General features: G+C 40.5%; 2 protein-coding genes across 2 annotated transcripts; both read right to left on the bottom strand.

The window, feature by feature from the left end:
* Positions 1–49685: 49685 nt before the first annotated feature.
* On the bottom strand, positions 49686–56448 carry LOC129522368 (beta-defensin 119-like). The gene is made up of 2 exons (XM_055344586.1): positions 56394–56448; positions 49686–49879 (listed from the first exon to the last, which is right to left on the bottom strand). The coding sequence occupies exons 1-2, from the start codon at positions 56446–56448 to the stop codon at positions 49686–49688; spliced, it is 249 nt and encodes an 82-aa protein (XP_055200561.1).
* A 1774-nt stretch (positions 56449–58222) lies between these two features.
* LOC129522361 (beta-defensin 121-like) lies at positions 58223–63586 on the bottom strand. Its single transcript, XM_055344574.1, has 3 exons — positions 63532–63586; positions 62211–62387; positions 58223–58272 (listed from the first exon to the last, which is right to left on the bottom strand). The coding sequence occupies exons 1-3, from the start codon at positions 63584–63586 to the stop codon at positions 58223–58225; spliced, it is 282 nt and encodes a 93-aa protein (XP_055200549.1).
* Positions 63587–72089: the final 8503 nt, after the last annotated feature.

Genomic DNA, 72089 nt, shown 5'->3' with positions numbered 1-72089 from the left:
GGACCCTGAAAGCAGAGAGCAGACCTCTGGTTGAGACTTGGTGGAGAAGGCAGTGAGATTGTGACACCAAAGCAGAGAAGCACACTCAGCACTTATGAATCACCCCTGACCAGCAGGCCAGCTGCTGAGGAAGCCATAGTTTAGGGTTACTGTGGAAATTGATCAGAACTTAGAAGCATAGAACCCCTTGCACTGAGATACTCATAACCCATCCTTGGGTGAGGCGAGAAAGAAACATTATTCCTCCCCTTTCCTGTACCTCACTTTTGCTTAAGCAAGCTCACTTTCTCCATTAAAGGAGAATTACAGAAACTACAATAAAGAGTTGGTGTTGCGTATTCACTCTGCATTTGACCAATTTACTAGTTTGGGCACTGGGTATTTCTGTGTCTCTAGCAGAAGATGTAAAGCCAGGTCTAGCCCAGGTGCTAGTAAATACAAATTGATAAGTAGTTAGAATGATGGGTTGTAGAGGATTTGAACACCAAATTAATGAATTTGGATTTTAGACATAGCCCTTATAAGCCCCAACATCAAGCGAAGAAGTGTGAGTTAGTGGAAAGGGCATGGGCTTTGGAGCCATATGGGGTGGAATGCCAGCCTTGGTTCTGCTGTTTAACAAGAGCAATTTAACAAAGGGCCCTTTGAGAAGAATGGGATGCACTTTCTTATTCTTAACGAAGTCATCAAAGCGACTTATTCTTAACTAACTCACCAGAGCAACATTTATCCAGTAACAGCCAAATGAAATAGAAGACTATATCAGCAATTTATAAAAATTAATAAATGATTTGGATATTACTAGAATGAGTAAGTGGGAAGACTGTGCTTCCACATGATCATCAGTAACAGGGAGAAAAGCTTTTGATTCTCGGGAGTTGATCTTATATCCAGCAAAGCTGTTGAACTCTCTTCTGAATCCTCTTAATTTGTCCTTTGTTTGATTCTGTTGGCTTTTCCAGGTAAGTGGTTGATCATCTGCAGGTGATGACAATGATATCTCCACCTTTTCAGTCCTTGCACTGTTTCTTATTTTTCCTAATAACATGGGCCAGGTTCTCCATTTGCAATAGTAGTAGGAATCCTTCCATTTTTTTTCTCCTACCGGTTTTAAAGGGAATGTATCTAAAATTCCTTGAATAAATATAACATACTCCTCAAGAGTTTGGCATTTAGTCTTTAGCATGTTTAGTGAGTTATTTTCTCTTTCTAATTTCTTAAGTTATTCCACAATAATTGGTTTTGAAATTTAGAAAATACTTTCCCTGGAGCATTTAAGGTAATCCTATCCTTAGATTTTCTGATATTACATCATCCTCATATTTTTAATTTATCCTAATTAATCACAGTGTATTTTTAACACATTATCAAGTCTGATTAGCTACAAATTTTATTTGGAATTCAGGCACATATGTACAAAGGAAATACAGTCCATCATTTTTCTGCTCTTCATGGTTATCTGTTTTTGAAATCAAGATAATACCTCCTAAAATCGTCTGGGCAGCTCTTAGATTTCCTCTATTCTCTGGAACAACTTGTGTTAGACAGAAATTAACTGTTCCCTCGAAGTTTCCAAGATCTGAGGTGACCATCTAATTCAACCACAATTAATGTAAACAGGACAGCACTTGAGAATAAAGGACAGCATTATTAAAATTGTGCTAGGGCAAAAGAGCATGAACAAGGACTATTTTAAGCACAACAATCTAGAACTCGGTGTTAATATTTTATGAGTATGAGACTTAGTGGGAGGAGAGTCCTCTCAGCATCATGACAAGGTCTTCATGCTTGGTTGATCTATTCAGGTTTATATGTCTTCCAGTGCTACTCTTGATGGATTTCTTTTCTTTGAAGTATTTTTAAAATTTATTATGCATTTTTGTTCATCATAGAGCAAAATATTCTGTAGACCTGGCATGCCCAAACCACCATAAATGATTTTTATATCCCTTCAACCTCTTTCAATCTAGCACAGTCCCCATTTTGTCACACACTGACTTGAAGACATTGTGGCCACTTGTTCTTACGATGACCCCCTTCTGTTTTGTCTGGTATTTTTTAGCTTGTTCGCCAATATATCGTGCAAATACAAGGTTGGTTCTAATGGATTTATTGATTCAAAATAAAACTTTTGGCAAAAATGGGTCAGAGGTGAAGCACTGTTCTTCATACTGCAACACATCAGGAGTCACTTAATATCTACATGTCATGTAATATTCAGATTCACAACCAAATTAAGGTGATGAGTGTCTGATCTTTTTATTGAATAGTGCTGTTTTCCCTCTTTTATATTGAAAGTAATCAATATGTGCTGTTTTGCCTATACAAATGTCAATCCTATGTCAATCATACACTTAATAGGTTTAACACAAATTGTAGTCCTTGCCTGAATCAATAAATTCTTTAGGATTTGCAGGACACAATTCAATAAAATAGAACTTTCCCTCATCAACTAGAGCTATTTGGTTACTAGAAATAGAGCTCCCACTGGACAGACAGGATGAATACTTAATCCATTCAAATTAGTTACTGGTGTTCAAAGTAAGAAGCTTGCTTTGTGGCTGCCTCAAACGGGGACATGTGAGTTTTTCTGGTTATCCATCTCTGAGTATCATTAGGCAATTATGTCTTTTCATTGATTCAGTGTATTTCAACCCTTTATATTTGGCATTATTTTTGATGCCCAGATTATCGTAAATTTAGCAAGTAGAAATTTCTTCCAGCAGGATCCTGTGTCCTCTTACATGATCTCATACTTTTTAAAATACTGCAATAAGGGATCCCTGGGTGGCGCAGTGGTTTGGCGCCTGCCTTTGGCCCAGGGCGCGATCCTGGAGACCCGGGATCAAATCCCATGTCGGGCTCCCGGTGCATGGAGCCTGTTTCTCCCTCTGCCTGTGTCTCTGCCTCTCTCTCTCTCACTGTGTGCCTATCATAAATAAATTTAAAAAAAATTTTTTTAAATACTGCAATAAAACTATAAATACTTATTAATGTCTTAAATAAATTCAAACAGCAAGTCTGATAACTAGTGCAATTTCAAAAAATAGGGGTGAGCACGAATGATATGTCAAGATATATACAACATCTTTAATATAACAAAATTATTTGTAATTCTTTTGGTGGTTAAGTCAGAGGAATAGCTAATACAAATGAATTTGTTTTTTGTTTTGTTCTGTTTTTGTTTAAAGCTTTTATTTATTTATTTACTTACTTACTTACTTGACAGAAAGCTAGAAAGAGCAAGAGAGCACAAGCAGGGGGAATGCCAAAAGGAGAGGGAGAAACAGGTTCCTCACTGAGCAAGGAGTCCTATGATCCCAGAACCCTGGGAGCATGACCTATGCTGAAGGCAGATGCTTAACCGACTGAGAGACCCAGGTGCTCTGTGATTTGTTGTCCACATTCATAAATCAAAGAAATGCTTAAATTTCAATCAGAGTTTTTTTTAACAATAAAGACATTATTTCTCCATTCATATATACAGCCCTCAACCTATGAACATGTACTAATGGGAATAGCTTTGGCCTCAGAGTGAAAACAAATGGTTTGGCAATCAAGGGCTACCACAATATCTGCCCTCTGCCCCAGCTTCATTGAGATATAATGGACATATAACATCATATTAGTTTAAGGTATAAAATATGATGATTTGATGTATGTGGCATACAATGTAATGATTTGATATATGTATATATTGTGAAATAATTAGCACAATAAATTTAGTTAATATCCGTCACCTCTCATAGACACAACTATTTTTCTTGTGAAGAGAATTTTTAAGATTCACTCTCTTAGCAACTTTCAAGTATACAATACAGTGTTGTTAACTGTAGTCACCCTGCTGTAGATTAGATCTCCAGAACTTACTTACCATATACCTGGAAGTTTGTACCTTTTGATCTACCTTCACTCATTTCCCCCAGCTCCAACTCCACATCTGGCAACCACCAATCTGTTCTCTGTTTCTTTGAGTTTGGTTCTTTAGATTGCATATATAAGTGAAATCATACAGCACTTGGCTTTGTCTGACTTAGGTTACTTAACATAATATCTTAAGATCTATTTATGTTATGACACATGGCAGGAATTCCTTTTTTTTTTTTTTGACCTAATGATACTCCAATAGATCTATATTGCAATATATTATATATATTAGAATATCATTATATATTATATATTGGAATATTATTCTATATAACATACTGCAATATTACATATATTTTAATTTATATATAATGATAAGTAGATCACATTTTCTTCATTCATTCATCCATTGATGGACACTTAAATGGTTTCCATGTCTGACTATTGTAAATAAGGCTACAATGACCCATTATTTTAAAAAAATATTTTTAAAGCTTCCATGATTTCAGCACAAGAAAATGTCCTATGCTCACCTTGCATGTTCCCAGCACTAGACGAAGATTCAACTATTTCTCTAAAGAGCCTAGATTCTTTTTAATGAAGAGCTGATTTTAAGTCCAAAATCCTGGCATTAGGCTCGTTGGTACGAAGATCCTATTACTTCTAGTACTTTCAGTTGATAAAACTAAAAGAGTTATATTATTTTTTTAAAGGAACAGATTTTTTTAAAGTAAACTCAACCCCCAGTGTGGGGCTCAAACTCACCTGCCCCTTGACCCTGAGATCAAGAATCACATGTTCTACCAACTGAGCCAGCCAGATGCCCCTAAAAGAGTTACGTTTTAAATGCCTGTGACGTTTTTGGATTTTTTTTTTTAGCCACCTATGTTTGGATCTCCAGAGCCCTCAAAGAAGTCATATAGTTCAATAACAAAAGCAAATAAAAGTAGCTCCCAACTCATGCCTACAAAATAATCAGAAGACAGAGACTCGTATGTTATTAATCCATTGAAATGTGCTGAGATTTCCCATATAACCCAGTATGTAATAGTATTTTATAGGTGTTCTGTCTATACTTTTATTACTATTACTATTATTAGGATGTTGTGTTCTATATGTGTATATTAGCTCAGTCTTACTAAATGGTGCTTATTAACTTTGCTTATAATATCTATCAATTATTGAGAGAGGTGTTTTTAGATCTCTCACTTTAATTGTACATTTATTAACTTATTTATTTCTGATTATTTTTTATAGATATATATATCTCCATACTGTATTATTAGGTACAAAAATATGTTTGAAAAACTTACCTTTCTAGTGAATTGAACATTTTATCCTTATGCAGTGATCTTATTTATCTTGGTGATGCTTTTCCCTTGAAGTCTATTTTTCCTCATACTAAGTGAGCTAAATCAGCTTTCTTTGGCTTAGCATTCACTGGGAGACCTTTGTATCTTCTTTTCCTTTCCCCTTTTCTTTACCTTTTATTCCCAAATACTCATCTCCTAATTTATATGCAATTTTCATTTAATCTTGTTTGCTTTCAGCTCCCAAAATAGTATTATTGTTGTTTCATAAGTGAGTGATTGCTTATATTTACCACATATTTATAAATATTGGGCTTTTTTGTCCTTCATGAATCTCAGATCTTCTGCCTAAAGCTTGTCCTTTAGAATGTCCTTTAATGAGACCTTATTACAGCAAATTCTCCCAAGTTTTGCTTGTCTAAAAATGTCTACAGTACACCTTCATTCTTAAATAACAATTTCACTACATATAGATACCTGCATGATAGCTATTCTAGTTCAGCATTGCCTGTGACCTATTTAATGCCTTTCAGAAGGTCACTTTTCTTCCTGGAGCTTAGTTTCACTCTGCCTTCATCTTCTTCACAAAACAAACTACAGAGTATGACAGTACTGATGGTCATTAAAAAATAACTGTGGGGGGTGGGCACTTGGGTGGTACAATCGGTTGAGCATCTAATTCTTGATTTTGATTCAGGTTGTGATTATAGGGTTATGAGATCAAGCCCTGCATGGGGCTCCATGCTCAGCAGGGAGTCTGCTTAGGATTCTCTCTCTCCCTCTCCATCTTCCCTGCCCTGCCACCCTGGCATGCACACACTCTCTCTCTCTCTCTCTCAAATTAAAACAAAAACAAAAACAAAAAACATTGGGCAGTGGTCATTTCCCATAAACAGAGAGAGTTGAGGAGATCATAGGAAAGGAGAGGGGAGGAGGATAGTTAGGTTGAGGCAAAACCACAGCCTCACAGTGGAAAGCTGTGAGAAACTTTTCTCAAGGTGTTCTGGAAATGCTCAAGCTTCAAGAGGAGACTCCTTTGAACATACCAGCAATGTTTCTTCTTCTACCCAGCCTCCGAATGCTTATGTTTGAACTAGTCCATGTCTTTGAAATTTCTGCTCAAATAATTATGGAAATCATGGGGAAAGACCACAAGATACTTTTCATTCTGAGGAAGTAATCGAGTTCCATTTCAATAGACCCAGATCAACCCCCATTACATGAATCCACTTAATATAAGGCCAGACAAGACAAGTACCAACCCAAGTACAAACCAATCCTCGGTTCTGATCACTCACCCCCTAACTTAAATTGAGTCCAAAGTCAGACTCAGTCCTAACTCCAACTTCCAACCCCACTCTACCTGGGTCTACCCAGGTTTAACCTTAAGCTGATCACAACCTAACGACTACCACCAACCCCAATGTGGCCCATTCTAATCCTCGCATGCAGGTTCATCTGGTCTTAAATTTCATCCTTTCTCCAGACCACCCCAAACCATATTAACTTCCCTACCACAACTCTGCACCTAAGAGTCGTCCTGAACCATCTTCCCGATATTTCCCTAACCAAAATCTCCTCCCCGCACTGTCCCCAATCCCTCTGTCCGTGTCCAGTGTAATCCTTCAGAGATCCCTGCCTCTCCCAGCTTGGATTCAGCCTCTTTACCCCAGGCTTTCATCTAAGTGCATACTACATCAGTCAGAGCCCTATCACTCGTCTTTACAGAGGGAATTTAATACTTAAACGCAGTATTAGGGGCACCTGAGTGGCTCAGTGGCTGAATGCCTTTGGCTCAGCTCATGATCCCAGGGTTCTGAGATGGAGTCCCACATTAGGCTCCCTGCTAGGAGCCTACTTCTCCTTATGCCTATGTCTCTGCCTCTTTCTGTGTATCTGTCATGAATAAATAGATAAAATATTTTTAAAAATAAATGCAATATTAATGCTAATATTAACTAATTTAAGATTAAGTTTAATATAAAGCATTGCTAACTAGGCATTTAAGAATTGAAAAAAATGACAACACAAAACTACCACAGAGATAGCAACTACAGGAATCGGCCACCGCTCCTAGAGCTGAGGTCACAAGAAAAGAGATTGAAAGTATTGAAATTTAGGAGCTTGAAGGGGAGCCTGTGGAGCTGAAACCCAGACCTCAGAGAAAAGGGCTCTTGCTCCGCCAGAGCGTGCCTCCGGGAGGTACACTGAGGCTGGCTCTGTAAATACTGGAATATCGCAGGCTGGGGCCAGCTGCTGGCAAGGAAACAACCTGCCAATGCCGGGTGAAGAGCAAGGTGAAGAGCAAGGCTAGGGCGTGCCCATGGCGACCCGAAACAGGAGGCCCTTCGCAAGCAAGTCAGAGGGTTTGAGCCTTTCCTCTTCTAGCCTTGCAGTGTCCCTCTGGCACCCCCTATCCGCAGAGCCTAATTAAGGAAGCGCCTGCAAAAGAGGACTGCGTGTGCAGGGTGCTGGCCTCACCATTACAAAGCGGGTGTAGACCATTGGATTTGAAGCTGAGGCAACAGGCAACAGCATAAGTGGCGTAAGTATCAGCGTTGGTGCCATAAGTAATAGGTGTCCGCCTTGACTTTAGACACCTGCCTGAGCCTCCTACCATCCCAGCAGGGCAGCCCCGGTCTCTTAAATCTAACTTGCCAGAAAAGAGTCTGAAAGAGATACTAACATCAAGTGCACACGGCGGCAAATTCACCAAGATGCCTGAAAGAGAAAACCACAGGCCCCAAGATGAAATCTCTTATGCTAAGCCACTTCACCGAACCAGGGCTTAACACCTAACCCAACTGCAGTTCCAGCCTCCCCCCAGAAGTATAGTCTCCACTGATCGGAATTTTCTGGTCAGCACCAGTGAGGTCATGTGTCAGGGGCACCCTCTACCCCCACCGCATCCCACCAAGGAAGATGAGGTAATCCACCGGATAAGACCCCTTGGTCCCCCGCCCCGCCCCCCCCCCACGAAAAGTGAAGTAACCTGAAACATCCTTTCTTTTCTTTTGCTAATAACTTCCTTGCCTTACCCCCCTTTCCTATAAAAACCTCCCATTTGCTTCAACGCAGATCGAACTGGAGGGTATTATGCTGAGTGAAATAAGTCAATCGGAGAAGGACAAACATTATATGGTCTCATTCATTCGGGGAATATAAAAAATAGTGAAAGGGAATAAAGGGGAAAGGAGAAAAAATGAGTGGGAAATATCAGTGAGGGAGACAGAACATGAGAGACTCCTAACTCTGGGAAACGAACAAGGGGTGGTGGAAGGGAGGTGGGTGAGGGGACGGGGTAACTGGGTGACGGGCACTGAGGGGGGCACTTGACCGGATGAGCCCTGGGTGTTATGCTGTATGTTGGTATATCAAACTCCAATAAAAATATAGATACAAAAAACAAACAAAACCTCCCATTTACTACGCCTCCTCAGAGTTTCCTTCTGTTTACTACAGGGGCTGCTGCCCAATTCATAAATCACTTACTGAAACCAATTTGATCCTCAAATTTACTTGGTTGAATTTTGTTTTTTAACACCAGGTTTGAGTTGCTGGCTATCCTAAGACCAGTGTCCTAAAAATAGACCAGGCTCACATGGACTACTGAGAGTCCTATATTATTTGAATTCCATGGACCAAAGGTCAGCTATGAAGCTCCCTAGCTGTGGGTCCTGGGACAAGTGGGTGGCCAATTCGTGAAGGATGGAAAAGTATTTTTGCCACAGAGCTGAGCTCTGACATTATTTGCTCCCGAGGCAGAGTAGTTTTTGGTCAGTGAGGTAGAGAGAGAGATAAGTTAGCTGAAGATGACCTAGCAGGCTGACAACATTTAACACATGTCCCAGCTAGACACCAAGTGAGAGAGTAGAACACTGGCTCCACCCATAACAAAAGTAGCCTCTCCCTCCCAGTAAAAGGCAAACAGGCAAATTCAAACCTCTTGCCTTTCTGTGTGAGACACAAATAATAATGGAAATATTTGAGGGGGACACCTGGGTGGCTCAGTCGGTTAAGTGTCCCACTCTTGATTTTGGCTCGGGTCATGATCTCAGGGGTGTGAGATCTAGCCTCACGTTAGGCTCTGTGCTCAGCGTTGAGCTTGCCTAAGATTCTCTCTCTCCCTCTGTCTCTGTCTCTCCACCACCCCCCTCACTCGTGTTTTCTCTCAAAAATAATTTTTTTTTTTAAGAAAAGAAAACTTTAAAATAATCAACTGCCTTGCCCTCCTGTTAGGGGCAAGTTATGGGTACTCATGCATTCAGGTTTATGCTGGCCCCGGGGTAGGGGAGGGGGCCACAAAGGCAGCAGAAAGGTAGGAATAAAACTTGAGGGGAAAAGGAAGCAAGGGAAAGAGGAAGGTGAGAAGGTCAATTAATATTCATCAAACAACTGGTTTGTGTCAGACTGTGTTCTAAACAACAACATGTGCAGTAATTACAAATAGAGGTAAGGAAAATGAAGTTCAAACAGGGATGTGAACTTTCCCAAGGTCATTGGTGGCTGAGAACAGAGATGAGAACACAGATTCATCTGAAGTCTTACACTAATTACATTTTCTTCATAGGGACAGGATGGGGTGGAAGCCAGTAGAAGGGATATTTATCAAATGGTATTGTTGAGTCAACATTTTATTGATAGCCATTACTAATTTAAATATATCCAATTTTTGGTGCAGATGAGAAATCCGTAGGGTCATTTTCCTTGTTTGTTTCATTTCACAAGAAGAACTGGAAGATCCAGTGATTGGCTGTAGTTTTTTATCTGTAAGAAAAGATAATATAGGACAAATATAATAAATATCACAACCAATTACAGACCTCATGGAAGTTAAGGTTAATTTCATAGGACAGAACAACAAACTTTGAAGCCTGGGTGGTTTACAAAACTTCTTTGTTAGCATTCATCTTCATGAGAATGGTTTTATCAGGCTGGATATTATCTGCTTTCCTAGCAGACTGCATGGGAGGAGGGAACATTTTCTTCTTTCTAGAAATTTATTTCACCAACAATGAGTAGGAGTTAGAGTTTCGAGGACAAGTGCTGGACTCTCAGTGATTACAAAGAGGTGGGAGGAAGAAGCGAGTTTAAAACCTACTGACAAAGGGCAGCCCGGGTGGCTCAGCGGTTTGGCAGTGCCATCAGCCCAGGGCATGATCCTGGAGACCCAGAATCGAGTCCCGTGTCAGGCTCCCTGCGTGGAGCCTGCTTCTCCCTCTGCCTCTCTCTCTGTATCTCTCATGAATAAATGAATAAAATCTTTAAAAAAAAAAAAACCTACAAAGAGGAGTTTTTGACTAATCAAATATAGAGCATGTGATGTGAATTGTTGAGGTCTGAGAATGAACGATCAAAAAGGAATCCCTGAGTCATCTTTGGTGCAAAAGAATGTTCATTTGTTTTGGGTTTTTTTTTAAGATTTTATTTATTTATTTGAGAGACAGCCTGCACATGACCAGGGGGAGAGGCAGAGGGAGAGGGAGACTCTCAAGCAGACTCCTCGCTGAGCATGGAGCCCAATGCAGGGCTCAATCTCACAACCCCGAGACTGTGACCTGAACTGAAATCAAGAGTCAGATGCGTAACCTACCGAGCCAACCAAGCACCCCAAAAATGGTGGTTTTATTAAAGCACGGGAACAGGACCCGTGGGCAGAAGGAGCTGCACTGGGGTCATGAGGAGTGGACTTTTACATACTTTCAAGTTAGGAGGGGGTTAGAGAGAGCATAACTCTCTAAGGAATTTGGAAGCAAGGTTTCCAGGACCTTGTTGTTAGGATATTTATTACTGTCTAATAAAACCTTGCTTGTGAGACCCTTCAGATGTATGTCAGTGGGACATACGCTTGGAGGATGATTGCTAACCTATATCTTGGGGCTAGAGAGAAAGGAAGTTTCCCAAGGGATTTTTATATGTTAAAGAAGATCCTGGAGGTCGGGCTACTACTGTCTAGCTAGGGTTGACTTCTGCCTCTAGCAAAGTATTAACAATGAGGCAGGTGAGCTCCTGGAGGAAGATCTTTCTGCCTGTCTTAAGCACTTGTCGATGGGCTATAAGTTGTAAGGAAGTTTAATTTTTGGTTCTCTATTTCTTTTGCCTTTGTTCTACACATCAGCATGTAGTGTTTTACACTTAAAATTATCCTCTCTTTTGCCATTAACTGACACTTTACTTTAGACTTGAGGTTGCACAAGATACCTTAGCTCTTTTTTTCCAGAGATCTTCTTCTAGAAAGCACTACCTATCCTCTTCCCCCATATTTTTAGTAAAGTCTGCCCCCAATGTAGGGCTTAAACTCACAACCCCAAGATCAAGTGACACACCCTCCCTATGGAGCCAGCCAGGCACCCCTAGAATGTACTACTCTTTAATATTATCCACATGAGAACGTTTGTGATCTGTTTTTAGGGTCGCAAATTATGCAACATTCCATAAGTATCACTGCTAAATATAAATGGTTTCTTCCTAAAAAAAAAAAAAAAAGGTTTAATCCTATGCCATTACTATACCATACTTTAAAATTTTTTTAGGGACACCTGGGTGGTTCAGCAGTTGAGTATCTGCCTTTGGCTCAGGGCATGATCCCAGAGTCCTGGGATCGAGTCCCACGTTCGACTCCCCATGGGGAGCCTGCTTCTCCCTCTACCTATGTCTCTGCCTCTCTCTGTGTGTCTCATATGAATAAATAAATAAAATCTTTAAAAAAATTTTTTTAATTAAAAATTTTAAAATTAAATTAAGTTAATTAAATTTTTAGTGGGCTCTATATCCAATGTGGGGCTTGAACTCACAACCCTGATATCAAACATCCCATGCTCCATTGATTGAGCCAGCCTAGTGTCCCTGTACTATACATTATAAAATCAAGAAAACACAAGTTGAATGAGTGTTGGATTTTTTTAATTCCTTTTTTTATATATCCAAATAATCAGAAACCTATATGCACTTTGCTTTTGCCAGCCCTCCTCCCTTGGGGCCTCCTCACACTTCCCCTCTCTCCTTCACTTTCCCTTTCATCTCCTCAGACCTTTCTGAAACTTAACTGTCCCTTAATCAGATGATAACATCACTGCCCAGCTCTCCTTTATATGTGAATTTTTACAAGAGATCAATTAATGTCAAGCCTCCATCCTCCTTTAAGACTCCCATTTTCGTTAAGGATTTGTAAACATGGGCTTCAGAGCCACCTTTCATCTGAAAGACTGACACCTCCTTAGTCCAGCCAACAAACTATTACTTAATAAATCACAGCTTGCATTTGAAAAGAAAACCAAGTATAATCTTTGAGAATCAATTTCTGCTCTTAGCCTTCCTCCCGTTCCTGTACAGCATAGGTCCTGACCCCTCTGGTTCCCCACAGTGTTTTCAGAGTGTCCATTAGACTTAACCAGTCAGCATCCAGAGGTGTCCAGAAAAGGTCTCCAACTCCCACCTCGAATCCACATCCGAGCTTCACTCCACCAGCTGCCGGGAGTACTGGCTGCTGACAGCCCACAGCTGAGTCTCTCTGGACTTGTCCTCTACTGGGAGAAGCTGCCATACCAAGGTAATGCTATATGTCAATTATACCATAGATAGATGATAGATAGATAGATAGATAGATAGATAGATAGATAGATAGATAGATAGATAGGAAACTGGTCTAAGGGGCACCTGGTGGCTCAGTCAGTTAAGTATCTGCCTTCAGCTCCGGTCATGATCCTAGGGTCCTGGGATGGGGTCCTGCATAGGGCTCCCTGCCAAGAGGGGAGCCTGCTTTTCTCTCTCCTCCCTACTTGTGCTCTCTCTCACTATCTCTGTCCCTCTCTCTCTCAAATAAATAAAATCTTTAAAAAAAAAGAAAGAAAGAAAGAGAAAGAAAGAAAGAAAGAAAGAAAGAAAGAAAGAAAGAAAGAAAGAAAGAAAGAAAACTGTTCTAATAATGAGACTTAAAAATTTTTTTAAACCATATTGGGGCACCTGGTGGTTCAATCAGTTAAGTGTCTGACTTTGGCTCATGTCATGATCTCAGGGTCCTGGAATCCAGCTTCACATGGGAAGGGAGTCTACTTATCCCCCTGTCCCTCCTCCTGCTCATGCTCTCTCTTTCAAATAAATAAATAAGATCTTTTTTAAAAACATATTTATTTGGATGTCATGTGTATAAAACTCTGTTTAAATATTTACAGAAAGCCTTCAAAAGTAGGTATGAACTATTTTCTTTACCTGAAAATAAAACCATCTAAAACATATTAATAAAGCCTAGTTTGAGCTAAAATGTTCTTTCTCTGTGTGCATCATGCCGTAGATTACATAAACAAGGTGAGAGAGTACATTTTTGGTGCAAATAAGCAGCTACCTATGAACACCAAAGCTGGTCTGGGTACAAAAAATGCCTGTTAGTCTCTGAAGGATATATATTTTTTAAGATTTTATTTATTTATTCATGAGAGACACGGAGAGAGAGAGAGATGGGTAGAGACATAAGCAGAGGGAGAAGCAGGCTTCATGCAGGGAGCCTGACGCAGGACTCGATCCCGGGTCTCCAGGATCAGGCCCTGGACTGAAGGCTGCGCTAAATCACTGAGCCACCCGGGCTGCCCTCCTCCTGGTCAATATCGTGCACAATGTCACAAGCGTTTGGTCAGCTGAACATAAAAGCATAGGTGCAGGAGATGGTTTGTTCCTCAAAGCAAGCTGCTTCCTGCCCTGGGAGAGTCTTCTGAGGACCTGGTGGTGCTTGGCTAAGAAACCCAAGAAACCTCAAGATAAACCTATAATTTGAAAACAAAACCAACCCAAAAGGCATACATGCACGAGAGCAGGAAAAGGCCACAGTCTGCCTGTGTGAACAACAGACATCATGATAGTTTACAGTCACCACTGTAGATGTGAAAGAAGGAGCATTAGAAATTGTAGCTGCTCCATGTAGAGGCTGCTTTCAGGCAAACAGGCTCTTGTGATGGAATGTAGAAGAGGCCTGGCAGGCAACCCACCTCAAAATTTCCATAAGCCTTAAGTGACCAATGGGCTACTTAGAACCAGGCACAGTTACCAAAAGAGAGAATTCCATGTGTTGCCATAACTCCTCATCTTCCCCCTATAAAAACAGCCCCCAACCACCCACTGCCTGGTTGCAGACAACCTCTCCTCTACTGTCCTGCCTGCTGCTCCCCTGAAACTGCTGCTCCCCTGAAATGGATTCAGTAAACTTCTATCTCCTTTGTCCTGCCTTTCACTTCTCCCAGGACCACCTCCTTCCACCCAGCCAGTCAGAAGACACCCCATTTAGGCACCACACTCTAGAAGCAAGGGAATCCTTATTTTTACAATTGTCTAAGTCATAAGATACCCTAAGTGCATTATGAGAGTCGGTGCTCTTTCAAGATATGAGAAAACACACTGGATGAAGGGAGAAAGGTCCGGCCCCACTGCCTGTACAAAATACACAGAAACAGAAAGGATTTGCTAAATTTTTTTTAATTTTTAAAATTTAATTTGCTAATTCATACTGAGAACAGACTGATGTAGTAAAAGATGTTAAGTTTCGAAGCCGATGGCCAAGAAAGAATTCTTGAGATGTCTTTGGTGCAAAAGGGTGGTTTTATTAAAGCACAGAGACAGGACCTGTGGGCAGAAATGAGGAGTGGCCCATTATAAACTTTCAAGTTGGAAGGGGTTAAGGATAGGGTAGATCTCTAAGGAATTTTGGAAGCAAGGTTTCCAGCCTCCTTGAGGAGGCTAGCTGTTGTTAGGAAAAGGTCATTTATTACCGTCTAATAAAACCTGAATCATGAGGTCCTTCCGATGTATATCGGTGGGCCATGTGCTTGAGGGATGATTGCTAACATGTATCTTGGTTGGTTTAGAGATAAAGGAAACTTCTAAAGGAATTTTTATCCATTAAAGTAGACTTACAGGATCCTTGGGGTCAGGCTAAGATTGCCTTTTGCTCTTAGCAAAGTATTAACATGGAGGCAGTTGAGTCCCTAAGAGGAAGGTCACTGTGCCTGTCTCAGGGACTTGTCAATGAACTATAGGTAGCAAGGAATTTAATAATTTCTCTTCTGCCTTTGTTTCCCACATCACATACCTACTTTGAGTTCAACTTTCTTTTCCCTAACCTACCAGTCTTTCTCTTCTACTTAATTCAAATTTCTTTTTTCACTATATATCTTGATATATACTTATGTTATATATATACAGTATATGTTAGGCAAACAATGATTAAATGACAATAGAAGCTCTAATGTTGAAAACACAAAAGATCTTACATATTTTAAGGCAATATATAATGCTTTAATATGACACATTAACTTGGGTGATTAGAAGGAAAAGAATTAACTAATATTGATAGGAATACATAAATTTTAAAAATTAAAATTATGTGGTAACTATAGACTTTATTTTCTGTTCCTCTGAATTTTAATTTTTTTAAGTGTCAAATAAAGAAAGATTTCTACTCTATTGACCATAATATGGTTCAATGACATAGTTTAGAAAATATATTTAAGTTAACTTTAAAGCACAATGAGATCAGAGTTTATGATAACAATTTGACAAACAAAAACACCATATAAGTGGTGAAACTATCAATCTACATAATTGAAATATTATCTGAACTTTACAAGAAACAAATTTATAAACACTATATGCTTAAGTATCAATTATTTAATTGAAGACCTAAGTTTACATTTCATATCCTTAAATATTATTATAATGAATAAAAACTTATCTGGTCTACAAAGCATTAAAGAATTTTGGTATCTATTTAACCGTTTTATAAAATAATAAATAAGCTAAAAGTCTTGGATAAACTAAGAACATCATGTTTGCATTCTTATTTCCCACTGAGGCAAATTCAGAGAGAATGAGTATAGAACTGTTCAACCCAAACTTCACAAAAAATAAATAAATAAATAAATAGATAGATAGATAAATAAATAAATAAATAGTTTTCCCTTGCTTGGGATAACTGATGAGAATGGGAGGAATAGTAAAATCTCTATCTTCTCGAAGTAATGTGGAAAAACTTCACAGAAGGTTTCATAATGCCTTATGACAGTTACTCATTATTAAAGTAGACTTCCATATCTTTTGTTCTTTATGTTATACTCAGCAGGAACACACAGATGATTTAACTAAAATTAGATTTTCCCTTATCTCATCCAAAGGAATTGTTGTGTTTTTTTAATAAATTAATTTTTATTGGTGTTCAATTTACCAACTTACAGAATAACACCCAGGGCTCATCCCGTCAAGTGTCCCCCTCAGTGCCCGTCACCCATTCACCCTCACCCCCCGCCCTCCTCCCCTTCCACCACCCCTAGTTCATTTCCCAGAGTTAGGAGTCTTTATGTTCTGTCTCCCTTTCTGATATTTCCCACACATTTCTTCTCCCTTCCCTTCTATTCCCTTTCACTATTATTCATATTCCCCAAATGAATGAGAACATACACTGTTTGTCCTTCTCCGATTGACTTACTTCACTCAGCATAATACCCTCCAGTTCCATCCACGTCGAAGCTAATGGTGGGTATTTGTCGTTTCTAATGGCTGAGTAATATTCCATTGTATACATAAACCACATCTTCTTTATCCATTCATCTTTCGATGGACTCCAAAGGAATTGTTAAGTGGAAGTATTTATATTAGAACACAAGAACACTATTTAAATCACTGTTAAGAACTTTGTGATTTTGAAAGGTCTTTATATATTTTTATTTATATACTTTTTAAATTTCATCCCTGAAAGAGTATAATATTCTTTTTGACCAAAAGACCTTAACCAATTTAGCACTTAAATTTTTTCATTTGCAAAGAACCCTTTCAAGTAAAAAACCATTATGGGAGTCAGTTTTCCGAAGACAGATTTTTTTTAAAGATTTTTTTATTTATTCATGATAGACATAGAGAGAGGCAGAGACACAAGCAGAGGGAGAAGCAGGCTCCATGCTGGGAACCTGATGCAGAACTTGATCCAGGGACTCCAGGATCTCGCCCTGGGCCAAAGACAGGCACTAAACCGCTGAGCCCCCCAAGGATCCCCTGAACATGGATTTCTTTATTTAATGTATTTGCACATGTTACAAGGCTTAATTGATGGTTCAGTCCCTCAAGTGCTTGCCACTTTCTCTTAGGCCGAATATTTTTTCTTCTTAAAGTTCTAGCATGGGCAGCCTGGGTGGCTCAGCGGTTTAGTGCCTGCCTTAGGCCTAGGCCATGATCCTGGAGGCCTGGGATTGAGTCCCAGGTCAGGCTCCCTGCTTCTTCCTCTGCCTGTGTCTCTGCCTCTCTCTCTCTCTGTTTCTCATAAATAAATAAATAATTAAAAATCATTTAAAGTTCTAGCAGACTTGAGGCATTAGGAATTTGGGGGTGATCTTTAAAATCCGCCCCCCCAGGATCCCTGGGTGGCGCATTGGTTTGGCGCCTGCCTTTGGCCCAGGGCGCGATCCTGGAGTCCCTGGATCAAGTTCTGCATCAGGTTCCCAGCATGGAGCCTGCTTCTCCCTCTGCCTGTGTCTCTGCCTCTCTCTCTCTCTCTGTGACTATCATAAATAAATAAAAATTAAAAAAAAAACATAAAAAAAGATTTAAAAAAAAAAAATAAAATAAAATCCGCCCCCCCCGGGGGGGCATTTATAAAACCTTTATACCCTTTCCAATAACCTCCTTAGGCAGCCTCACCTATCCAAAATGGTGATACCTTTTAAAGGAAGTTCCTTTCTTTTCTGTCATTCCACATCAATATTCAAAGATGTGTGGCTTTTGCAACTCTATTGTACTCGGTAGCTCACAAAGCATCACAAAGCCAGAGACTCTAGGATTAGAGTCCCCTCTTGGATCCTCCACTCCCGGTCTCTCAGTTCACATGACCTCACACATAAGAAAAATCTCACAAACGACAGAAGAAAGTACAAATTCGTGGGCAAGCTGGAGATTGTAAAGCAACCCTTATTTTTCAAGGAAAATGAACAGCTCCTCAGAAAAGAAAACGATCCTGTGACTCAACTATTGACCGCCAGGGGGAAGCAGCTCCCCATCCTGAAAACGCGATGTTTGAAATGACGGATTTTGTTTCCGGAATCCTCTGTACTCCAGGCCTTATTCCCAAACAGTATAGACGCACTCTTAAAAGTAAGAAAAAACCTACTTGCCTGGAAACAGATAAAATTCTACCCTAATCAACACTCAAAACAATTGCATTAAAATAAAAATCCATACAAAATCCATTGCAGGAGGACAGAAACAGGGTTTCCTCCACTAAGATTATTCCTGATGGCTCCTCAATGAAAACTCTATTCTGTGAACATACATGGGGCAAAAGCCGTAAGTCCATAATCAGCAATAACTACAACATTTTTTAAAATTTCCCAATGACTTTATAGATTCTTGGGGAAATAGTTCTTTAGAAGTATTTTTAAAGACTCAAGTGGAGATAAATCTTATATTTCCTTTAACAGCTCATAGTTTTCAGCTTTAAATTCTCTTCTGGAGACAGAACATGAGAGACTCCTAACTCTGGGAAACGAACAAAGGGTGGTGGAAAGGGAGGTGGGCAGGGAATTGGGGTGACTGGGTGACAGGCACTGAGGGGGGCACTTGATGGGATGAGCACTGGGTGTTATGCTGGCAAATTGAACTCCAATAAAATGTTTTTTAAATAAATAAATAAATTCCAAAAAAATAAATAAATTCTCTTCTGGGTTTAACCAATAATCTATTTCATGGCATCATTTATTAGTTTAAATGATTAAAGTCTCTCAAAACTTCATTGAAATAAGAAACAGCAAATCATTTTATTTCTTCCATTTACATGGAAAATAAGGAAATGCCAATAATGTCTTTCCTCTATAACAAAGAAAAATCTTATAGCATTTATATCATTAATAAACAGAGTTGTCATTTATTTTTTTTTAAGATTATATTTATTTGACACACACACACAGCACAAACAGGGGGAGCAGAAGGCAGAAGGAGAGGGAGAAGCAGGCTCCTGGCTGAGCAAGGGACACAACTCTACTCAGGGTTTGATCACTTAACCGACTGAGACACTCAGGCACAACCTCATCTGTTTTTGATGCCCCAGATCTGAGCCAACTTATATTTGAGTAATTCTGTATCATCTGAGACAAGATGAGACAGCACATCTCCCTCCCCAGAGCTGGGAAGGCCACAAATTGCATCCTGGTCTCTCTAGCATGAGGGACATGTGACCTCCAGTTTTCTCTGCTTGAGATCCTAATCCCACACAGAAAATCCACTCACACATTACAGCTCATGTGTCCTCACCAGCAATTATAAGGTTATGGTCCTGTGATTAACAGGTTCACTGAGGGTGGTCGTTCCCCCAAGAGACGTGCTGTACAGACAAAAATGGTTTACTCCTACTACATTCTCTTTGAAGTGCAACTAATAGAAGAATCAGATAAAAATTTTTTTTCACATGATGAAGACTTCCAAGGAAATAAAAATGGAGAACACACACAAAAAAAATGCCATCTAGATCTCGAAGCAATATGGTCAGTTTAAAATTGTATTAAAAGAAGTAAACAAAGGATGGTCACAAGAAAAACTGAACTGGTGGTCTTCGTGATGAAATGGAAGAGATATTTCACAATGTAAAACAAAATACAACAAAATTAAAATTGTTAGCAGGGGGAATGCTTCCTGTACTTTCCTCAATGCTTTCATGGGAAGACTTCCGTTACCCACTCCAGGAAGGAAAAGTATTTTAAAGAACATTTCCATGCTACCTTTCCAAATAATGAGCTCAAGAATTAGAAGAGGAACATGTAAAAATTATAACTAGAAACATAACAGAAGGAAATTTCTCAAAACTGAAGAAAAATGTGAGCTTTTAACATTGAAAGGATTCACCAAGTACCACACATAGCCATGAGAGAAAGCACACAGCTAGACATAAACTGGTAAAACAACAACAACAAGAATCAACGTTTTCAGAATAGAAAGTTCATGTTAGAAGCTTCCAGACAAAAGAATACAAGATACTAACAAAGGAAAAAGAAACTAACATCAGATTTTATAACTAAAATCTATAATTTTTATAGATTATTGAATGAACTGCAAATGCTAAATCAGATGCACAACCAGAATACAAAAGTCAGAGTGGAATTCAAGGACAAGACAAAGTTAACTATGTAAAAGTGAATTTCACAATCTTCACTTATCATGATGAGCCCTGAGTACTATATAGAATTGTTGAATCACTGTATTGTGCACCTGAAACTAATATAACACGGTTAACTTAAGTAAATAAATAAATAAATGTAAATTTCGCAATCTACACAGAAGTTGTGACCGTCATAAAACTTGATGCCCCATAAAATAAAGCAACACAATTAATTTGTAATTTAAAATCTAATATAAGAAGAATTTGATTAAATGCTTAATTACACTTGGGGGATTTTAATGCAATTATGTATTTCATTGTTCATGTAAATAGAAATTAAGTAAGAATATTGGAATTTGAGGGCAGCCCGGGTGGCTCAGTGGTTTAGCACCTGCCTTCAGCCCAGGGCATGATCCCTGGAGTCCTGGGATCGAGTCCTGCATCAGGCTCCCTTCATGGAGCCTGCTTCTCCCTCTGCCTGTGTCTCTGCCTCTCTCTCTCTCTCTCTTGATCTGTTTCTCAAGAATAAATAAATAAAATCTTAAAAAAAAAGAATATTGAAATTTGATTAACAGTAAAAAAAAAGAAAGAAAGAAAGAAGAAAGAAAGAAAGAAAGAAAGAAAGAAAGAAAGAAAGAAAGAAAGAAAGAAAAGCTTAATTTAATAGGAGACATTGCCGCAGATCATTCCAAAGAACCTGGTTCATTGACAGAAAGAAATCATTACAAAATTCCCAGAATTGAAGAATAACAGGCCCCAGTTTCTGACCATAGTCCATTAAGACTAGAAAGAAACTGCCCCCCCACCCCAATGACTAGAAGAAACAAACCACCTGGAAACATTCAGACCAAGAACATCAGGTACTTCCTCTGAAGATTTATTAGTACTTCTGTGGCCAAACAGGTATGTGGACGTATGATTATATGACTCATTCTTGCAAGGGTTGATACAAGGCAGAAATGAAACCTAGGGAACACAAGGCTGAGCTGTACCTAGTGTGCCAGCTTGGTCCAGAGTCAGCTCTGTATGTTGAGGTAGTCATAGAAGTTAGTGTGCTGTTTCCTGGATGCCCATCTTAGAAGTATCCACATTGCGCTTCATCTGCCCTAGAAACATGGCATGTCTGATTACCTCAGACGTTGCTGTGAGAGTCCTCTCTCCAACTCTCCTGCCTGCTGGCCACTCCTTTCTTGACCTCATTGTTCCATCTATAAAATAAAGAAGTCTGACCTACTTAATCCAAAGATCCAGATTATAAGAGGTTTCCAGGATGTTATGCATTGTATAAAAATGTGTTTATTCACTTCATTAAACTATTCTTTTCTGAGTCCCTCTTAATTTGAGCCCCTGTCCCTGGAAACACAGTACAAAGGGAGAGAGTTTTCAGTTGGTCCCAAAGCAGTGCAATGAGACTAATTTAGAAGGGAAGCACTAAAGACATTGCAACACCCCCATGAGTGGGGTAGAGGAAGAGGCAAGGAAGACTCCCTGGTGTGTGGATTCTCTTTATATACTGCCATGCTATTTTCACCTTCTCTTGTAGTCTTCTGCCTCCCCTCAGAACAGGGTTCTGAGTAGTGTCTAATCAATGAATGCTTCTGGCCTATAGGCCAACGTTCCTTTGTACCTCTTTTTGTTTCATTGCCCATGACCCACCCCCTGAACCCCGCCCAATGAAAATAAATAAAAACCTGAGCCCAGAGTCCCACTCCAGAATGTTCTGGACTCCTGGATCTGCCACCTCCTTCCTAAAGACCATGAAACTCTTGCTCCTGACCCTTACTGTATGTTTGATCCTGTTCCAGATGCTGCCAGGTAACCAGAACCAAGGAAAAAGGAAGAGAGCTAGGGTGGGGAACTGCCCATGGAAGGTTTATTATCTTTTTTGTCCACTGAGACAAGGTTTTCAGGGGTGACTGAAATCTGCTTGACTTTATCTGAATGTACTCCCAGGACAGACCTGAGGCCCCATACTGGGAAAGTGTACCTAGCAAGGATCCCTAGAGGCATGGAGTAGGGCAAGATGTCTTCCAAAAAGTCCTTCTCATACTCAGGTGTAACTCCATCATCCCTTGGTACTTGGCACCAATGTCTCAAGGACCCAACTGAGCAGCTGCCTGACTTCAGCTGTCTTTCCAATCCCTATCAGATCATGAGTCCTGAAGGCCTTCTTAGACATTAAGTTCTGTTATCTTTCCATATGAAATCCTGTTCTAATCTGGAATGAAAATGTTTGCAGAGCAGTCATGTGGAAGAGAGCACAGTCCTTTCTGCTCCTTTCCAACTATAAAAGTTTGTGATTTTGTTAATGATTTATAATAAGATTTTACAAACAAGTGGCCAGAGCTGTGAAACTACTATATATGAAGGCTTGAATAATTTTTAGACAAGGTACAATTTCCTTCATCTGTCTAATGTTTAAAACCTCTTTTCTGGGATGCCTCGGTGGCTCAGTGGTTTAGCACCTGCCTTCAGCTCAGGGCTTGATCCCGGGGTCCCGGAATCAAGTCCCACATTTGGCTCCCTGCATGGGGCCTGCTTCTCCCTCTGTCTAGGTCTCTGCCTCTCTGTGTGTGTGTGTGTCTCTCGTGAATAAATAAATAAAATATTTTTTAAAACCCCAAACCTCTTTTCTGTGCACATACAAATGCATATAAGTATGTGTGTACTTATAGTTTTATTTTTTTAACCAAAAAAGTAACTATATATTGCTCTAAAATGTTTTTATTCAATATATAGTAGACATCTTCCTTGTCGGCACATAAAAATTTGTCTCATTGCTTCTAGGAATCACATATATTCCATCATGTAGATAGATCATAATTTGTACTTCTAATCCGTATTCAGGGTAAAATGTGATCTTTCCAGATCTTTGGTAAGACAAACAAAATTGCAACTGACTTTTTGCATATATGTTTTTACTTACTTGGACAGAAATTTTTTTAAAAGCTCCTAGAAGTGGACTTGCTAGGTAGAGTAAGTTTATGGTTTTGTTTTTCATGGGTACTTATTCTGTGTCTCCTTTGGGTCAGACATAACCCAAAGAAATCATTCACCTTCCAGGGCAAAAAAAGCTTCAGAAGACCCAAATGGACATTCTTTACATAAACCCAGAAAAATAAGAGTTGTGGCAACTTTTCAACTGTAACACTGATATGAAAGGAAAATAAATTCTTTAAATAGTGAAGGAAAAGAACCATGAACCTAGAAATGTTATATTCATTCATTAATGAATTGTAATGCTATTTGAATCAATTATATCGCTATTTAAATATAGAAGTATAATAAAAATATTCTCAAGCATAGAGGGCTGGAGAATATTTGCCACACAAAGACACATTTTGAAAACACTCTTGGAGGAAGAACTCAAATATAGAGAAATGAATCCAGAAGAATGTTGGAAATGATATGAGAGGTAAGAATTATCAATTAGTTTGTAATTTTTAGTTGACTTAAGAAAAACTGGACTAGAGGGGTATAGACAAAGAAAGTGTGTCCCATAATTCCCATAAGTTTTAGATAATTAATGTGATTCAGAAGGGGATGGCCAAGGGTCAGTGAAGAGAAAGGCCAGGAATATGAGAGCATTACTAAGGTACTTGCCTTGTTAAAAGTAAGGCATAATTATAGATAAGTTTCAATATTAATAAAGATAGGTTTTCATGGACATGAGCTTTATGTTATTGCTAATAGCATAAGAATTAGAAATAAAATGAGTACATTTTAAGCCAGCTGGAAAAATCCTTATTTCTCTAATTAAAAATAGTAAGAAAGAAAAAAATTACTAGTAGAAAATATAAAGTAAGATAGCAGACATAAATCCAAATGTAATTTTAATTACAATAAATGTAAATGAACTAAACTCACTAGATGAAGGCTTAGGCTTTCAAATGAGAAAGAAAGATCAAACAACAGGTAATCTACAAGGCACAGAAATGTTTGGTCTAAAAACATCTGGATTAAGATAATGAAATGCCTTATCAGGCATATATAAACTAAATGAAAGCTGAAGTAGCATTCTTAATATGTGGCAAAGAAAACTCTAAGGCAAAATATATAATAATTGGCAGAGGCTGGTTATTTACTGGTAAAAGAAATAATCGGGTCATAAGAACCTGTGGCACTTACAATTTCAGCTTCCAGATTTGAAAAACAAGTCAGAGAGGGAGACAAATCATAAGAGACTCTTAACTGTAGGAAACAAACTGAGGGTTGCTGGAGGAGAGATGGGTGGGGGTTGGGGGTAACTGGGTGATGGGTATTAAGGAGGGCACTTGATGGAATGAACACTGGGTGTTGTATGCAACTGATGAATCACTAAATTCTGCCTCTGAAACTAATACTATATGTTAATTAAAATTAAATTTAAAAATTTTTTTAAAGAAAAACAATAAATGATACTTCAGAGAGGAATAGTTAAGCAAACAATGGCATTTGAAGAACTTTTACTCAATTTTACCACTTAACTGATAAGAATACACTGAAGATCCAACCAGTGTATTAAATAAACCTAAGTTATTGGATATATATATATATATATATATATATATATATGGACATTTACCTGCCCAACAGAGAGTAAGCATTCTTTTAAGAACACAAAAAATTTACAAAATTTACAAAAATATCTCACATATAAGACCACAAAGAAAGCTACATACTCCATGCTCATGGATTGGAAGAATTAATATTGTGAAAATGTCAATGCTACCCAGGGCAATTTACACATTTAATGCAATCCCTATCAAAATACCATGGACTTTCTTCAGAGAGTTGGAACAAATTATTTTAAGATTTGTGTGGAATCAGAAAAGACCCCGAATAGCCAGGGGATTATTAAAAAAGAAAACCATAGCTGGGGACATCACAATGTCAGATGTCAGTTTGTACTACAAAGCTGTGGTCATCAAGACAGTGTGGTACTGGCACAAAAACGGACACATAGATCAATGGAACAGAATAGAGAATCCAGAAGTGGACCCTCATCTTTATGGTCAACTAATATTCAACAAAGCAGGAAAGACTATCTACTGGAAAAAAGACAGTCTCTTCAATAAATGGTGCTGGGAAAATTGGACATCCACATGCAGAAGAATAAAACTAGACCATTCTCTTACACTATACACAAAGATAAACTCAAAATGAATGAAAGATCTAAATATGAGACAAGATTCCATCAAAATCCTAGAGGAGAACACAGGCAACACCCTTTTTGAACTTGGCCACAGTAACTTCTTGCAAGATACATCCATGAAGGCAAGAGAAACAAAAGTAAAAATGAATTATTGGGACTTCATCAAGATAAGAACCTTTTGCATGGCAAAAAAAAAAAAACAGTCAACAAAACTAAACGACAACCTACAGAATGGGAGAAGATATTTGCAAATGACGTATCAGATAAAGGACTAGTATCCAAGATCTATAAAAAAACTTATTAAACTCAACAGCAAAGAAACAAACAATCCAATCATGAAATGGGCAAAAGACATGAACATCATTACATCTCACAGAGGAAGACATAGACATGGCCAACACACACATGAGAAAATGCTCGGCATCACTTGCCATCAGGGAAATACAAATCAAAACCACAATGAGATACCACCTCACACCAGTGAGAACGGGGGAAATTAACAAGGCAGGAAACAACAAATGTTTGAGAGGATGTGGAAAAAGGGGAACGCTCTTGCACTGTTGGTGGGAATGTGAAATGGTGCAGCCACTCTAGAAAACTGTGTGGAGGTTCCTCAAAGAGTTCAAAATAGATCTGCCCTACGACCCAGCAATTGCACTGCTGGGGATTTGCCCCAAAGATACAGATGCAGTGAAACACCAGGACACCTGCACCCCAATGTTTATAGCAGCAGTGTCCACAATAGCCAACTGTGGAAGGAGCCTCGGTGTCCATCGAAAGATGAATGGATAAAGAAGCTGTGGTCTATGTATACAATGGAATATTACTCAGCCATTAGAAACGACAAATACACACCATTTGCTTCGATGTGGATGGAACTGGAGGGTATTATGATGAGTGAAATAAGTCAATCGGAGAAGGACAAACATTGTATGGTCTCATTCGTTTGGGGAATATAAAAAATAGTGAAAGGGAATGAGAGGGAAGGGAGAAAAAATAAGTGGGAAATATCAGAAAGGGAGATGGAACATGAAAGACTCCTAAGTCTGGGAAACGAACAAGGGGTGGTGGAAAGAGAGGTGGGGTTGGGCTGACTGGGTGACCGGCACTGAGGGGGGCACTTGATGGGATGAACACTGGGTGTTATGGTATACGTTGGCAAATTGAACTCCAATAAAATGAAATTTAAAATAAATAAATAAATAGATAGATAAACAAATAAATAAAATAGTATAATAAAGATCATACTCCCCAGTACAAAGAATAAAATTGGAAATTAATAATAAAAGAATAGCAAATAACTTATTTATTTGGAAACCAAATAGCACATTGCTAAATAAACTTTGATATGTATAAAAAATTATATATGCTAACAAATATGTCACATGGATATGCCTTAAGTCAAATGGTGGGACAGAACCCCTCAACCATAATGGAAGAAAATCATAAAATTATAGAGCAAAGGGTGTGGATCCAAAAGGGGGTGAAAATTTGGGGGACTTTTTCACAGTTAGCCTACCATATGATATTAGAAATCAGGGTGGGCAGTGGGGGGATGGGGAGGAGAAGAACATTAATGGCTGAAGGAAGACATAAAGGGGCTTTCTAGTGCTGATTACATGAGTAGTTTTATGATGATCCATCCAGTTGCACAACAATAATTAGTGCATATTTCTGGAACATGTTATGCTTGAGTTAAATTTTTACTTTAAAATTCAAGCATAATTTTGCTATAAATAGCTTCTAGATTTATACCTTCTGTTTTTTTATCTAGATTACCTTCCATGAGTCCTTTTTCTCTCCTTTTTTTTCAATATTCAACCTGATTCCTGAATATCTTCTTTCCTTTGAAACTATATTTGGTATCACTGAAGTGTTTAGAGTAGCAAATTTTAGCCATTAAGCATTGAATCTAGTTTAAAAAATATTTTTAAAACTGTATATAAACCCTGTGGGAACTTTTAAGATTAATAATAAAACATCAGGCCACAATGAAATATACAATGATATCTGTTGCATTTCTCAATTTTTAAATTTTATCTTTCTCAATTAAAATATGTGTCATTAGAAAATCTACTTAGATTCACTTAACAATTAAGAGCCAAATTTTGACAGTTTGGGGATACCTAGGGATAATGCTTCTACAGGTAAAACTTGTCACTTAAATGTACCCTATCCCATAAAACTTGGAAAATTCTATGTCTTGTCCATCTGTTTTCTGTGAAGTGACCAATAGGCCTTTCCTGAACATCTCAAAATTAAAAGGAAACATATTTTCATGTAACTGTGAGGATATTCCATCCTCAGAGATTCTGTACAATTCCTGGTTTTTGCTCTTCCAGAATTTATTAATGTGTGGACATTTCCTCCAGATATGTTATAGATTTTGCCTATAGGATGCTAGGTCTCTCAATTACCACCATCAGCATCACCTGGAAACTTGTTAGAAATGCAAATTTTTCCAGCTATATTGAGATATAATTGACAATTAAGTTGTGATGTTGCATAAGTTTAAAGTGTATACTGTGTTGAGTTGATACACTTATATATAGCAAAAGATTGCCACCACCAAGTTAGCTAACACCTCCATCATGTCATGTAATTTCCATTTCTTTTTTGTCATGAGAACATTTACCATCTACTCTCTTAGCAATGTTCAAGTATGTAATACGGTATTGTTAACTATAATCACCATGCTGTAAGTTAGATCCCCAGAACTTATTTATCAATTAGAAGTTTATACCCTTTGACCAACATCTCCCCATCTCTCTCACCCATTGGTAACCATCATCCTAATCTCTGTTTCTATGAGGTTGATGCTTTGATTTCACGTATAAGATCATACAGTATTTGTATTTATCTGTCTGACTTATTTCACTTAGCATAATGTTCTCAAGATCCATCCATGTTGTAACAAATGACAGGATTACCTTCTTTCTCGTGGCTGAATAATATTCCTCTGTGTGTGTGTGCATGTGTGTGTGATCTTTATCCATTTATCTGTTGATGGACACTTGTATATCTTGGCTGTTATTTCTGTATCTTGGCTGTTGTGAATAATGATATAATGAACATAGGAATATAGACATCTCTTCACAATAGTGGTTTCTCTTCTTCAGATATATGCCCAGAATTGGAATTGCTGGATCATATGATAATTCTATTTTTAATTTTGGAAGGAAACTCTATAATGTTTTCCATAGTGGCAATAGCAATTTACATTCCCACCCACAATGCACAAGGATTCCATTTTCTTCACACCTTCTCTAACACTTGTTATCTCATATTTCTTTATAGTGTCCATTCTAACAAGTGTGAAGTGATATCTCACTTTGGTTTTAATTTGCACTTCCCTGAAAATTAGTGAAGCTGAGCAACTTTTCAGGTACCTGTTAGCCACTTGGATGTCTTCTTTAGAAAACTATCTGTTTAGGTCCTTTGCTCATTTTAAATTGGATTGTTTTGTGCTTGTTTGTGTTTGTTTGGTTTTGTTTTTTTCTTTTGAGTTATATGAGTTCTTTATACATTTTGGATATTAACCCCTTACTAAATGTGTGATCTGCAAGTATTTTCTCCTATTCCATAGGTTGCCCTTTCGTTTTGTTGATAGTTTCTTTTGCTGTGTAGACGATTTTTCATTTGATGTAGTCCTATGTGTTGATTTTTGCTTTTGTTGCTTGGACTTTTGAAGTAATATCCAAAAAAATCATTGCCAAGACCAATGTCAAGGAGATATTTATCTAGGTTTTATTCTGGGTTTTATTCTGTCAAGTCTTCAATTTCAGTCTTCAATTCATCTTGAGTTCATTTTTGTGCATGGTGTAAGATAAGGGACCAATTTCATTTTTCTGCATGTAGACATCCAGTTTTCCCAGCACCACTTTTGAAAAGATTATCCTTTCTTCACTGACTGTTCCTGCCTCTCTTGTCAAAGATTAGTTGACCATATGTGTAAGGATTTATTTCTGGGCTCTCAGTTCTGTTCCATTATACCAATACTTTACTGTTTTTTTTTTCTTTTTTTTAATTTTTATTTATTTATGATAGTCACAGAGAGAGAGAGAGAGAGAGAGGGGGGCAGAGACACAGGCAGAGGGAGAAGCAGGCTCCATGCACCGGGAGCCCGACGTGGGATTCGATCCCGGGTCTCCAGGATCGCGCCCTGGGCCAAAGGCAGGCGCCAAACCGCTGCGCCACCCAGGGATCCCTACTTTACTGTTTTGATTACGATAGCTTTGTAACATAGTTTGAAATGAGGAAGTATGATGCTTCCAGCTTTGTTATTTTTCAGGATTGTTTTGGCTATTTTGCGGTGTGTGTGTGTGTGTGTGTGGTCCCATATGAATTTTAGAATTGCTTTTTCTATTTCTGTGAAAAATGCGATTGGGTATTTTTTATAGAGTGCCTTGAATCTACAGATGGTTTTGGATACTGTGGACATTTTAACAGAATTGATTCTTCTAATCTTTGAATACAGGACATCTTTCCATTGATTTGTGTCTTCAATTTCTTTCATCAAAGTCTAATAATTTTTTAGAAATGCAAATTTTCAAGCCCCATCTCAGATATACTGAATCAGAAATCCTGGGGGTGGGGCCAGCAATCTGTGTCTTAAGTCCTCTGGCGGGTTGTGACACATGCTCAAGTGTGAGAATCAGTAATAATCTACTATAGCTGTGCTTCTGAGATCGCCAAATAAGACACTAATTTGTTTTATTATTCCCTTTTAGAGCAATTATTTTCGTGGCATTTATGGATTCAGCTAAAGCAGTAACTTCTATACTTCTGGTATGATAAATACAAATAACTCCACTAAAGCAGAATTCAGTTAGCCCACTCTGCTCAGCTAATTTTACATAATCACACTACCTCCTACCAAATAATTGCAGTTCCTACTGGCTAGCAAGTTCCTCTGATACATTTTGATATTGATAAGATGCTTAGAAATATGGTATATATCAATCTTGCTTTGCTTACACAATCTTCCCTAATGAACACAGGATTGTTGTGAAGATTACAAATATAGTCACTCTAATTGTTACAAATATAAGCATCAATATCTTGAGATAATTGACACTCTACTCTTTTCAGTCTGCAGGGGCCAAAAATCTTGCTGGATCATAAAAGGACACTGCAGGAAAAACTGCAAATCTGGTGAACAGGTGAAAAAGCCATGTAAAAATGGTGACTATTGTTGCATTCTAAGCAAGACAGATTCCCAACCACACAGACTAACCCAAGCTCCTACTGGGAAATCTCAAATTTTAAGCACTGATTTGGAAAGAAATGATGTTTTGGAGCATGTACCATTAGTCATCATGAGGCAAGGAAAAATTTAGAGTGAAGCAGAAGAAATTTGGGACTTGTCAGGCCAGGGATTGTTAATTCCAGTCTCTCTTCCATGGGTCCATTAATGCACATGATCTCCTTTCAGCTGTCATTCATCTCTATGTTCACAAGACTGGATTAAGACCTTGAGGTGCCCAAAGTACTCCCTGAAAATACAATGGTGTTCCACCTTAACCAATATATAATTCTAAACAAAACAATAATAGATCACTATAATAGAATAAAACTTCAATGTTTCCCATGAAAATTTCCTCAATAATTTTTTGAAACATCAAGTATCAAATTACTTCATCCAAGAAAAACATTTTTCCATTTCTTTTGCACCTGCTTTGTTAGTGTCCCATGTCAAAGGTACTCTTCTCTCCATCTAGACCAATGAGTTTGAGAAATATCTGGGAAATCCTTTGTTTTATACTTGCCTTCTGGTTCAACATAAGTAGCTCCATGATTTTTTGGCCAATAGCTACCAGGACACTATGAATTTCTTTATAAAACAGAAGACATTTCAGATAAATGCATCCCATTTATTATTAACCTATCTTTGGTTGTAAATGTCTGTCTGACATAGACCAATGGAACAAATTTGAGAGCTTGGAATTAAGTCCCCACATATATGATCAACTAATATTCAACAAGAGTGCCCCAGTGGAGAATATTCAATGAAGAAAGAACAGTGTCTCCATTAAATGGTCCTGAGAAAACTGGATAACTATATGCAGAAAAAATGAAACTGTACCCCTATTTTACACCACTCACAAAAATGAACTCAAAATGGATTAAAGACTGAAACTGAAGACCTGAAACTGAATAACTTCTAGAAGAAAACCTAGGGGAAAACCCCTTGACAGTAGTCTTGGCAATGATTTTTTGGATGTGAAACCAAAGTCCAAGCAACAAAATCATAAATCGACAAATAGGAGCACATCAATCTAAAACTCTTCTGCACAGCAAAAGAAACTGTCAACAAAATAAAAAAGAAATCCATGGAATGGGGTAGAATATTTGCAAATCATTTATCTCGCAAGGGATTAATATCCAAAATATATGAAGAACATACAACAATTCAGTAGCAAAAGCAGTCAGATTAAGAAATGGGGAAAGGACCTGAACAAAACAATTTTTCCAAAGAAGACATACAAATGGCCAACATGTACATGAAAAGATGCTCAATATTACCAACCAACAGGGAAATTCAGCTCAAAATACAATATGAAATCACCTCACACTAAAATGGCTATCCCCAAGAAGATAAGAGTTAAGAAGGATTGGTGAGGATGTGGAGAAAAGGGAATGCTTGTGCACTGTCAGTAGGAATGTAAATGTGTGCAGCCACTGGGGAAAACAATATGAGGTTCCTCAAAACATCTAAAACAGAACTGCCATATGATCCAGCAATTTCAATTCTGGGCATATATTTAAAGGAAGTGAAAATAGGAACTCAAAGAGACATCTGCACTTCCATGTTCATTGTAACATTGTGCTCAGTAGCCAGCATATGGAAGCAAGCAATCTAAGTGTCCACCAGTGGATGAGTGGGTAAAGAAGATGTGGTGCATATATCCAATGGAATGTTATTCAGCCATGAGAAAGAAGGAAATCCTGCCTTTTGCAAAACATGGGTGGACCTTGAGGACATTATGCTAAATGAGATAAATCCGATAGAAAAAGACAAATCCTGTATGATATCACCTATATGTGGACTCTAAATAAAAGCCAAATTTGTAAAAACAGAAAGTAAAATAGTGGTTACCAGGGGCTAGGGGATAGGTTACCAGGGGTAAGAGAGAGGTTATTTAAGGTCAGAAACTTGCAACTAGTAGGTAAATATTAAATCCTGGAGATCTAATGCACAGCATAGTGAATATAGACAACAGTATTTTATTATAGCCATCAAACTTGATAAAAGACTAGATTTTAACTATTCCCACCACAAAAAAAGAAAGATAATTATGTGACATGATAGAAGTGCTATCACTGAAATGGCAATCCTATTGCAATATATAAATGTATCAAATCAACATGCTCTACACCTTAAATTTACACAATATTATGTCAGTTATTTCACCTAAAAATAAAATAGCCACTTTGCCAAATAAATAAACAAACAAAAAAGCCTTCTGTCTGATATCCTGCTTTAGAATGCAGCTGGGCCAGAGGAAAGTGCTGAAGAATCCTTCTGTCTCCTTTACTTAAGGACTAGATGACAAAGACAACCCTGTTGATTTTCAGGCTCTCTGGGCTTTTCTTTTTTTAAATATATTTTTAATGCTTTATTTCCTTAAGTAATCTCTACACCCAATGTGGGGCTTGAACTCACAACCTGAGATCAAGAGTCACATGCTCCTCTGAACAAGTAAGCCAGGCACTACTTCATGGGGCTTATTTTCTTGACCCAAGCTCAGATCATACTTGGCAATCCAAGGACCTATCCAGGAGGTAGCTGAACCCTACATGATAATACTTGCTTTCTTGAGGATGTGTGTGTAAGGAGAGGAGGACCCAGAAAAAAACAAGGGGATAAAAGCTCAAATAAATTCTCCAGCATAAGCACTACAGAGAGGACAGAGCTCAATAGCAGTTTTATTTCATACCCTTTTTGTTACCTCCACTAAAAGGTCCATCCCAAGGGACAACTTAGAAATCCTCGAGGACTCCACCATTTTGGTTTTGATCTTTGCACAGCTCCATCTTCTTGGAGACTCAGCAGGATGAGGAACTTTGATTCCCCTTCATGGTTTGAATGTGTGATAATCTCAAGGTATGGGAACTTGTAAGAAAATCTTATCCTGAATAGAAAGAGCTTATAACAGCAAGTACAATTAAACCCAGACTACTGGCCACTGTCCTGCAGACAGTTCCCAGCCCAGTATCCCTAATCCAACCAGTTTTTGTTACTAAATAATTATGAGCTCTCTGCTGATACCATTCTATCTAAACTTCACATGTTACAATGCCAGGAGCTCAATTTCCCTTCTTGGGGAAATACAATTGAGTTCTAAGAATAAAACACCACTAAAACCTAGCAGCACTAAAATAGAACAGAACCCCTGTGACATACTAGTACTATCACATTTTGTAGATGAGAAAACTAAGGCCAGAAAGGGATAATAATTTCATTAATTTATTCAACAAATATTTTCTAAATACCTAGGTTGTTGAAAGACCTGTGGTTGACACTGAAGCTACAGTGCTGGAGATGACAGGCTTGTTAGCTGATCTGATGAAGCTCATGGTCTAGCAAAGAAAGTGGAAAATAAACAAGTGAAAATATACATGATTTGTGATTGCTAATACAAATGAAACAAGGAAGGCCTTCAAACCAAATGACAACTTGAACAGGAGGACCTCTCCTATTCAATTAGGAGTATTCATAGAAATCCCTTCTGAGAACATAACATTCAAGCTAAAATCTAAAGCATATAGCCATGAAAAAAAATCATAGGAACAATGTTCTAAGAAGAGAACACAAAGAATATTTGCTAGGTAGTGTATAGTGACAAAAGGATAGATTATAGCAAATAAGCCCTAAAATCTCAGTGGTTTAACAACAGTAATTTATGTTTGTTTATAAAATGTCCAAGGATGGTCACCTTCTCTATCTTGTATTCGTTACAGCATTTGAAACATGTGGCATCTAAGATTATCACAGCACAGGAAAAGAAGGCTGGATAATCACGTGAAGTATCCTTACAAGCCAGAGCAGGAAGACTTACATCATTTCTCTACTTAATCCCATTGCCAGAGCCCAGTCACATGACACCAACCTAGCTGCTAATCAACCCATCTGAAATGGTTATAACCACCAACAAACATCATTTCTCTACTTATTCCCATTGGCCAGAGCTCATCATGTGACACAAACCTAGCTGCATGACAAAAACTTAGCTGAAGTAGTTATATCCTCTTAATTTCTTCTTCCTCAAATATAACACACTCAATACCTTCCCAAGATATACGGTTCAAAATCCAATCCTGCTGAAAACCCAGTAGCCCTGAGTGATGCATGGCCCTCACCACAGGTCCAGATGTGGATCTCCTCAGTCTGACCCCTATGAACTAAAAAGACAAGTTATCTGCTCATCCACATCATATAAAATGCCGGGTGAGGAGTAAAGCAACTACAACAAATATTCTCATTTAGAAAAGTCCAGCACAAACATTATATGTTCTCATTCATTTGGGGAATATAAATCATGTGAAAGGGAATAGAAGGGAAGGGAGAAGAAATGGGTAGGAAATATCAGAGAGGGAAACAGAACATAAAGAATCCTAACTCTGGGAAATGAACTAGGGGTGGTGGAAGGGGAGGAGGGCAGGGGGTGGGGATGAATGGGTGACGGGCACTGAGGGGGGCACTTGACGGGATGAGCACTGGGTGTTATTCTGTATGTTGGCAAATTGAACACCAATAAAAAATAAATTTATTATTAAAAAAAAAAAAGTCGGGAACCCTGGGTGGCGCAGCGGTTTGGCGCCTGCCTTTGGCCCAGGGCGCGATCCTGGAGACCCGGGATCGAATCCCACATCGGGCTCCCGGTGCATGGAGCCTGCTTCTCCCTCTGCCTGTGTCTCTGCCTCTCTCTGTGTGTGTGTGTGTGTGTGTGTGACTATCATAAATAAATAAAAAAAAAAGTAAAAAAAAAAAAAAAGTCCAGCAGCCATTATTCTGTAGCAATGCTGAAATGCCATTAGGCCCAAATTGTGAAGCTCTTACCCCATGCCCAGGGGAGAACCCTTCCTGATGCCCTGATTCTGTTCTCTGAGATGAGTTCCCTTGCCCTTTATTCTCTGTGACCCCTAAATCCATCCCTTGTAGCTTCTTCTTTACATACATAATTCTTCTTGGCTATATCTGAATTTTGGGAACTTGCCTCTGAAGCCTGCTTCCCTATGGAAGACTGGAAAACAAAAAATTGTTTTACATCTCACAAAGACTTTGTTGGCCTAGGGTTAAAATTTTCTCCAGCAATATGGTACTTTTGAAGACTTAGTAGGCTCCTAATCTATTTGCTTCTAATCAGTTCCATCTGCAACTAACCAAACCCTATGCTCCAATCTACACTTACTTACTTCTCAAATTATTTTTATAATTCTTTGCACTGTTCTTTCCCTCCCTCCCTCTCTCCCATCTCCCCCCTCCCTTTCCCTCTTCTTCTGTCTCTCTCTTCTTTTTCTCTCTCTCTTTCTCTTCCCCATGAGTAGTAGCCACCTTGAGGCTCTCAGGCTAAAACCGGAAGTCCATATCATTCCTCTAATCTTTTCCCTCACTCCACCTCACCTGAAATATTTTACTGGGATTTAGTTGTTCAATGCCTTTTAAATCTCATCTCTTATTATTTGGGACCTAGTATCAGTCTGATTTTCCATCCCCATGAAGGCCCTTGATTTCTGGACTCTTTATTCATATCTTTATTTGTGATAGCCAAAACTAGAAACAATCCAAATGTCTGAGTGGTTAAACAATGGTATACTCACCCTGTGGAATACTACTCAGCAATAAAAAGGAGTAAACCATATAAACTTATGGAATCACTATGTGGTACATCTGAAACTACTGTAACATTGTGTGTCAACTAGACTCAAACAAAATGGCTAACAAAAACCATGTATGCATACACAAAGGAGTGAACTGCTGAAACATGTCACAACATGGATAAATTTTAAAATAATTGCACTGAAGTATAGAAGTCAGATTTTTTTTAAGAGTATATACTGTGTGATTACATTTATATATAATTCTGGAAAATACAACTAATCAACTAATGCATGATTACAAAAGCCAGATCAGAGGCTGCCTGAGGATGGAGGTAGAGGACAGGCAGAGGCAAGGCGGGGAGGGGATTCCAAAGAGGCATGAAGAATCTTTGGGGAATAGTAGATATGTTAATTATCTTGACATGTATTAATTATACATGTCAAAATTATCAAATTGTATGCTTTAAATATGTACAATTTATTGTTTGTTAATTATACCTCAGTAAAGCTCTTTTATAGCTTTCAGCAACATGAAAGCCCAATGGATAGGTAAACAATAACTAAATAATATCCTCCAGGTATATTTATTGATGGGTACGATCCCAACTTTTTCCCACAAAAAGAATGGCTCAAAGTGGACACAGGGCCCCAGACAGTGGCACACCCACTTATCTTCTCCCCTGTAATAGGCTCTTCCCCCTTTTAAGGAATTACCCTTCTGCATTCCCCCCACTGCCATCTCAGACATTAGGGCAGACTATGAATTGGAGTGGGGTGACTCAAATGCTCCTGGTTTTCTGTAGTAAGACAAAGAATGATTTCCTCAAAGCCTTCCATTTTGAAAGGGTCAGGGGTCTCTTCATCATCAAGACATGGGGACACACCATTCATAACATTTAAAACATAAGCTTTTATGCTTGGATGGAATCAGAAAAGCTATTCTTTATCCTATGTAGAAAGTTCTACTCCATTACTTAGCCTCAACTTGACCAAGTCAGTTACAGAATACCTTTGACCTCTCTGGGCAGCCATGTCCTAGTAAGGGAGTTCAGCCTAATACTAAATAATATAATACTTAAATTATATTAACTATAACTATAATAATAACTAATATAATGCTAAAATTAATTTGGAACTAGCCCATCACCATCCTGGGCACTCTACATGGGGTCATCCAATAAGAGAACAGTTTCTTTATACACATGCCAGCCCTGCAAATTCCTGCAGACTGTTCTCCTGCAGATATGGTCATTGATCCCAGTAGAATCAGCAACCCCCTCTAAACCTCTACAGGGACTTTTAGGGCCAAGTAAAAAAGAGGAAACGAGTTGATGTGGTGTGAAAATGCTATAAGGAGGCAAGATAAAGCTAGTCAACTGTAAGGATCACATCAGGGTTCTGCATCCCAAAGGCAGATCTGAATGTAAAGGCCTTCACGATGACTCCAAGACCTCCAAAGGCCTCCAGGGTGCCCTTGTCAAAAGTAATATCCCAAGTTACTGTGGAGCTGCCTTGGGTAGGGAGTCTTTCTGATGACATTGGATATTATCCCCCTTTGAGTCCTATTACAAATTATCTCCTGCAAACTCTGCAGCAAGCCAGCTCTGTTGTCTCGGGTAAGTCACTTCCCCGGTGGGCACATATGTAAGTGAGGAATTTGGACTATAGATTAGCATGTGTTTTTAACCTTTATTTCCACCAACCCTCACTGAGAAAATGCTATGTACCTTGGAGGGATTAAAAAAATGAGAGACAGTCCTTATTCTCAGCAATCTCACAGTGCAGTGTGGGGAGACAGACAAGTAAACAGTTCAAATGTGGGCTTATGTCAGTGTGAACAGGACTGTGAACAGGGAAGACAGGACTCCTGGAGAAGCCAGGAAAGATGGCCTGTGGGCAAGCCCTCCCTCTCCATGTCCCCAGTTACTCCACTTTTTTAAAAAATATTTTTGTTTATTTGAGAGAGAGAGAGAGTGCACGCCTACATGAGCAGGGGAGGGGCAGAGGGAGAAGCAGACCTTCTCCCCATCAGGGAGTTGGACATGGGATTTAATCTCGGGACCCCAGGATCATGACCTGAGCTGAAGCAGACGCTTAACTGACTGAGCCACCCAGACACCCCTCCTCAGTCACTTCCCAAAAGCTGTGGCTTTAATCATCCACATCTTCTCTCAGTGTCTGTAACAGATGCTCAATCAATGTACCAGCCAACAGACTGATGTTCTGCATGGATTAGCTCTTACATATCTGTCTGTATCTGTCCAGTTCAGTGCTCCAGCCCTCTGCCCCACCCCAGAGAGGCCAATAAAACTTGAGATCAGATTTGAACTGCACCAAGTGTTCTGGACTCCTGGATCCATTGGCTTCTGCTTCCCAAGGACCATGAGACTCCTGCTCCTGACTTTTGCTATTCTTGTGTTCCTACCACAAGTGATCCCAGGTAATCAGAACCCAGGGAGGTTGCAGAAATGGAGGCTGGATCTGTCTGACCTATAGAGTGTTCAAAATGTTACTGTACCCCTCCAACCTGGGCATCTCCATGGCCCCTACACTGGGCCCATGTCCCTGGCAGGGGTAGAACCTAAGGGTAGGATAAGTTGTCCTCAATAGACAGGGGCAACCACAACATCCAGAGTTGTTTTGGGTTCTATATTCCAAGTTGCCACTTAAAGGAGCCAGATGAGAGCTTGACGCACATCAGTTCTCTTTCCATTTGGTGCCAGTTTGAAAATAATTCCAAAGCCCTCTTTCCTATATTTTTTGCCATAAAAGTTTTGAGAAAGCTTTTTTTAGATTTTTAAAATGTATTTATTCATGAGAGACACAGAGAGAGAGAGAGGGGCAGAGACATAAGCAGAGGGAGAAGCAGGCTCCATGCAGGGAGCCTGATGTGGGACTCAATCCCGGGCCTCTGGGATCACACCCTGAACCAAAAGCAGACACTCAATCACTGAGCCACCCAGGTGTCCCAAGAGTCTGGTTTTTTGTTTGTCTCTTTTTTCTTTGTTTGTTTTGTTCCTTAAATTCCACATATAAGTGAAGTCATATAATATTTCCCTTTCTCTGACTTATTTCATTTAGCATTATTATAATTGAATAAAAAAATTTAAAAAAGAAAAATGTAAACATACTATATGCAAGTTTATACAGCATTCTTTTGTTCACTTAATAGTACTTTGGGATTATCTTTCTATAACATCACCAAAAGATCTACCTCATTCTTTGTAAAGTTGTGAAATCTCACTGTAAGATAAGTCATAGGTAGTCATCTGAGAATTGATATAGAATAGATTTGTGGGAGTCAAATGGCCAGGTTCAAGGTCAGTGTAAAATGTTTTCTTACATGAATTCCTCCCTTATTTACCTCTTAGGACATTCCCTATAAAAATTGCTAGCTATCGGGGTTTGAGTAATTCTCTGGTTGCAATTCTAAACACAATCAGGGACAATTTCAGATGGTCCACACGGAACCAATTGTGTCTGCTTTGAGTTCTGATGAGGGTGGTGAGACTAGCAAAGAGACAGATGTGAAAGATTTGGTAAAAGCAATCCATGAATCATGGGAACTCAGAGCATGTGGGGAAATATTACATGTTCTGGGGTTTCAAGTCTGAGGGTTCTGGTAAGAGATAAATTTGGATCCATTCCCTTGAAGGAATAGTTCAAAGGATGACAGAAGCATAAAGTCTTCAGGTTTCATCTTGGACAACTCCTAAGTTTAAAGACAAGAATAAATATTAGTGACATTTTTATAAACATGGAAATCTCTCCCCACCTCTCACCAGCAGTGCACCAGGGTTACCATATCACCATATTCCTTCCAACACTCACATTATTTTTTCCAGTCTCATGGGTATAAAGTAATATTATGCCATTGGCTTATTTAATTTTTTAAAGATTTTATTTATTCATTTGAGAGAGAGAGAGAGTATGAATGTGGGAGAGGGGCAGAGTGAGAAGGAGAAGCAGATTCCCCACTGAGCAGGGAGTCCATGCGGGGCTCAATCCTAGAACCCTGAAATCATGACCTGAGCTGAAGGCAGGTACTTAATCAACTGAGCTGCCCAGGTGCCCTTACACCATTGTTTAATTTGCATTTCTCTTATGATCAAAATACATGAATGGCTTCCTCTCAATGACCTGCAAGACCCTTTGAGATCTTGACCTCCATTTTTTTTCTCTAGTTACTCTCTACCTAACTTATTCTGTTGACAGTATCACTACCTTATGGTTTTTCCAAAACTTCAGGATAGATCCTGCCTCTGGGCCTTTGTACCTGCTGCTTCTCCTCCCTGGTACACCGTTTCCACAGTTAGCATCAAAGCTCCCTCTTTCACGTCCTCTCCATGAAGTCTCTTACTCCTTCCCTTTCAATCACACACTTCCTGCCCAAACTTTCCTGCTTCACCACTCTCCATAATGCTTGTCTGTATTTAACTATGTCTAATATAAAGAAAGCATCACCTTTTTCTCTTACTTATTGTGTTACTATCTCCAGAAAAGACCAACATCTCCATGATAGCAGGACTTTTCATTTATATTGTTAATGGATGTATCCTCTTGTATCTTGAACAGTGTCTGATATGTAGTCAACACTTAATAAAAATTGTTGAATGAATGAACAAGTGACTCTTTCCACTTCTATTAATTGCCTATTCGTGGCATTTGGCCATTATTTCTTCTGTGCAGCTGATGCTTTTTTGTTGATCTACAGGAATTCCTTATCTTTGATATGATTCTCCAGTCAGCTTTAGTCATTGGGTATATTATCTCCCAAACTGTCATCTACCTATAACCTTTGCCCATGATATGTCGTTCATTGAACAGAAATACTTAATTCTGGTCTAATCAAATTCAGCAATTTTTTTGCCTTGTGGGCAATGCTCAGTCATTTTATTTTTTATTTTTTTAAGATTTTATTTATTCATGAGAGATACAGAGAGAGTCAGAGACATAAGCAGAGGGAGAAGCAGGCTCCCTGCAGGGAGCTTGATGTGGACTCCATCCCGGATGCCGGGTTCATGACCTGAGCCAAAGGCAGATGCTCAACCACTGAGCCACCCAGGCGTCCCTGCTCAGTCATCTTATTAAAGACGTTTTTTCCCCATTCTTATGTCTCAAAAAGAATGTCTGACATTATGTTCTTTTTAAAAATTTTTTATTTAGGGGACCTGGGTGGCTTAGTGATTCAGCATCTGCCTTTGGTTCAGTTTGTGATCATGGGGTCCTGAGATCAAGTCCCACATAGGGCTCCCCACCGGAGACTGCTTCTCCCTCTGCCTATGTCTCTGTCTCTCTGTTTGTCTTTCATGAATAAATAAATGAAATCACAAAAAAAGTATATATAAAAAAAGTTAAAAAGTATATACCCACATGTATTCTTTATCCAATCATCTGTTGATGGATGGGCTCTTTCCATAGTTTGGCTATTGTGGACATTGCTGCTATAAACATTAGGGTGCTTGTGCCCTTTGAATCACTATGTTTGTATCCTTTGGATAAATGTCTAGTAGTGCAATTGCTGGATTGTAGGGTAGCTCTATTTTTAACTTTTTGAGGAATCTCCGTACTGTTTTCCAGAATAACTGTACTAATTTGCATTCCCACCAACAGTGTAAGAGGGTTCCCCTTTCTCCCCATCTTCACCAATATCTGTTATTTCCTGAGTCACTAATTTTAGCCATTCTGACCAGTGTGGGGTGGTATCTCATTGCAGTTTTGATTTGCATTTCCCTCACACCAAGTGATGTTGAGCTCTGACACTATTTTCTAACAACTTTTTTTGCTGTGCCTTTCACATTCACATCAAGACACAAGATGAAATGTGTAAATTCACTTTTGATTTTTCTCATGGAGTGAGCCAGTTTTCCCAGAACTATATGCTGAATCATCATTCCATCATTGTTACAGTATGGAATAGATCGATGAGTGTTAAGAAACAGAAATAGCAGTAAGAAACCTCTTCTTCCCCAAAACCTCAGCCCTGGATGATTTTTAAAATTTTAGTAAAATACATAAAACATAAAATGTACCATCTTAACCCATTTAGGTGTATAGTTCAGGGGCATCCACATTGCTGCATTACCATCCCTGCCATCTCTCCCCAAAACTCTTCACTGCAACTCTGAAACTCTGTACCTGATAGAAAGTGACCTCCTCATCACCCTGACAACCACCATGCTACTTTCCATCTCTCTGTATCTGACTATTTTAGGTGCCTCATACGAGTGAACTCATATAGTATCTGTCCTCTTGTGACTGGCTATCTCACTTAGCATTATGACTTAAGTGCTCACCACATTGTAGCATGTGTCAGAATTTCCTTCCTTTTAAAGGCTGAGTATTATTCCATTGCATGTGCACACCACATTTTCTTTGTTCATTCATCTGTTAATGGACAGATAATGTTAAATGTGAGTTCTCCTAATTTCACAGAAGATCAATCCAAGTATTACCTTATATAAAATGTTCCAGAAAACAGGAGGGAAAAAGAATTATAGCTCCATTTTGTTCATAAATATAGACCCAGTTTCTTAACATTCATTGATCTATTCAAGTTTACATTTCCTTCCTATGCCATCCCTGGAATATTTTTCAGGATTTACCCATTTCATCTAGATTTTTAATTTTAGTGGTGTACAGTTATTGATAATTTTCTTCTGTTATTTTTATTTTTTTTTATTTATTTATGATAGTCAGAGAGAGAGAGAGAGGCAGAGACACAGGCAGAGGGAGAAGCAGGCTCCATGCACCGGGAGCCTGACGTGGGATTCGATCCCGGGTCTCCAGGATCGCGCCCTGGGCCAAAGGCAGGCGCTAAACCGCTGCGCCACCCAGGGATCCCCTCTTCTGTTATTTTCAATACAGTGTATCTGTTTTGAGTTCACCATTTCACTATAGCTGTCATTTTTGTCTTCCTTTTTTTCTTAGTCTTTCCAGAAGTTTTCTGATCTCATTTCTTCTGACTTTATTTTACTATTCTTCTAATTTAAGTTTTATTTTTTACCATATTATTTAATTTCTAAACACATGAAATTTTTAGTTCTAATATGGCATTTAGTTGGAAAACATAGAACACATAAACATTAAACACTATTGAATTAAACTAATAAACTATTGAATATTATTTTTTTTAATGTTTATTTATTTATGATAGTCACAGAGAGAGAGAGAAGCAGAGACACAGACAGAGGGAGAAGCAGGCTCCATGCACCGGAAGCCCGACGTGGGATTCGATCCCGGATCTCCAGGATCGTGCCCTGGGCCAAAGGCAGGCGCTAAACCCCTGCGCCACCCAGGGATCCCACTATTGAATATTAAACACATGAAATTCACTGAGGTTTTTTTATGGCCAGAAACCTTGCTCTATAAAATGTAAGCCTTGGAGCAGCAGTGTTGGCATCACCTAGAGGATTTAGAAGAGCAGAAACTCAGACCCTGCCTCACCAACTGAATTAGAATCTACATTTTAAAAAGATCTCTATATGATTCACATGCACATTACAAAATTGAAAAAGCACTGCCTTAATACCTAAGCAAACAAAGCATCTCATGTAGGAATATCTACACTATTCTAAGTATCTAGTAATATTCCACTTCTAAGTATCTAGTGATGTTCTACTTCTTAATGAGAATACAGGCAGGGCAGCCCTTGTGGCTCAGCGGTTTAGCGCCACCTTCAGCCCAGGGTGTGATCCCGGAGACCTGGGATCGAGTCTCATGTCGCGGTCCCTGCATGTAGCCTGCTTCTCCCTCTGCCTGTGTCTCTGCCTTTCTCTCTCTCTGTGTCTCTCATGAATAAATAAATAAAATCTTTTTTAAAAAATGAGTATACAAGCATATGGGTATTCACATTATTGTTACTAGTATGTTTTATAGGTTCATTTGAATATATATTTAAAGTAATCAACCACATAGAGTATGACCAATGCAAATAACTCCTCTACAACAGTGACAACAGATCAACTTTCTTTGTGTGAATAACATCTCACAGCCCCAGGCAGCTTTGTTATACTAAGCTCAAATTTCTTGTGACTAGCAAATTTCTTTTCATTTATGGTAAGATTCATCTCACTTTCAGAAAAGTTAAAAAATGGGCAGATTGGAAAAGGTACTTTTAGAAACCTGGTATTTACCAGGCCTGAGCTGGGAGTCTTAAGACCAGAATCTAATTATGACCCATGATGTTGTCATAGGATGCCAAAGATACAGTCAGTCATGCTTATAAAACTGAAAGCATCAGTAGCCTAAAATAACCATTATCTTCTTTTGTTATTTAGCCTATGGTGGAAAAAAATGCTGGCACAAATCTGGATACTGCAGGAAAACCTGCAAAGCTGACGAAGTGATAAAAACAGCATGTCAACATTATCAAGTCTGTTGTGTTCCAGCCCAGAAGTTTCCTATCACTTCTCCCACACACATATATAATTTTCTATTCGATATTACTGATACAATGGTAACAAGTCTTACCACACCTAGTTTTGAAATAAGTACCATGAATAAAGAAAATGAAAAGTTTGACTCAGAACTGGAAACTTAGAACTTTCTCTGAGAGGTTCATCAAAGCTCATGACTTCCTCTTGGCTGTCTGTCGTTCAGCCCCATCCTCAGAAGGATCAACTAAGTCATAACAATAAAGCACTGAAAATACCACAATATTGTGGTATCCAATCGGTGATCCACCCCGACCCAATATCAATGTGTAATTCTAGATAAAAACAGCTGTCTAAAGAAGTCTGAAATTTTTCAATATTTCCAACAAATAAACTCCTCAGAGCTTTTCTCAAAATTTCAAAATTTTTGTATGGCAAGTTTTAAACCATTTTTACTGTCTCTTGTTTGCTGGTATTCCATTCCCATTCTTTCCATTGTCCTATCTTTTCAACACGTGCTTTAGTATAGTAGAGGCGTCCTTTGGGTTTCATCCTGCCTATTGATGGCAGCAAAAATTGTCACAAAGTTCCAAATCCTTGCATTTATAAGAGTAGCTTCTAGGACACTAAAGCCTTTCTTTACAACAACAGACACCTCAGGTGAATGCACCCATTTTACTACTCACCACCTTTGTTCCTAAACGCCTATATTATCACTCAGTGTAGGAAAATGGCGACCCAGGTGTAAGCTATGAGGACTCCTTTTTGCTCCAATTGCTTCAAGTTTAGAAGAGAAGCTATTGAAAGGTTGGTCTCATAAGCCCATTTCCTGATGGGTCATTTTGTCCACTTGGTTATTGAGAGCTTTATTTATCTCCCTCTGATGGCACAAAAATATCTACACACTCTGTGCACTTTCAGAGAGGCCTACTCACTTAACCACCACACACATAATTTTTACCTAACTTCTAATCTTGTTCTAAGACACTGATTAGCCCACCAGTCAGCATGTTATCACTGTCCATGAATTACTATAGATCCAGCATCCCTCCTTCTACAGAAAGGATTTCCTTTACTCACTGTTGAATTTCAGGGTCACTTCTAAATCAGGCTATAATGCATCACTTCTGGTCAGTGCTAGTATTTGGTGTAAGCCACTCCACAAGCCTGGTTTTCCTTTTCCTCCTTTGTTATCTAAACATAGGAATTCTCTGTGACACCATTAGTGTATTTGAAGGAGAGCAAACAAAGTGCAGGCATCTGAGCCACCTGGTCCTACAGGTTATTTATGCCTTTCAGATCTACTGAGTCTCTGCTTTGAATATATCATTTCTACCCAGTACTGAAATGCTTTTCACAATGATCAGGTAATAACCACATGATGATGGAAAAATCAAATCTCATTAATTTATTTTTTCGAATTATTCTTAAAATTATTGTTACTAATAATTCTGATATTTGAAGTCCTTGAAGTCTGAATCTCTGGTCTGTGGTTTCTGCTGGCTTTAATTCATGATGCCTTATTTCCTTGTGATTTTTGTGATTTGGGGCTCTAAGCTATGCATTTTCCTTGGAACTTATCTGAGTAAATTAGCTGACTCATGACTTAAAGGTCCACTCCTTCATTTGCTTCTGTCACACATCTTTGCTGCTACGACTTTGGGACAACTTTAAGCTAAATCTCAGCTTAATTTTTTTTCAGACCATCTATATACCAAGAAACTATGTGAGAGGAGCGCTTGGCTGGCTCAGTCAGAAGAGTATGTGACTCTTGATTTGGGGGTCATGAGTTTGAGCCCCACACTGGTGTAGAAATTACTTAAATAAATTTAAAAAAAAGAGAGAGAGAGAGGGAGATAGGCCACCTGGGTGGCTCAGTTGGTTAACATCTGCCTTCAGGTCAGTCATGATCTCAGGATCCTGGAATTGATCCCCATATCAGGCTCCCCACTCAGCAGGAAGCCTGCTTCTTCCTCTACCTGCTGCTCCCCCCACTCGTGCTCTCTCTTTTGTGCTCTCTCACATGTGCTCTCTCTCTTTCAAATAAATAAATAAAATCCTTAAAAAAGAAGAAGAAGAAGAAGAAGAAGAAGAAGAAGAAGAAGAAGAAGAAGAAGAAGAAGAAGGAGGGGATCCCTGGGTGGCTCAGCGGTTTAGCATCTGCCTTCTGCCCAGGGCATGATCCTGGAGTCCCTGGATCAAGTCCCGTGTTGGGATCCCTGCATGGAGTCTGCTTCTCCCTCTGCCTGTGTCTCTGCCTCTCTCTCTGTATCTTTCATGAATAAATAAATAATATATTTTTAAATAAATAAATATAAATATAATTTTTTTAAAAAAAGAAGAAGAAGAAGGGATACCTGGGTGGTTCAGTTGCTTAAGCCTCTGCCTTCTTCTCAGGTCATGATCCCAGGGTCCTGATCCCAGGGTCCTGAGATCGAGCCCCACATCAGGCTCCCTGCTTAGTAGGAAGTCTATTTCTCCCTCTCCTTCTGCACCTCCCCTCTGCTACTGCTTGCTCTCTCTCAAATAAATAAAATCTTTAAAAATTCTTTTATTTTAAAAAAAGAATATTAAAAAAGAGAGAAGCTGTGTGAGAGCCAACCTGAGGTTGTAAATTCTCCACAGAGATTTTTTTTTCCGTGTAATGAGTACCAAAGTTTAAGACCAGACAGTATTCCTTGAAAAATGCCTAGTGAAGGAGGACAAATATTGCATCTGTTTTATCCTCCTTACCCAGCATGTGTAACACTTTCAGAACTGAGATTTATGTAGGAGTCTCCTACAAGACTCCCGTTTTTTCAGACCCTAGGCACTGTCTCCTCTCCCCTCTCTACACCTGATCCTGGCCAAAGCCATGGAAATCAAAGCTCAAGTTCATCTGATTCAGCAAATGCTTTCAAGACAAAAGTCAGCCTCAGTTACTGCCTTCAGAAAAGCAACTGATTTCACTTGGCCTTAATAGTCTTTACTTTTTATGAAGGTCAAGGATGCATAAGGGTTTTTTTTTAAGATTTTATTTATTTATTCATGAGAGACACAGAGAGGCAGAGACACAGGCAGAGGGAGAAGCAGGCTCCCTGCAAGGAGCCTGATGTGGGACTTGATGCTGGGACTCCAGGATCATGCCCTGGGAGGAAGGGAGGTGCTCAACCATTGAGCCACCCAGGTGTCCTGAAGGTTTTTTGTTTTTTTTTATATATTTTAAATTAATGATTTTAAAAAAGATTTTACTTATTTATTCATGAGAGATACAGAGAGAGAGGCAGAAACATAGGCAGAGGGAGGCAGAAACCTTCTCAATGAGAAGGTTCATCTGCGTTCTTAGACAATTACTCTTCCAGAAACAGAGGTCAGAGCTGCCAGTTTTGTCCAGATGATAAGGTTTGTTGTTATGAGAGTCTGGGCAACAGCACAGAAGGAAGGAAGAGAAGAGAATGGTCAAAGGAGGAGACTGATAGAGTCTGAAGCCAAAATGCTGAAATGATTGTTTTATTTTTATTCCTCTCTTTTATTTAAGAGAGCCATGCTGATCATACATAGGCTCATTAAGCAGAATAAAGTGCTGAACTTATACAGCATTTGGGGGAATGATCCTGGGGGAGTGGTGTTGGTTACAGATGCAGAAATGGGTTGATGACAACTTACAAGTGTTGACCCTGAAGTAAACCCAACTCTAACTGATCTTCAAACTATAATGCTCTCACTGACGATTTGGCTTCCAGAGGTGTGTTCACTGAAACAAATTGTCACTGATGGATGAGAAAGGTTTCAAACCTCTCAAGGTGTTTACTTTTTAATGTGATTATAGAACCTTTATCCTAGGGATATGGAGGGTTTTGATTCTCAGAGGACAAGAGAGATTCCAGAGGAATGCAAGGAAGCAAACGACAGCAGAGGAGCTCCAAAAGTAATGGAGGAGGAACAGCCCAGAAGTTGGGAGGAAAACAAAGAGTGAAATCATAGAAACCAACCAAGTTCCTGTTTCTAGGGAGACAATGAACTCCAGGTGGAAATGCTACCAAGAGGCAGAGTGGGATGCAATTTGAGCAACATCCATGAACCTTTCTTTTTTTTTTTTAATTTTTATTTTATTTATGATAGTCACACACAGAGAGAGAGAGAGGCAGAGACACAGGCAGAGGGAGAAGCAGGCTCCATGCACCGGGAGCCCGATGTGGGATTCGATCCCGGGTCTCCAGGATCGCGCCCCGGGCCAAAGGCAGGCTCCAAACCACTGCGCCACCCAGGGATCCCCATGAACCTTTCAAAAAGGAGGTGCGACAATGAGCTGGGCCAGAGCCAGTTCAATAGAACAAGAAACACAAAAACCAATTGTAATGAGTTGAAGAGAAACAGCAGATAGACAAAGATAATCAGCAAATGTAACTCCTCTCCTTTTGACAAAATTTGAAACTTAAGGTGGAGAAAAAAATGAGATATTAGTGGAGGTAAGACATAAAAAGCACAATGAGAATTTGACCTTAAAAAGCTAGTGTTGGTTGTAAATGGGGGCACAAGCCTCCTAGATTTTCAAGAATGAAAAGTCCTTAACAGAATCATGGAAAAGAACAATAGCATCTAATGTTCAAATTCCTTCCTTAATGATCACCAAACAGACCTCTAGCCTCACAACCTTGAAACTTTGACAGGACAATGTATTTACCTTATAACCGCTGGTTAGGAGGTTCTTCTGTAAACTAAGACACGTTTGTCTACAAGACCTCCACCCACTGCCCTGTGCATCCATCCCACTAGCCCAGGGCCCCCTCTGAGCCTGACATAGAACAGACGAAGTCATGGCTCAGCCCAGACTTTTCAACTCTCCCTCGGTGGTCTCAGGACATTCTCTCCCATCTCCCGTGGTTTGTCTAGATTCCCTACAGTTTTCTAGCCTTCTCTCCTGTAGGGCTGGATCTGGAATGGGATGGGTATCTCACCATACAAAACTCAGTCTCTCACCATGTTTTTCCAATGGATGAAAGACAGACAAGGGTAGCAGATGCATGAATTTTAATAAGGGGTCTTGACAGCAGGTTGAAGATGGTGATCACCAGCACTCAAGATATTTTTGGCCAGCGGTTCTGTTGACTCCAATCATCTTTCTCCTCTCTGCCAGAAATACTTATCCTCATGTAGGACTGGAGGCAGCATGACTGATAATTTAGGCAGTAGAGGTAGGGCTGTTCAGTCTTTCTGCAGGAGGGTCTACAGATTCCGGTGTTTCCCATGCATCGAAGGATGTGATGTTTGCCTGGCCGAGACAAACAAACAAAATACAAATAGTTCATTTCCACTCAACCCCAACCTAGATGTGAGGCATCAAGGAGCATAGTCAAAATAATGATAATGACATGCCACTGCACACCTATTAGGGTGACCAAAATCTGGAACACTGACAACACCAAATGCTGGCAAGGATGTGGAGCAACAGAAATTCTAACATGCTGCTGGTGGCAGTGAGAAATGATGCAGCCACTTTGGAAGACAGCTGGTCAGTTTCTTACAAAACTAAACTTACGCTTACCACACAATCTGGTCGTTGTGTTTCTTAGTGTTTACCCAAAGAACTTGAAAACTTATGTCTACACAAAGATCTGCACATGAGCTGCTTCATGCAGACAGTTTGAAAATAAAGTTCCAGAGAAACAAAAGCTATTTTAGGAGGATAATGGAATTCCAGCACATCTAAAGGGCAGATGCCCTCCTGTATAGAGCTTGTGTGATGCATCCTGGACGATGCTCACAGTTGATGGAACAGCATATGCCATATATCAGCTAGCTGTGGCTCCACTTCCCAAGAAGCAGGAGTGACTTCAGTTTATTATCTCAGCAGGATCAGTTTCATGTAGCTCTCTATGGACCACTAATCAATAAATTACTGAGTGCTTCTTTGGAGATCAATATTTATTGATTTATACTATACTAACTGCCACGAATAAAGCAGTCTTTACCATGAAAAAAAAGAGCTATACATGATGTTTGTAGTAGTTTTATTCACAACTGCCAAAATTTGTAAACAACCAAGGTGCCCTTCAGTAGGTGAGTGGATAAATAAACTGTGGCACATCCAGACAAGAGAATACGATTCAGTGCTAAAAAGAAATGAACTACCAAGTCATGAACAGACTTGGAGGAATCTTAAATGGCTATCACCGAGCGAAAGAAGCCAATCTGAGAGGACTACATATTGTGTGGTTCCGACGATATGACATTTTGGAAAAGGCAGAACTATGGGGACAATAGAAAGATCAGTGTTGCTAGGGGTTGGGGTAGGAGACAGATGAATAGATAGAACACAGAGGATTTGGAAGGCAGTGAAATTACTCTATATGATCCTCTATTGATAAATTCATGTTTTTATGCATTTGTCCAAACCCAGAGAATGTACAACACCAAGAGTGAACCCTAAGGTAAAACGTGGACTTTAATGATGTGTCAGTGTAAGCTCATCAGTTGGACAAATGTACCACTCTGTGGGGGAATATTGATAATAAGGAAGACTGCGCATGAGTGGGAGCAGAGGGTGTGTGGGAAATCTCTGTATCTTCTTGATTTTGAAGTGAACCCAAAACCGGTCTAAAACATAAAGTCTTAAAAAAGAAAGAAAGAAAGAAAGAAAGAAAGAAAGAAAGAAAGAAAGAAGAAAGAAAGAAAGAAAGAAAGAAAGAAGAAAGCCCTGGGCACTCAGGTGGCTCAGTTGGTTAAGTGTCTACCTTCCACTCAGGCCATGATCCTGGGGTCCTGGGATCAAGCCCCACGTTGGGGTCCTTGCTTACCAGGTAGTCTGCTTCTCCCTCTGTGCTCTCTCTCACTCTCTCACTCACTCTCTCTCAAGTAAACATTTTTTTTTTAATCTTAAAGAATCCCTTAAAAAACAAATAAAGATGTTATGTTATGTTATGTTATGTTATGTTATGTTATGTTATGTTATGTTATGAACATTCATCTACAAGGTTTCAAAACTAAATTTTCACTTCTCTGGAATGAATACCCAGGAGTGATTTGCTAGGTAACATGGTCAGTGTATATTTAGCTTTTAAAAAAGGAAACTATGGGATCCCTGAGTGGCGCAGCGGTTTGGCGCCTGCCTTTGGCCCAGGGCGCGATCCTGGAGACCCGGGATCAAATCCCATATCGGGCTCCCGGTGCATGGAGCCTGCTTCTCCCTCTCCCTGTGTCTCTGCCTCTCTCTCTCTCTGTGTGACTATCATAAAAATAAATAAGTTTTTTAAAAAAAGAGACAAACTTAAAAAAAAATAAAATAATAAAATAAAAAAATAGGGGGATCCCTGGGTGGCGCAGCGGTTTAGCACCTGCCTTTGGCCCAGGGCGCGATCCTGGAGATCCGGGATCGAATCCCACGTCGGGCTCCCGGTGCATGGAGCCTGCTTCTCCCTCTGCCTCTCTCTCTCTCTCTCTCTCTCTCTCTCTCTCTCTCTCTCTCTCTCACTATCATAAATAAATAAAAATTAAAAAAATAAATAAATAAATAAATAAATAAATAAATAAATAAATAAATAAATAAAAAAAAAAGGAAACTACAGGGGATCCCTGGGTGGCGCAGCGGTTTGGCGCCTGCTGTTGGCCCAGGGCGCGATCCTGGAGACCCGGGATTGAGTCCCACGTCGGGCTCCCGGTGCATGGAGCCTGCTTCTCCCTCTGCCTGTGTCTCTGCCTCTCTGCCTCTCTCTCTGTGTGACTATCATAAATAAATTTAAAAAAAAAAAAAAAAAAAAGGAAACTACAGGGCACCCCGGGTGGCTCAGCAGTTTAGCGCCGCCTACAGCCCAGCCCCAGGCGTGATCCTGGAGACCAGGAATTGAGTCCCATGTCAGGCTCCCTGCATGGAGCCTGCTTCTCCCTCTGCCCCCACTCCTCTCTCTCTTTCTCTGTGTCTCTCATGAATAAATAAATAAAATCTTTAAAAAATAAAAAAGTAAAAAATAAAATAAAATAAAAAGGAAACTACAGAACTATTTCCCAGAGTTTAACCACTTCACACTCTCACCAGCAACGTGTAAAAGATCCAGTTTCTCAGCATCATTGCCAGCATTTGATATTGCCACTATTTTTAATTTTAGCTTTCCAACTAGTTATGTAGTGGAATATCATAACTATGGTCTTAATGCACGTATCCCTAATGGCTAATGATGTTGAGCATCTTTTGGTGTGCTTATTTGCTTATGTGCTTATTTCTGTATATCCTCTTCAGTGGAATGTCTTTCCTTCTAGTTTGATTGGTTTTTACTGTTGAGTTTTGAGAGTTATTTCTATATTCTAGATACATGTCCTTTGTCAGATATGTGGCTTGCAAATATTTCTTCCACTCTGCAATGTCTTTCCATCTATCCTTCCACAGGCCTTCTTGCAGAGTGAACATTTTAAATTTTGATTAGGTCCAATTTATTGATTTTTTTTCTTTTGTGAATTATGTTTTCTTATATAAGAACTTTTCACCCTACCCCTAGGTCTGAAAGATTTCTCTTATATTTTTTTAGAAGTTTTATATTTTTATATCTTATGCTTAAATCTATGATCCATTTTCAGTAAACTTCATATGTGAGGCTGAGATTGAGGTTCTTTCTCTTTCTTTCTTTCTTTCTTTCTTTCTTTCTTTCTTTCTTTCTTTCTTATGCTCCAGCACTATTTTTTGAAAATGGCATCTTTCTCCCACTGAACCGCTTTTACACATTTTGAAAAATCAGTTGTACATATGTGCGACTAATTCTGATTTTCTATTCTGTTCCATTGACCCATATGACTATCTCTCTACCAATACCACACAGTCTTGATTATCTTAGCTATATAGGCCTTGAAATCTGGTAGAATGCTTCCTCTGACTTTGTTCTTCTTCTTTAAACTTGTTTTAGCTATTCTCATTGTTTTGCTAATTTCTCTACAAGCAAGATATAGAGAAAATAATCTTATCTGTATCTACAAATGATGTTGCTGGGATTTTGATAGAAATTGTGTTAAGAATGTCTCAATTTGAGGAGAATTAGCATCTTTGCTTGTTGAATTTTTTTTGAAGATTTTTTTTATTTATTTAAGAAAGCAAGTGAGAGTAGGAAAGAGAGAGAAAGGGAGAAAGAGCAGGAACAGAGGGAGGGGGAGAGGGAAAGGGAGAAACAGACTCCACAGTGAGTAGGGAGTCAGATGTGGGGATCAGAATGTGGGGCTCAATCCTAGGACCCTGAGATCATAACCTGATCTGAAAACAAACACTTAACTGATTGAGCCACCCAGTTGCTCCTGCTTGTTGAATCTTACAATCTATAAACATGATATGTCTCTTCATTTATTTAGATCTTTGATTTCTTTTATCAACATTCTGTAGTTCTCAGCATACAATTGCTACACGTGTTTTATTAGATATACATGTAAGCATTTATATTTTTTGGAGTGATTGTGAATGGTACTGTATTTTTCATTGGAATGTTCACATGTTCGATGATAGTATATAAAAATGTAATAAATTGTTTTAATTTTTTTTATTTATTTATGATAGTCACACAGAATGAGAGAGAGAGGCAGAGACACAGGCAGAGGGAGAAGCAGGCTCCATGAACCGGGAGCCCGACGTGGGATTCGATCCTGGGTCTCCAGGATCGTGCCCTGGGCCAAAGGCAGGCGCTAAACCGCTGCGCCACCCAGGGATCCCTTTTTTTTTTAATTTTTTTTATTTATTTATGATAGTCACACAGAATGAGAGAGAGAGGCAGAGACTAGAAATGTAATAAATTTTTTATGTTTATCTTGTATCCGGTGGCCTTACTGAATTGAATTATTAGTTCTCGATTTTTTTTTGTAAATTCCTAGGGATTGTCTACAGAAACCATTATCACATCTGCAAATGGGCAGATTTCTTTCTTTCTTTCTTTCTAATCCATATGCCTTTTTTTTTAAGATTTTATTTATTTATTCATGAGAGACACAGAGAGAGAGAGAGAGGCAGAGACACAGGCAGAGGGAGAAGCAGGCTCCACGCAGGGAGCCCGACATGGGACTCAATCCTGGGTCTCGAAGGATCACGCCCTAGGCTGAAGGCGGCGCCAAACTGCTGAGCCACCGGGGCTGCCTTTATTTCTTCCTTGCTCGAATACATTGGCTAGAACTACTCAGATTTAAAAGGAATGATCTTTTTAAAGATTAAAAAAAAAAATTGATCCACATAACTTGGATGAATCTCAAGAGCATAGTGCTGACTTTAAAAAGGCCAATCTTAAAAGATTACATATGATTCCACTTATATAACACTTTTTAAATGATAGAAATTAGAGAGATAAGAAATGGATTAGCAGTTGCCAAAGGTTAAGGATAGTGGCAGAGAGTGGAGGCAGGAAGAGAGTCTGTGCTGCTATAAAGGAGGAGGAGAAACGAGGTGTCTGGGGGGCTCACTTGATTAAGCAGCCACGTCATGATCTCATGGGCTGTGGGATGGAGCCTAGCATTGGGCTCCGCGCTCAGTGGGCGTGGGGGTTGGGGCTGCCCAAAGATTCTTTCCCTCTGTCCCTTCCTCCACTGGCTCTCTCACTCACTAAAAGAAATAAATAAATCTTAAAAAGGGGCGGGGCGGGGGAGGAGGAGACTAGTAGAGGGAAGATCTTTATGCTGATAGAATAGCTCTGTATCTTGATCACAGTGGTGATTACACAACTCTACACTTGCAATAAAATATCATAGAAGTCTGCACACCCATTGCAGCAGTATCAGTTTCCTGGTTTGTATATTGTACCATATATAGTTCCGTATAATATAATCTTTGGTGGGGAGAAAACTGCATGAAAGGTACATGGACCTCTCTGTGTACTATCTTTGCAACTTCCTAAGAATCAACAATTGTTTCAAAATAAAAAGTTAAAATAAAAAATTGATAAGGGTGTGAAGAAAAGGGAACCCTTGTGCATTGTTGGTGGGAATATAGAATTGGTGCAGCCACAAGAGAAAACAATATTTTCCTCAAAACATTACAAATAGAATTAGTGTATGATCCAGCAATCCCTCTTCTGAGTATATACCCAAAGGAAAGGAAAACAGACTCTCAAAAAGATACCTGTACTCCTATGTCTACCGCAGCAGCATGCACAGTAGCAAACCTATGAAAACTATCCAAGTGTCTGTTAACAGATGAATGGCTAAAGGTGATGTGGTATAAATATATAATGGAATATTATTCAGCCTTGAAAAAGAAGGAAATTCTCCATTTGCAACAGCATGGATGGAACTCGAGGGAATTATGTTAAGTGAAATAAGCCAGAGAGAGACAAATACTGCATGGTATCACTTATACGTTTAATCTAAAAAAAAAAAAAAGTCTAACCCCTAGAAACAAGGGGTGGAAAAGTGAATGCCCAGAGGTAGAGTGGGGGAAATAGGGAGAGGTTGGTTAAATGGTACAAACAGTCAGCTATGAGAAGAATAAGGTCTGAGGATATAACGTACAACATGGTGAGCATAGTTGATAACACTATATTGTATAATTGACATTTTCTAAGAGACTACAACTTAAATATTCTCTCACACACAAAAAAAGATAAATTTGTAAGGAGGCAATGAATGTGGGGAATTAACTAGACGGGGGAATCTTTTGCAATCAAATCACCAAGATGTACAATTTAAATATCCTATATGTTTACATGCTAATTATATCTCAATAAAGCTGAAATAAATTAGAACACAAAATAACCTAAGGAACTATGGAGTGGTTAAATGAACAGGAAATGAAGTCAAGAAATTTCAAGTTCAAATCCTAGCTCCTGCTTTACGTGCTGGGTAACCTTTAGCAAATTTCTTCACTTCCTGCTTCCACCCTTTCCTCATCTACAGAGTGTAGCCTATAATAGTCCCTCACATTTAGAGCTGTGTTAATAGCTTAATAAATAAATGGTGGGGTGCCTGGATGGCGCAGTCAGTTAAATGTTCAACTCTTGACTTCTGCTCTGGTCACAATCTCAGAGTCATGGGATCAAGCCCACATGTTGCTCTGCATTCAGCAGGGAGTCTGCTCGAGATTGTCCCTCTCCCTCTGCCCTCCCCCCTCCTCCCGCTGCTCACTCATGTTCTCTGTCTTTCTCTCTCTCTCTCAAGTAACTAAATAATTCTTTTTAAAAAAATAGCTTAATTGGGATCCCTGGGTGGCTCGGCGGTTTAGCGCTGCCTTCAGCCCGGGGCATGGTCCTGCAGTCCCAGGTCGAGTCCCACGTTGGGCTCCCTGCATGGAGCCTGCTTCTCCCTCTGCCTGTGTCTCTGCCTCTGTGTGTGTGTGTGTGTGTGTGTGTGTCATGAATGAATAAATAAAATCTTTAAAAAAAATAGCTTAATAAATGGAAAACAATTACGGACTGGCACGTAGTACTAAATAAATGTTTTCATTATTACATAAAGGTCCTCTCTGAAGGACCCATTTCTGCCTATGCTATAATGATGAATGATTAGATCGGGAATACACTCATGAAATCAGACAGACATTTAGACATTAGTCCCTCAGTGGTAGCCAGAGATTTTTTTTTTTTTTTGGAGGCTGTGTACACATAGAAACCAAAGACACAGTTCCTAGTCTACAGTAAGCATTCAGTAAATGTTAGCCATTAATATTACTATTCTTCCCCCTTGGGACTAAGGTCTCCGAAACAGGAATGATCCTTTGACTGGAAAGAAAAATAAAAATAATGGCCATTACCATTTGCAAAGCACCCACTGTGAGTCTTGTGATTTATGGTAAGTTGTTAAATGTTTACTATAACCTTCTGAAGTAGACATCTCTGTTTTTCCTTCTTGCATTGTAGAACAGAGGCTCAGAGCAACCGTGTTCTGGCAAAGGCCCCGTAACTGTTGGAGACAGAAGGAGGCCTCAGACTCCACTCAGTATGGCTCCAAGCCCATACTCTTGGAGGTGCAGCGCCACCTTCTCCACATTCTGGGACATGGCTGGGAAATGTTGGTACCTCCCTGGAAGTAACAGCTGGAGCCCTGGCCAGCTATTATCTTCAAAGTCAAGCCCAAACTTCAGAACCTGGCATGCATGGGCCTCTCCTTCATTCAACAACAGTTAACAGCACCCAGTCTTTGCCAGGCCTTGAACTTGGTGGTAGGCACATAGGGTCCTTTGTGTCCAAATGGGCTTAATACACAGCCTAATGTGCACACACACACACACACAAACAGCCTAATCCCTTGTATTAAGTAACAAGGATCTACTCCATTTAATTTTGACCAGAGAAGCCTTACAAGACACCCTTTCTGTCACATCCCCCAGAGATAAGATCTTTTTCCATCTTCCCTGAGAAGAAGGGCCCTTGTGAGATTAACATCCGAAAGAAGGGTGTACATGGTGTACATCTGAGAAGGTGGATCAGATGGGCCAGCTGGCTTCAACTTTTACCCCTGGAAAGAGACTGTGGCACCCAAGAAAAGGCTTCAAAACTTCTGTCAGGGGCTTTGCAGCTCCTAACTCCTGGCCTCCTGTTGGCTCCATGTCAGTCTGTGCCACCACTCAGTGTATCACCCACATCTCTATCACATCCCTTCCATGTCCCCTCTGGCCCCCCACCAGAAACCAGAGAAACTGTTTAGGAATCCCAGCACTGTCTCAAATCTATTTATGAATGTAGGTGATGGTGCCTCCTTGGGGCTCATTTTCCTCACCTGTGAAATAGAAAGACAAGGGAAAATTGCCCAGATCAGAGATTCTCACAGTATGAGGGCTATGAGGAAAGAAAGAAGTTTGGCAGGGGACTTGGGGTGGGGGTGGGGTGCGTGGAGCTTTATCTCCCAAGGGAATAGTCTCAGGGAATTTTCAAAATTTCACATGCCCAGACTCCAACTGCAGAGACTCAGACCCAGGTTAAGCACTGGAGTTGCTTTTTACTTAAAAACTTCACATGGCTCGAGGATGAGTTCCAAGCCTATTTATCACCTTCCCATCCTATCACTTTCCAGAGTTGTCTCTATGTGCATGTGTTAAGCACAGAGGAGGGTCTTAATTTGACCCTAAGGAGGGTCAAATCCACTCGTAATGAATTGCGAGTGAATTTGATGGGGGCGTGATGGTTGTGTGTGGAGACATTAACACCAGGCCACCCTTCGACTCTCCCCAGACTACCTCCCACTCTGAAATCTATTATGTCTTCTGAGAGCAAACTAACTGGTGAATAATGAGAACCAACTTGAGCAAGCCCCCAGAGCTGCTCTGCATCCTTTCTAACACTGCCAGCCAGACCCATATATATATATATATATGTTTTTGATACCACAGCTCTCTGATCCCTCTTACCCAGGAAGGAACCCATCCTGATTCCTGGAAGCTGGCATCACCTGGCATGCAGATATAAATAAGATGATGTCTCAATTGCTGAGGATTTCCACCCAGTCTGTAAGTGTTTGAGGGGATTGGTGAGAAGTGAGCAGGGACGAACATAATTCTTTTTTTTTTCTATTGTTGATATGATCTGTCACTTTGATTGCTTTATGAGTGTTGAACCAGCCTTGCATCCTGAGGATAAACCCCACTTGGTCGTGGTGAATAATCTTCTTAATGTACTGTTGGATCCTATTGGCTAGTATCTTTTTTTTCTTTTTCTTTTTTATTTATTTATGAGAGAGAGAGAGAGAGAGAGAGAGAAGGAGAGAATAGGCGGAGGGAAGCAGGCTCCATGCACCGGGAGCCCGACGTGGGATTCGATCCTGGGTCTCCAGGATCGCGCCCTGGGCCAAAGGCAGGCGCTAAACCGCTGCGCCACCCAGGGATCCCCGATGAACATAATTCTATGATAATGTGACGTGTCATCCCTGCTTAAGGGTGACACTTTGTGAAGCCAATCAGAACTTACTGTGAACCCCTGCTCTATCTTACCGTTGTGTGACCTTGGCCAATTATACCAGTTGTCTAGGTCCCAGTTTCTTCTTCAGTAAGATAGGGATAATCAGAGGGCTTTGGGGGGAATGGAATGATTTCAGGCCCCTAAGCACCAAGCACAGTGCCTGACACATAAGGAGTGACAATGGGAACTATTATTAGAGCTATTAGTATTATAATTATTAAGAAATAGTGAGACAACTCAGAGAGGGAGACAGACCATAAGAAACTCTTAACTCTCAGAAACAAACTGAGGGTCACTGAAGGGGAGGATGGGGTGAGTGATGGGCATTTAGGAGGGCATGTGATGTGATGAGCACTGGGTATTATGCACAAGTGATGAATTATTGAACTCTACAACTGAAACTAATGATGTACGCTATGTCAGCTGATTGAATTTAAATTTAAAAAAAAGGAATAGTGAACCAGAGCTTATGGAAGGCTTTCATGGGTAGGAACATCAACTGTACTTTGAGGGTGAGAAGGAATTCATCACAGAGATCACCCTGGTGGTGAGGACAAGGTGGAGGGGAACCATGAGCAAAGGCAAGGTTGTAGAGGGTTGGTCTGTGGGCAGTGGTCATGGGAAACGAAGCTGGGCTACCAAGGCCATTATACCCAACCCTGGGCAGGAAGGGGCAAAAGAAGCTATCTAAGCAGGAGAGTAACATGGTAAGATGAATTTCCTAGAAAGAATCTCTCTGATAATAGACACCAATGTAAAGAAAATCTGGAGGCAGAGAAGCCAGTGAGGAAATATTTTGGGTGGTCTCCTCCAGGACCTTGGGGCCCAGGTAGCTCTGTTGTGCAGATCGAGAGTCTCTCCAGATCACATAGGTGTTAAGAATGTGAAAGCACAGGTGAAGCAGACCCTGCCTCTGAAGAGAGCCTCAAGATGCGTTGTGAGCCAGAGCACAATCCAAACCCTGACACAACCCTACCGTGGGTCCTGGGACAGGAATGCAAATGGAGGCTCATTTATCATATGTCTGCATACTTGACAGCTATGAAGCAAGCTAATGAGTGGGGTAAATAAAGTCTGTCCCATGGTCCTTCTGCATAATGACCTGAAAGAGCAGATTTGAATTTATAATTCTTGGATTCTTCAGAGTTCTGTGCAAAAATGAGTATCCTGGGCATGAGAGGAGCTGGCTCAGCCCACAGCCCAGCTTTCTTCTCTCATCCCCAACTCTTCCCCACACTGTGAGGACTCTCTCATGCAAGACATGGATGCTCCATCCTGAACAGCCAAGCTGGCCCCCTGCCTCTGCAAACAGGAGCACCCCTTGGCTCAGGTGCACACACAGTGGGCCCCATCTTCCAGGGGTGGAACTAGAGAAAGTCCATGTGGTCCCTGAAAGCAAGCACAAGTATTCTCTGGACAGGGCTTCCAGGGCCAGCTCCTCAAAGCATGGTCCTCAAAGCATGGAAGGAGAAGAAGGCATAGTTTCTGCATGGATATATCCCACTCACTCCCATTGATTCCTAACCCTGCGGGGAGGGACTTAATCCAGAGGATGCCCTAACTAGGACCAGGGCCAGAGAAAGAGGCATCTCTCCTCCCAGAATCTAAAGGCAGAAATATTGAATTGAGAACAATTTATCTCCATGGATCAGAGTGAACTCCTTCTATCCATCTCCGTCATGCACCCTGCTTTACGGAACACTCCTGGTCTCTGACCTCTGAACTGCAGAGAACACGGTTCCGGGGTGAACAATCATGTTGGATAAATGGGGCCCAGAGAACAGGATTTGAGATAACAAAGCAAAGAAGATATCCAGGCCCTCTAGATTCCCGATCAAATGTTCCCCATGGCTTAGTCTCCTCCTGAGCTAAATTCTTAGTTCAAATGAGACAGGCTTCCGTGTCTCTCAGAGTCTAACACAGCTGGAAGGCACACAGCATGTATTCCTTAAATGCTTGAAGAAATCAATGAGCGATGATAGCAACAGCTAACATTTATTAGGGCTTACAATGTCCTGGGCACTGCGAGCTCCATTCTCTCCTTTCCCACTTCCCCCAATCCTGAGATAGATTCTAGGGTTCCAAAATCACAGCTGGGGAATCTGGAGTGTGGAGAGGGGTATGAACAGTCTGACAGTGGTAAGTGGCAGAGCTGGGGTGACTGAAGATCTAAATCCAGGAGAGAACAGAAGAACTGAACAGTGGATGTACTCGTCTATAAATGGGTAAGTTCACATGTTTTATCTTTTTTTAGCACTTGGAAACCTTGTGATCCTTGGAGTTGTGGAATCAAAAGCCATCTCAGCCAACTTTCTTAGACACCCAAGGATTTGGGCTCTACTCGGTCCCTGTCCACCCCTAGCCTTTTCACTCCCAAGATGGAGCAATTCTCCCGCCCAAGGGCTCTCCTCCTCTCTTGGTGTCAGCTGTGTGTTTCAGGCTCTTGGCTTCCCCAGGCGTGCTTCTCAGTCCACTCCAGTAGCCTTTCCTGCAGCTGATAGATGAGGCACTACCTTCAAGACTGTCACCATGACCCCCATTGCAATGTCTCTCTGTTACCTCTTAACCTCCATCCTGCCATCCCACCCACCCATCCTCACCCCCACCCTCAATCTGTTTGGAGCATCGTTCCTCATGATTGATGAACACAAGAAACAGCTTGATGAGTTTTAATGGACTGTGGGAGCCAAGGAACCTGGAAACAAAGCCATTTCTATCTACCATGTACATTTCTGTTCTGTTTACTGTCAGGTCTGGGCTTACGTTTCACAGGTTTGTGTGTGTGAGGAACGGTCCCGGGTTCTATTCTTTCAACCGTCATTGGCTGGACCGTTAAGTAGCGACTAGGGACACAGCACCTTTTACGATTTTCGCAGCGTACGACATTATCTTCATCACTTTTGCACACCAACCGGCATTTTCCATTCATCCAACACTCTTCTGTTGGGCACAGGAACAACCAGTAAGCAGATAGATGTTAGTATTCCTCAAATGGCAAGGTGAGAGGGGCCAGAGGAGGAACAGGGAAGGGGAGAAGAGGAGACAGCTGTGTAAGTAACAGTGAACACAGTCCCAGGAAAGGGGAGGAGTGATCTTGAGAGAGGAGGGAATTGGGACAACTATTCCAACCCTGGAAACTCCAAGACTTTTAGGAAAGCCTTTTTCAGACATCCCACCCTCTGTCTTCCTATCCTCCAACCTGCTACTCCTAACTTTGGAATCAGGTAACGCCGATGAAGATCCCCCCAATGGAGCTTAGGAAGGATGGGAACGGACAATAAACACCTGTAATATTAGGGGATGGAGGGGATTCACCCACACTTCAACAGATCCAGCTCTTTATCAATAGCCTAACCCCGACTTAAGCCCACCTGGGTCCAGCCACAACCCAACCTCCAATCCACTTAACCATATTCACCCAATTCAAACTAAAACCCCATCCAATCTTAAGTAGAACTCCCAACTTTACCCAGCTCAATGCCCCTTGAGCCTGAATTCCAAGCCAAACCCAAATTTAATCAAGTCACCAACCTAGATCCTGAGCAGCAGTCATCAGACACCCTGTACTATTTAGTACCAACTCCCAGCTTCAGCCCAAGCTCCAATCTACCCCCCAGCACCATCTCCACTCAATCCAAAAATCCCATCCCCTCACCCTCCCCAGCCCACCCCAAACCATCATAGGAGCCCAACACCTTATCTCCGACTCACCCTAATTTTCCCCCTGCCACTTCAACCCCAAGGTCTTTCTCCCCATCACAGCTCATGCCTAGCCTCTCTAATATTAATGCCCCAGAGCTCCCAACAAGTCCCCTAATCTGCACCCAACTCGTCACCCCTAAATCCTCTCCCACGATTCCACCAGAAAACCACCCTGCTCTTAAGTGTCAGGTGCTCCAAAGAGCTACCATCCCACCACCTCGGCAAAAAAGAATCAGAGAGATGTGGATGTGAGCTGATCAGGAGAAAACCTCCAAAAGCTTCATAAAATGAGGAAAAAGTTTCATGCTGCCTACAGGAGAGAGAAGAGGAAAGCAAGAAGTTCATGACCAAGATCCCAGACACTTGAGAGATATCAAGTTACCTGATATCACTGGTTCCACAGCCAGAAGGATGACAAGAAAGAGGAAAAACTTCATGGCTGGCAGGTCACAGGAGAAGGAGGTCACTGTGCTGCAGGGGATGGATATTGAGTTCTCTGCGGCAGGGATGAGCCTCGCTTTTATTGGCAGGCTTGTGGGCAGTGAATTATAGCAGGAGAGGATTTATATGAGATCAGCCAGGCTGAAGGACAGTGTGTAGCAGATGTCATAGCAAAGCACAAGATGAGAGTGTGGGAAACTGGCCAGCACCCGTGCCAAGAGTGGCTTGCTTTACTGATGAGGAGACAGATTAAGGCCCCTTGGCCTTTTAAGACTCACAAAAGGATTAATTAATACATAAACATTTATTTGGGAGTATCTGGGGGGCTCAGTTGGTTAAGTGCCTGCCTTCAGCTCAGGTCATGATGCCGGGGTCCTGGGCTGGAAGCCTGCATTGGGCTCCGTGGTCAGTGGGGAATCTGCTTCTCTCTCTCTCTCTGCCCTTCCCACTCCCCCTTACGTATGCTCACTCTCTCTCTCTCATAAATAAATTTATTTTTTTAAGATTTTATTTATTTATTCATGAAAGACACAGAGAGAAGGCAGAGACATAAGCAGAGGGAGAAGCAGGCTCCCCACAGGGAGCCCAACACAGGACCCAGGATCTTGCCCCGAGCCAAAGGCAGATGCCCAACAGCTGAGCTACCCAGGCAACCCTCTCTCATAAATAAATGTAAAAATACATTTCAAAAATTATGTAAACAGGGATCCCTGGATGGCGCAGTGGTTTGGCGCCTGCCTTTGGCCCAGGGCGCGATCCTGGAGACCCCGGATCGAATCCCACGTCGGGCTCCCGGTGCATGGAGCCTGCTTCTCCCTCTGCCTGTGTCTCTGCCCCTCTCTCTGTGTGTGTGTGACTATCATAAATAAATAAAAATTTAAAAAAAATTTGTTAAAAAAATTTATGTAAATATGTATCAAGAAACACCTAATTTTTAAAAAATACTTATTTTCAGTTTTCTAACAGAAGAATACATAATAGGCATATAGTTCTGAACTTTGCTTGCCAATCTAGTTCCCAGTTCAGGGCTTTAGCATTTCTTATTTGATTCTTCCTGTAAAGTTCTTCCTTCAGATTCTTCCATGGGTGGCTCCAGTTAATCATTCAGTCTCATCTCAAATGTCACCTCCTGGGTAAGCTTTTCCTGGTCACCCTAGATAAGGAGACCCCCACCTATAGTCACTCTATGTCGTTATAACTTGATTCATGACCTGCATAGATTTATCTGTTCTTCTCAATTTTATTTTACATGGTTAATCTTTTGTCTTCCATTAGAATGTCAGAAATTTGCCTTGTAACCCCCAACTGCCCATACCATCAGCTAGATTAGGATATTAATTCAAGTGTTTCAACAGATATTCTCCCCAAACGAGGATTCCAAAAGATAGACATTGGCTTCTTTCTTATGGAAAAGTCTGGACAAGCAGTTGAGTGTAGCAACTTCCTGGTGCTGCAAGGAGCAAATTCCCCCGTGGCCTGATGCCTCTGCCATCCTCCACAGGCAGCTTTGTTTGATGACCCAAGGGGGCTGCTCCAGTTCCTGATGTCGAGTTCCCATGGTAGCCATTGGAAAGGACGAAGGAGGAAATGAAGTGCACGCTTTTTCCTTTAAGGGACACCACTTAGGATCAGCACATACCACGTCCACTCCAGTCCATTGGCCAGAACTTATTCATTCAGGTGGCCACACCCAGCTGCAGGTAGGCTGGAAACGTTTTCTTTATTCTGGGCAACCACGCCTACCTAAAATTCAGGGGTAGTCTTACTAAGAAGAAAAGGAAGGTAATGAGGAAGAGCTAGCGACCTCTGACACACCCAGCACATCACAGTACTTAATTAATACCTGTGGTCTGAATAAATAACATACATTGCAAAAGTGACCTGTGAGAAGCGACCTATTGGGGAAGTAACTCAAGTTCTTTTAGAGAGTAGAGAAAGCACATAGACTGTGTCCCTTCAGTTCAGCATCTCAAGAAACTGAATAAGAAAAAAAAATAAAATAAAAATTAAAAAAAAAAGAAACTGAATAAAGACTGGGTTTCCTGCAGAACCTCAGAAATTCTGAAGGGAGAAGAAAAAATAAGAGAATTATAGAATCCTAGAATACCAGGATTGGAGGATAGTTTTTTTTTTTTAAAGATTTTATTTATTTATTCATGAGAGACAGAGAGAGAGAGAGAGAGAGAGAGGCAGAGACGCAGGCAGAGGGAGAAGCAGGCTCTGTGCAGGGAGCCTGATGCAGGACTTGATCCAGGACCCCAGGATCATGACCTGAGCTGAAGGCAGACGCTCAACCACTGAGCCACCCAGGCGCCCCAGAGGATAGGTTTTGAGTTCATATAGATTTGAATTTGAGTGTTGGCCTTGTCATTTGATACCTTTGACCTGAAGCAAGGTAAATTTCCTGAGCATCCTACAATAAAACTATAACTATCCCTATTTAATTAAGTGGGACAGATAACTTATATAAATCGCTTAGCAAAGTACCTGACACATAGTAGGTGCTGAATTATTGTTAACTATTATTACTGTTGTTTTTCCTTGTCATTATTATTATCATTGTCATCTTCATATCTATTCTTTTTGTTATCCTCAGAAGTGGTTATTATAAACCTCCAACTTGGCAGCCCAGGTGGCGCAGAGGCTTAGCGCCGCCTGCAGCCTGGGGTGTGATCCTGGAGGCCCAGGATCGAGTCCCATATTGGGGTCCCTGCATGGAGCCTGCTTCTCCCTCTGCCTGTGTCTCTGCCTCTTTCTCTCTCTCTCTCTCAATAAATAAATAAATCTTTTTTAAAATAAATAAATAAACCTCCAACTCACTTCTTTTTTTTTTCCAACTCACTTCTTTTTTTTTTTTTTCCCCAACTCACTTCTAACAAAAGTGAGGTTGGGCAGGTGACATGAACCACTCAGGGGCTTCCCAGGGAGAACGGAAGACAGAAAGCCAATTTCCTCAGAGGATGGTCAGGAGAAGATCAGCAAACAGTTATGGTTGTGAATGTTTTTTGTTTTTTGCTTTTTTTGGTTGTGAATGTTTGAGACAGAAGGGGAGACCCAGAGGGAGACATAAGGCAGACACCCCACCATCACATGAAGGGGATCCTCTTCGATGCCATGATCAGGGCTGGGGCATCCATCCTGTGGGCAACGGGGAATAGTAAGATCTTTTAGAGAGTGGGCATGCCTGTGGGGACATGGTCAGATTTTTTTTCCTAGAAAAATCACTCTGGCAGCCCATATTGAAGAGAATTCCAGGGCAGAGGCAATTAGAAGGAAAGAATAGCAAGGAGGCTGTTTCTCCTCCGGGGAGAGATTATAAAGCCTGCAGTATAGCCAGAAAAGTGTAGACATAAAGAAAGTGTGTAAAAGGAGTAAACGTTCAGCAAGTGCAGTGGAGACCTCAAGCGTTCCATCTGCTGCAGGACTGGGAACTGAGCAGCTTGTGTGTCCTTGAGGATGTCATTCAGTGTCTGCTGGATCCAGCACAGAACGAGACAGCAGAGCAGGAGGTTGGCAAGCCTGGGTTCCAAAGTTAGTCTCCTCGCAGTAGTACCTTGGAAAATGTTATCAACTCTGAACCTGTTTCTTTGGCTATAGGATGGAGGTGATAATAGTACTTATTTTGTTGTTAATGAGGTTAATGAGGTTGTTAATGAGGACCAAATGAGTGAATACACAGAAAGTATGTAGTGAATACACAGCACACATCTGATACTTCCCAATTGCAATTAAAGTATCTGCTTTATTATTGTAAAGTTCCACCCTGGGGACTCCAGGCCCCTCCCCATGATGGTTCTTTGTAATGCTTCCTAAGCCCCTTGACGAATCCTCATAGACACAGATTGCCAGGAAGCATGGGGAAGATTCAGAGAAACAGCCTTGACTGAGATAAGGAGAAACGCAAAAAGATGGGTTAATTGCAACCACACATCTCTAGTTGGGTATCTGAGTTAACATTTGTATTGCATTGTATCTCTGTGTATTTATGCGTGTGTATAAATTTGTGCATAGCTGTGTAGGCTCACACTTTGTGTGTTTCATGTATATTTTGAATGCCTGGGTTATTTGTGTGTATTTTATATATCTAAGTATGTGAATGTTTACAAGTGAGTATGTTTATACTTGCATATCATTTGCATGTAGACGTGTAATTGAGTGGGTGGGTGTTTGTGTGTTCTTGAGTGCGTGTGCGTATGCATATTTGTTCTCAGATCATCAAATGCCAAGACCTAGGGTTCTGTCCAGTTCAGCCCCACTGGGACAGTGCTCTGACTCTGAAGCATGACAGTTCCATGGTGATTTTCTGTTAAGCCAGGAGACCCCAGCCAAGGTGAAGGGAAGTGGGCAGGAGAGAGCAGGGGCTGCCAATGTGGCCAGCAAGCAGAAGCCACTGTGGGAGAAGAGACCAGGAGATAGGGAAAGAGGCAGACCTTGGTCAGAGAGCCAGCCTGGCCCGTGGGAACTGTGTAGTATCTCCCACATCCTGCCAAGACCAGAACAAACCGTAGCTTCTGTTGCCTCCCACACAGTACAGCCCGGCCTGGCCAGTTCCCTAAAACCTGTACCACCCACTCCCTGAAATCTGCACAATTGCATTTTTCAGCTCTTGAAAGGCTGCCCACTCTCCGCAGCCTGAATCCCATGATGCAGAGGGTGAGACAAAGGCTAGTGCAAGTTCCCAGCAGGTCCCACACAGGCCTTTTTATCTCCACAAACCTTCCCTCTAACCTATGAAGTTAATTATATGACAAGAAGAGGCGCTCCTGGGTGGCTTAAATGTCTGATTTCACCTCAGGTCATGATCTCGGGGTCCTGGGATCGAGCCCTGCATTGGGCTCCCTGCTCAGCAGAGTGCCTGCTTGTCCCTCTCCCTCGCCTTCCACCCCTACGCCTGCTTGTGCTCTCTCTATCTCTCAAATAAATAAATAAAATCTTTAAAAGATATATGACAAGAAGGTGGAAGAAACTAGAACCATAAATCACAGCCTTTTACAGATTTCTTTGACTTGCATGCACTCACATCTTCCCCTTACTTTTCCCAGGGAGGCAGGAAAAGTATCCAGATGAGGGGTTTTGGCTTTTGAGAGGTGATATGAGGCCAAGTTTGCATAAAAGTGTGGCGAGGCTGTGACAGGGGGGCTGGCAGCAGGAGGAACCCCTACACCAGTATAACCCCCCATTGTGTCTTGCAAGCTTCAAGCAATGTGCCATGACACAGATGCTAGTGAGAGTGTTGCTTCTAAAAGTCATTAACACATTAATGATCACATACCAGTTATGAATGCTCTGCCAACACTCAAGCCTCAACGAGTGCTTTCTTTATTTATATGTATTTCAATCTCAGCTCCAAGACACAACTTGCAAAGTTGGGGAGATGTCCAAATGTCAGTTGCTGTTGGGGTTTCCTGCCCTCCTCCACTTGATCCTATCAGGACTCTATGATTCCGGGAAATGAAGAGGAACCTGCTCCTTGCTTCATGATGATGATGCTCATTTCTCTTGCTCCTCATGCTCAGGTTATTGCTGATGAATTCCACCAGCCATTAATCAGGCAACTCTGGGCATTGGAGAATTGTTCCTCCCCAGGGCCCAACCCCAGAGGCCCTGCTGCTTCTCCCAGGACCACACCTTAGTGGCTGTCTCCGCAATGGTTGTCTCCATGCCGGCAGTCCCATGCAAGTACTTAGCTCAGGGCGCTTTATCAAACAGCCTGGGAGCCAAACCCCCATCTCTTCTCCCAGTTGGGTGGAGATTCAACACCTCCAAATACCAAGCCACTCCTCTCCAGAACCTGAAGCTAAAATCTCCATCCCACTGCTCCTAAGACAATCCAATCTAACAGCCCTCCTTGTGCCTGGGCCTCTCTAAGGAAATGAGGATGGGGGAGGAAGGAGAGTTGTCTTCAGGGCAGCCCCTGAAACTCTAACTCTCTCTCTCTCTCTCTCTCTCTCTCTCTCTCACACACACACACACACACACACACACACACAGATTTTTTTTCACTTCCCCAGTGGCAAAGGAAGATTAGGATTCAGAACATAAAATCTTGGCGCCCCTTCCAATAACTGGGCAGGAAAAAAAAAAAAGATCCTTTCCCTCTCTATGCTGATGCTTGCTCAAGTAACATGGGGAAAAATTATCAGGTAATTGCTACATTAAATTCTTAATATGGCGGATCCCTGGGTGGCTCAGCGGTTTAGCACCTGCCTTTGGCCTGGGGCGCGATCCTTGAGTCCCGGGATCGAGTCCCGGATCGAGTCCCACATCGGGCTCCCAGCATGGAGCCTGCTTCTCCCTCTGCCTGTGTCTCTGCCTCTCTCTCTCTCTCTGATGTCTATCATGAAAAAATAAAAAATAAATCTTAAAAAAAATAAATTCTTAATATGTCACCCTGTCACAATATGTGTTTTAAAAATACAAAGTATATTTGTATAATTGATCTCATTAATACATAATGATTTTACTTTTAAGGCAAAGCATGGTGTCCACAAATACTCCAGACATTTGGAGAAGTCATCGCCTGACTCACACAAGTGCACCTTTCAATCCAATCCCATAATGGAAGTGTTGCCCAATGGCCATCACAGTGATGGAAGATGTAACTGTACCCATCCTGCTAAGTGTCTAGTCTTACAATCGCAATGTGTATCTCTAATACCATTCTGTGGTTTTTGACTGTCAAACACTGACTCTATTCCGATGTGAAATGATGCCTGCAAAAGGGAATTCTCTTGTGAGACCATTCCTGCTATCTATTTTAAGTCAAACATATATCTAATTAAGTCAAAATTGTTCAACTAATATTAACTGAATGCTCAATTTGTGCTAGATTCTGTCCTGAGATACAGAAAAAAAGTCATCCATGGTCTCTGCCCTCATGGGAATGACAGTCTATCATGAAGACAGACATTGAACAAATATAAACACAGGTATGGTGCGTGGTGCAAAGGAGAAGTGCAGGATGCCATTGGCAATGCTGGGACTGGGGGGAGGCGAAGGAGGTACAAGGAGACACTCACATGACCCTGAGGGTGAGTGCCCCCTTATATGTTACACCATAACACCTCCCCCTGCTCTCCTAATCAAGGATGTGGCATTCAGAAAGGTCAAAGTGGAAAGGAAACATTCCAAGTGAAGGCAAAGGCTTGGGGTAGGATTCCCTGGTAGGGATCACTTGCAGCATCTTCAGACACTCAGCTTCTGAGAAACTTTCCATTCTTTGGCTTTTGTTGGAAAGGAGGGCTGATGTCCTACTACAGAAAACACTAAAGGCAAATATTATTTTGCCCCACTTCAAGAGTTAGTGGGCAGGCATATAACCCAGGCTCAGCCAACTGGATGCTCCAGCAAAGGACTTTGAATCCTAAAGGACTAAATTCAAATCACAGAGAAGATGGAGACAATACTCACATGGTAGCCAGCAGGCAGAAGCCACTGTGGGAGAAATCCAGGCAAGACTCCAGATGTCCGGTGCCAGGATGGCAATGCTCTGGTGGGATCCCAGTAGATTACTTCTGCAGCTCACTCTCCCTTGGTCCTTCAAGCTCAATTGTCTAGACTACCTATAGGTTTTATGAGCTACATGGGATCCTTCCAAGAAAGGCCCTTTCTGTTTAACTTTGTCTCTGATGAACTCAAATCATTACGTCCAATGACATGTTTAAGGTATGTTATCATCAAATATGCTGAAGAATGTTGCTATATGCCATAAGGAACCCTTGTGAAATTGGGTGCCAGGATGTGGGACAATCTGACCTGTGAGGGAGATGAAAAGATCAGCAGCAAAACTCAAGGTAGAAAGCCTAGAGTGTGAGAAAGAGGAAGGAGGATGCCAAGGAAGGACTGAGTGGAGACAGCAGCCCTGAAAATAGTGGGAAATAATAGGGTGTGTACAAAGGCATTGCCAAGGAACATTCAAGGGGCCAAGACGGCAGACCTGATATGAGAAGGGAAGAGGAGGGCATTCAAAGTCCTATCAGGATCAAATGTGCCCTACCGTCTATGCTGGGCATTTCCTACCTAAATATTTCATTTAATCTTATGACAATCCTGTGCCTCGGGCAGGATAAATCCTCACTTTAGAGATGAGAAGATAAAACAGAGAGGGTTAAATGACTTTGCCTAGCATCACGCAGCAGATATGTAATCACGGATTTGAATGGAGACCTTCAAAACTGGCTGAGGCCAGTTTAGTGTTCTCATATGAAGGGACTGGATGGTGAGGAGGTAATGCTGAATAGAACCTCTCAATTTGGAATAGAGAATCAAGTCCTTTATGATTAGTCAGATAAGCAGCAAGGGTTGGGAACACTTGAGACCATGACTCAAATCATGGGGCTGGTGATGGGAAGATCCTCATTGTCTCAGTTCAGGATCTGTCCTAGAAAAAGACTAGCTCACAATTCAATATCATGAGGCCTCAACTGGGAGGAAAGGAAAGAGATGGAGCAGGAACCCACATGAAGCCTGGTACCAGCTCTCTGCAGCTTGAAGAAAACT

Source organism: Nyctereutes procyonoides, unplaced genomic scaffold (genome assembly GCF_905146905.1).
Source record: "Nyctereutes procyonoides isolate TBG_1078 unplaced genomic scaffold, NYPRO_anot_genome, whole genome shotgun sequence".
In the NCBI taxonomy this organism is placed as follows: Eukaryota; Metazoa; Chordata; class Mammalia; order Carnivora; family Canidae; genus Nyctereutes; species Nyctereutes procyonoides.
This window is presented reverse-complemented; position numbering and strand designations above follow the sequence as displayed.

Excerpts from the sequence above, each read along its gene's own strand:
- LOC129522368 (XM_055344586.1), bottom strand. The coding sequence starts at position 56,448 with ATGAGGAAAGGGTGGAAGCAGGAAGTGAAGAAATTTGCTAAAGGTTAC. Across the intron at positions 49,880-56,393 it reads TGCTAAAGGTTACCCAGCAC|GCAAACATCACATCCTTCGA; the intron begins GTAAAGCAGGAG and ends TGTCTCGGCCAG.
- LOC129522361 (XM_055344574.1), bottom strand. The coding sequence starts at position 63,586 with ATGAAGTTTTTCCTCTTTCTTGTCATCCTTCTGGCTGTGGAACCAGTG. Across the intron at positions 62,388-63,531 it reads TGTGGAACCAGTGATATCAG|AAGAGTGTTGGATGAATGGA; the intron begins GTAACTTGATAT and ends TGTGCCCAACAG. Across the intron at positions 58,273-62,210 it reads CACACACAAACCTGTGAAAC|GTGAGGAAAATGAGCCCCAA; the intron begins GTAAGCCCAGAC and ends TCTATTTCACAG.